Consider the following 71,154-nt stretch of genomic DNA (forward strand, 5'->3'; position numbering starts at 1 on the left):
TCCCAAACTTAGCTCCAACTTTAGAAAACTCAGCAAAAATTCAGTCAATTTAAAATGATGTGTTTGCCTAACTTGTCTCATATGTTCATTCAACTATACATTATTTGTAAATCTTAACTAAAAAAGGCTGTGCAACTGGTTACACACACAGTGGTTTTAACATACATATCTGATGCACGTTGACATACATCATTACATTCTGCATGTTCATTTATACCGTAATTATTATTTAACATGTCCTCACCTGGGATTTGAACTCACAACCTCTTGGTTCATGGCATGCCAATCTTCCTGCTACACCATCATGTCTGTGTCAATTATCAGTTAATCTGACTTTTTTTCTCATCATTGATTTGACTTAGTTATTTCAGCAATTGTATGTTTTTCTGTATAGTTGTCTAATGTTGGTGGGGCATGTTACTCTGTTTTAAAGTTACTCCTTAATCACTATGATAAATAAAATATTTTTTCTAGAGTGTACTTTTAACAGAGCTGATATTTACTTACTGAAGTGCACCAATACAGGTGTAATCAGTCATTGACATGATGGCATAGCAGGAAGATTGGCATGCTGTGAACCAAGAGGTTATGAGTTCAAATCCCGGGTGAGGACATGTTGAATATGATTACTGCATAAATTAACATGCACAATGTAATCATGTGTGTCAGATATCTAAGTTGTTGTAACTAGTTCCACAGCCTTTTTTAGTTAAGATACCCAAATAATAATTTCTAGTTGAATGAACATATGAGACAATTTGAGCAAACACATCATCTTGAATTGATTAATTTTTGGCGACGTTTTCTCAAGTTGGAGCTAAGTTTGGGCCAACTAAACATTTTCAGTTCAGGTAACACTTTGACTAAACAATTTAGTAAACAAAAAAAAGCTGTGAAACCAGTTACTTAATAATAAATAGTTAAAACAACTACATTCTTTTTTACAGTGTGTATGAGTTGAATGTTCCATCGAGACCAATACCAAAATCGTAATTCCAAGGGTCACATTGCCAGCTAAAAGCATCCATATCTGAATGTGTCGATCGGGTATGGACAGATAGTTAAATCCATCGTCATTTTCTTTTTTACAGTTTGGTTTTTGTATCAGACAAACCTATGGTACCATATAATGGACTCTCCTAAGGCAGATACGCCATTGGTTTTGCCTTTTTTGTATGTTTGTTTATCTGTATATGTATGTTTGTATCACCATAAACCATGTATTAAATATACTGTGTTGGGCAAATGCATAAGGTTGTGTCATTCACATAGTAGAGTGGCATATTTAGCTCTACCACTGGTTCATTGGACTGAAAGGTCACAATCATTATATGAATGTCGACATGTGTATGAAATGAATAAAGGTGTGTTCTTAATTCTTCTTAGTGTGTGTGTGTGTTCCTTAATGCCTTGCTTTAGGTTCAAAGCCTGTCTCTCCAAAACAATTTAATAGGTTTTTAAAGAAAATGTTTTCCTTTGTCTTAAATACAACCCTTTTAGAGGTGTAGTGTCTCTTTTTACCCAGTAAGTGACGCTGTTGTATCAACATCTTTAAAATACTATTTTTTTCAATGACTGCCATCAATTCGTTGCTCACTGCACATTTACTAGAACAGTTAATGAGTGCATATACTATAACATTTAGAGAAAGGTCCTGAATGATTTTTACGAGTAATCAAATGTGTAGTTTCAGTCTGCAGGTTCTCACCTGTTTTAAGTGACAATAAGCTAAGTCATTTTTTGTTTTAGGCCTTATTAAGGACAAAAACGGAAGGACAAATGTAAACACAGATACCACCAAATAAACTCTGACAAACTGTGTGTGTGTTTGGTTTTACTATCCTTGTGGGGACCAGAAGTCGGGACATATCGCTTGGCCTCAAGAAAAAGGGCTATTTTCAGTTCAGGGGTTAGGTTTAGGGTTACAATTAGGGTTAGGGTTGCAATTAGAGTCGGGAGTTAGGGATTTGGGGTTAAGGTTATGGTTAGGTTAAGGGTTAGGTTTAGGGAAAATCAGATTTTGAATGGGAATCAATTGTTTGGTCCCCACAAGGATAGTAAAACAAACGTGTGTTTGTGTGTGTGTGTTTAGGCCCATGTTCCATGCCTGTGGCATGAGGGAATAGGGGGTGGTGGGTGTGTCGGTGCTGTATAAATGCCACATGCACGTTCCCCAGGTGTCATAACGGAATTGAACTATTTCCATCTTCCCAAATCCACAGGTGAGCTGACTAAAATAACCACTGTTATGTTGTGTTAAATATTATGTGCCATTATCCTCCATAAATCTTCTCTGCTGCCATGTTGTGACAGACTAAAGTACCAATTATTTGAAATTGGGGGGAATTGTAGGCCTACTGTACTAACATACACATCTATGCCATTTTAACAGATATTTTAGCGGGACATGGCGCTCCTTACCAACTTAGCCGTCTTGCTGGTTATTGCCTGCATATCTCAGCAGTTTATGGTGGCTAAATGTCAAGGATCCAAAAGAAGTGAGATGAAGAAAGAAAAAGAGGGACCAAAGGACAGAGAGCAACCAAAGCCCTCCGTCCCGTCTCCAGAGAAGAAAGACAGCAGACCCAGAGGAAAGGGTGTTTTCAAGGGCAAATTCTCCGCCAAAGACAAGACGCAGTGCACTTGGGTTGCGACAGGTGATGATGCCTTTGTGCTTGGCGTGAACTGCAAAAAAGGGGAAACAAGTTTCGACTGCAAATATGTGGCCAAACCAGCCACTTGCCCTGGGTACGAGTCCGACGCCAAAGCCTACTGGAAACAGATTGCGCGCGCTCTAAAGAAACAGAAGAAATTATGCTTGGACTCCACCGCTTTAATTAAAGCAGGTATGTGCAGAAAAGCTCCCAAGGACGCGCATTTCAAACTTAACAATACACCCAGAGATGTTGTTGTTCCAATGACTACCATTCAGACGCGTTCATCTCCTTCTGCCTCTCCATCGGGTGCCAAATCTTGCAAAATTGATCAGAAGAGACTGGCGGAAGAATATTGCGCGGGTTCGTGGTCGAGTTTGTGTAATTTCCTTTTCTCCATGGTCCAGAATGATGATTGTTGATGTAAAATAAATGAATTTACATGTCCTCACTCCCAATTGGTTGTCATAAACAAATGAATTAACACTTTTTGCTACTTCTCCTCATGAAGATGAATGCATTTTGATGGATTGTGAGGAGAACCTAGTTTAAAGACATATTATTGAGTACATTTACATGCACCCTACTAATTCGATATTTAACTGATTATGTTAGTAGGCATATTATGCAATAGTCACGTAAACCCCTTACTCTGTTTATCTTAGTCACCGTAAGGTCAAAATCTAAGTAAACATACGCCGATTAAAACACCTGGTTTTCTGAGCAATCTTTCGAATTATTAGGACATGTAAACACCTTTACTCGGTGTTCCAGCGGTGTATTTGATATGTGCATGTGCTAGCACCAGCCGAGCGAGCCTCCCTTTTTAACTGCGAGCGGAGTGTGTTTGGAACAACTGAATGTATGCATTTTAGAAGTACTTTTCACATACAAACTTTATACGTCCGAACTCAGAATCAAATATGCTTCCCAAAAATAAAATGTTCGCTGTGCTAGAACGTTTATTTTGATTGGCGATTTTCTGCATTTATCAGTGCCATCAGTTAGCCCTATTTCAGATGTGTCCATGTAAACAGGATTATTAGGGAAATCGTTCTTCTTGCAAAGCATGTATACGGTTTAATCGAACCATTATATTAATCTGACTATCCACAATAATCAGATTATTGTGTGCATGTAATCGCACTCATACCATCCATACCACGTTTCCCTTTGAAATGTTTTTGCCATGTGTTGTATTCATTGTAAAGCTACAGTAGCCTACTTAATAAATATTTTGTATACTATGTACTCAACTCTTCTCTTCATTTTATGTGCACTTGTAGTTGAATTATTTCTGCAGCTCTGTAGCATATTCTTTCTAGGAGGGTGGACAGGAGTTAGGCTATTATTCTTGTCAATGATGTATGTCGTTACTTATTCCTCATTATTTTCTAATGACTAAAGCTTATTATATGATTTACTACTACTTGGCAGACAGAGTGTTATTCCATACCACCCTGCAATGTACTCACTTATGCACGCATGCGCGCACACACACACACCTGCTGTGCATACTCCACTGCATTTGCCAAAAGATAAGTAGTTTGAGCATGTTGGGTAATTACTCTGTAATTATACCAAGTCAGTTAGAGTGTTCCTTTAGAAGATTTATCATGCATTCCTTCACTGACTACTGGATTTTCATTGGCTTTCTCCAAGGTGAAATACAATTCACATGTTCTAAACACTAGTCAATGGCACTTAGCTATGCCTTTCATATACAACACTACAACAATACACAATCATGAGGTCTATGAAATTACATAACTGTGCTTGATAGCTAATGGATCTTTTTGATATAACTATAATGCTATTGCCGTCAGGCAATCAAGGGGAGTTACTTTGAATACATTTTTCTCTCCATTAATTGGATTTCAATCATTCTTTGAACTGAGAGGAATTTGAATGGAATGAACCCCAACCCTCTTCATTGACAATATAATTGACTCTTGAATGGTACTTTAGTCTTGGTCCAATAGCTTTTCATTAATCATAATTCTTGTTATTTTTATTGTCACTATACTACAAGGTTCTCAGATTCTTAGTATTTTCATAACCCATATGCATATAACTTGGGTCCATTAAGTTAATTAGTTAGGTCTAATGACAAAGACAGTTACAAACATGCCACATGTAACATGTAATTTTCCAGTTACTGGGCTTCTTTGACTGGCTTCTTGCTACTGGCCAGCTGTTCTTTTTGACTGATCTATGGATTGGAGGTCAAATGATCACTGCCACGTGAAAAACTGAAGACGAGACATCCCCCACGGTGACCTGAGTTCAAACACTATTTGAAATACTTTAGCTGTGCTCAATTGAGCTTGCCAGTTGCAATGGATTCAATAGAAAAGTCCCAAAAGTTCAACCCCGCCCACTTAGCACTCCAGGCAGACTAAAACAAATGCTCAAAGTATTAACATGATTTCAAATAGTATTTGAAGCAGGGTCTCCACCCACATAGTGACCCAAACAGTAATGGCATTATTACCAATGTTTTGTAATGCAAATGATTTGTGTTTTATGGGGCTAGAAGTAGAGGGCACACCTGTATGTCACCTGTATTATTATGACATTGACAGCCGTCATCATTCTGACCCGGCTTGTCAAAATGGTCACTCAAATATTGAGGTTTCCAAACAAGAAAAGACTTGCTTGACAAAAACACAAAATTATGTGAGCATTTTAAATAAAAGTATGAAAGGTTTTACTGATTAACTGAATTGTTTTGAAATGTTTGTCAAAATTAAAGAAGATATCAGAATTGGAAAAGTCGTTAACGACGTTAGAGCGTTCTCAACAAACACTTTTTTCAGACAAGGTAGTGACTACTGTTTTCAAAGTCAAGACAGAACTTAACCTATTGATAAGACAGAACTTAACCTATTGATAAGACCGACAGCAGAATGTGCCATCCATGGTGTTAGACTCAACCATTACTTCCATGGTAACCAACCCAGTCGTGTACTGGCTAACAAGCTTCGCAGTAATGATCAATTAGCGGATATTGCAACTATTGAATCTGAATCATGTGAATTACTATCAGAACCTAAATTAATTAACCAAAGATTCTCTCGTTTCTATAAAGAATTGTACTCCTCTGATTGTAAATCCACACCAAGCTAGATTGAGTTATTTTAAAAAGATATAAGAACTCCTCTTCTCTCGACTGAGGAAGCCGGCATGCTGGGAGCCCACATCTCTCTCCATGAACTCAAAAGGGCATTGGAGAACACGAATAAAGGCAAATCACCTGGTTGTGACGGTATTCTTCCTGAGGTCTATTTAAAATGTCGGAACCAATTAGTTGCACTGTAAATTGAAATGATTAACACAGCCATTCACAAAGGTTCATTTGGAAGGGATGTAAATACAGTACTAATTTCACTTATTAAAAAAAGGTAAGAATGCCACCCAGTGCTCACACTATTGCCCTCTATCTTTGATAAACGCAGACATTAAACTATTTTCTAATATTCTGTCGTCCCGTCTCAAAACGTACTTACCCAAATTGGTACATCTGGACCAAAGCGGGTTTGTTAAAAAAGTATTATCCTCAGATAACCTCCGTCGACTATTACATATCTTACATGCTTCATCAGAAACCAAAGCTGCTTGGGCAGTTCTATCTCAAGACACAGAAAAAACTTTTGCTAGACTAGAATGCTCATATCTATGGTCGGTTTTGGAACATATGGGACTTGGCTCCAATTTTAGTAATATGATTAAAGTATTATATGCCAATCCTTCTGCCATAGTTTGTTACAGGCTTTGGTTTTTCCATTTATGTTTTGAGGTTGGACTTTAGCACGTAAAGTTCGTTAGCACATAGGGCGCACCGATTGGTGTCACCTAGTTAGTCAGTATGTGTTACACCTGTGCTAGTTGCCATCTTGTTAGTGGGAAGGTGTTTCACCTGTGTTGGCCCAGGTGCTATTTAAGAGTGGCTGGCCCAGTTGTCTTGATAGATGTGGAGGGTCAACAACTTTATTCGGCTCTCCCTTGTTTGATTTCTAGACAAACAATACTTTGTCTGATTTCCTTTTGGTTTGCTTCCTGTCTTTAAGTTGGTGTGGGTTTATCTTTTGTTTGCCTCTTCTTGGGCATATTTAGTGGGCACTCATGGTGGCTGTCTTTTAGGTTCCAGCTGTTGTTGCTAATCAACTTTCAGTGGACACCCCCATGAGTATCTTTCAGAACCCCTCCTAAAACCCCACCTGTTTCGTGTTGGTTGTTGGACAGTGACTCATTGTTAGTTCCCCCTTCGGTTTGAGCGACATTTTTAGTTTTCTTGCTGGGGAACGTAACAAAAATGGGGGCTTGTCTGGGATTTTGTGTCCTGTGAGTATGGTAGTCGCTCTAATCACCTACTCTGAAGCTCTGCTGTGCCCAGATAAGAGTGTTCAAAGGATACTTTTGTGGTAGTTTGTCAATGACATCCACCCTGAGGGGTTATAGGATTGGTGGAGTCATTTTGAAAGTTGCATAAACACAGGCTTATAAAATAAAAACCATTGACCTGAAGTTGGAAGCACTTGTGGAAAACCCTACATGGGAGATGCTAGATCAATGTATGATGGCAAATCTGCTCGTCATTGCAAAGCATTTTGACGTCAAAGTTTCACATGCCGATTCGAAAGCGGTAGTCAGTTAGTCTATACTGCTTTGGTAGAGGAGGAAATCCTTCCAGAGATGGAGGATGATGAAAAGGGTCCTACGGGTGGTAGAGTACACCCCACAGACTTGCAACTGCGAGAGGTAAAACTAAAGGCAAAATGGGAAAAACAGAAATTGGAGCTGGAACACAAGGAAAGAGATCGTGAGATTGTAGCAACAGAAATTAGAGTTTGAGCACAGGGAAAGACAAGATGAGCTTGCAGCCAAACAAGAACGTGAACATGGAACCAGACAACAAGAACAGAAATGTGAGCATGCCATTCGGGTAAGAGATACATGTAGATCTGGAAACACTCTGAATCCAGTCAGGCCCCCCTGCACACTCAACAGAGTTTGATCTTACTCGGAACAGCCGGCTTGTACCACCTTTTAACGAAAAAGAGGTGGATGTACACTACCAGTCAAAAGTTTGGACACACCTACTCATTCAAGGGTTTCTCTTTATTTGTACTATTTTTTACATTGTAGAATAATAGTGATGACATCAAAACTATGAAATAACACATATGGAATCATGTAGTAAACAAAAAAATGCTTTTCCAACAGTCTTGAAGGAGTTTCGACATATGCTGAGCACTTGTTGGCTGCTTTTCCTTCACTCTGCAGTCCGACTCATTCCAAACCATCTCAATTGGGTGGAGGTCGGTGGATTGTGGAGGGAGCACTCATCACTCTCCTTCTTGGTAAAATAGCCCTTACACAGCCTGTAGGTGTGTTGGGTCATTGTCCTGTTGAAAAACAAATGATCGTCCCACTAAGCCCAAACCAGATGGGATGGCGTATCACTGCAGAATGCTGTGGTAGCCATGCTGGTTAAGTGTGCCTTGAATTCCAAATAAATCACAGACAGTGTCACCATAACACCACCTCCTCCATGCTTTACGGTGGGAAATACACATGCAGAGATCATCCGTTCACCCACACCGCATCTCACAAAGACACGGCTGCATTCTCTCAACCAGCTTCATGAGGTAGTCACCTGGAATGCATTTCAATTAACAGGTGTGCCTTCTTAAAAGTTAATATGTGGAATTTATTAAAGCGTTTGAGCCAATCAGTTGTGTTGTGACAAGGTGGGGGGTGGGGGGGGGGGGGGTATACAGAAGATAGCCCTATTTGGTAAAATACCAAGTCCATATTATGGCAAGAACAGCTCAAATAAGCAAAGAGAAATGACAGTCCATCATTACTTTAAGACATGAAGGTCAGTCAATATGGAACATTTCAAGAACTTTTAAAGTTTCTTCAAGTGCAGTCGCAAAAACCATCAAGCGCAATGATGAAAATGGCTCTTATGAGGACCACCACAGGAATGGAAGACCCAGAGTTACCTCTGCTGCAGAGGATAAGTTCATTAGAGTTACCAGAAATTGCAACCCAAATAAATGCTTCACAGAGTTCAAGTCACAGACACATCTCAACATCAACTGCAAAAAAACAACTAAAGGACACCAATAAGAAGAAAAGACCTGCTTGGGCCAAGAAGCACGCGCAATGGACATTAGACCAGTGGAAATGTGTCCTTTGGTCTGGAGTCCAAATTGGAGATTTGTGGTTCCAACCGCCATGTCTTTGGGAGATGCGGTGTGGGCGAACGGATGATCTCCGCATGTGTAGTTCCCACCGTAAAGCATGGAGGAGGTGGTGTTATGGTTTGGGGGTGCTTTGCTGGTGACACTGTCTGTGATTTATTTAGAATTCAAGGCATACTTAACTAGCATGGCTACCACAGCATTCTGCAGCGATATGCCATCCCATCTGGTTTGGGCTTAGTGGGACTATCATTTGTTTTTCAACAGGACAATGACCCAACACACCTCCAGGCTGTGTAAGGGCTATTTTACCAAGAAGGATAGTGATGGAGGGCTGCATCATATGACCTGGCCTCCACAATCCCCCGACCTCAACCCAATTGAGATGGTTTGGGATGAGTCGGATGGCAGAGTGAAGGAAAAGCAGCCAACAAGTGCTAAGCATATGTGGGAACTCCTTCAAGACTGTTGGAAAAGCATTCCAGGTGAAGCTGGTTGAGAGAATGCCAAGAGTGTGCAAAGCTATCATCAAGGCAAAGGGTGGCTATTTGAAGAATCTCAAATATAAAATATATTTTGATTTCTTTAACACTTTTTTGGTTACTACATGATTCCATATGTGTTATTTCATAGTTTTGATGTCTTCGCTATTATTCTACAATGTAGAAAATAGTAAATATAAATAAAAATCCTTGAATAAGTAGTTATGTCAAAACATTTGACTGGTACTGTATATTTTACTCTGTTTGAGCGGATTGCCACATCCCTAAAATGGCCGTGAGATATTTGGTCACTGCTCCTCCAAAGTGATCTTGTGGGAAAAGCTCAGTGTATGCTGCTTTATCTCTTGATCAAAGTTCAGATTATGACACTGTTAAAGCTGCTCTCCTTCATGTTTATGAGTTGGTCCCAGAGGCATACAGACAGAATCACAAAGCCATGTTGAGTTCGCAAGGGAACAAGCATGTCTTTTTGATCATTGGTGTGGTTCTCGAGGTCAAGGACCTTGAGGATTTAAAGATACACATACTTCTCGGGCAGTTCAAGAATTGCCTTAACGAAAGGGTTGCTACCTACATTTATGAGCACAAGGATCTCACTCTTGAGAAAGCTGCAGTTCTTGCAGATGAGTTTGTGTTGACACATACAACTACCTTCACAAACAAAGCACCCAGTAGTTATCCCTACACAAAAAGCAATCCAGAGAAGTCACCGCCTTCTGCAAGGTTTCACTCCATTTCTACTGTGCCCAAAGATAAAGATTGGCAGAAAACTTGTTTTTGGTATCCGCCAGTTTTATTTACTGCCGTGAGAAAGGACACATTGTTTAAGTTGAAACAGAAAAATTAGAGCGAGAAAAATCCGTTTCTTATTGTGGGAGCACTCCAGCTCATCAAGTCTCTGGTTGGGACTGGGGTATCTCCTCAACATGATTATGGATCAGATGTTTATGAACACTTTGTTTAGATGGGTTCGTGTCTCTGCAGAGTGGCGATGCTGTTAAGCAACCGGTCAAGATACTGCAAGACACTGGGGCAGCCCAGTCCTTCATTTTGGAGGGTGTTTTGCCTTTTTCTGACACTTCAGCAACTGTTTACAGTGTATTAGTACAAGGTGTGGCGATGGGTTGCATGGTTCCTTTTTATAATGTGGAACTTGAGTCTGATCTCATTTCTGGTTCCGTTGTAGTTGGAGTGAGGCGTAGCCTACCGGTGAAGGGGGTCTCATTCATTTTGGAAAGGTTGTGCCAAAACCTGTCGTTTGTAAGGAACCCTGAGTAGAGGAACCTGGTGGGTTATCAGAAAAGTACCCTAGAGTGTTCTTAGCATGTGCCATTACACATGCTATGTCTAAGAAAGGAGGATGCCAGCGATCCCACCATGGTTGATCTGTCTGAGACGTTTATGGGTGATCCTGATTTCGGTAAACCTCCTGAGTTGACATCTCGTTTGTAAGACCGCTGAAGGAAGAGAGGGTTCCTACAGTTCACACTTCGATGTCTAGGAAACAGCTGATTACTGATCAGAGTAATGTTTCCCTCTCTCCTCTTTTTGCTGAGATATGTCCAGAGGAGTATTTTGATTAAGTTTGTGTGTGTTACTTTGACAGAGATGGTGTTCTAATGAGGAAATTGAGTTCTCGCGCCACTTCTGGGCAAGACGATTGGCACAGTGTATCTCAAATTGTTGTTCCAGTTACGTTTCAACAAGGGATACTGAGGTTGGCTCACAATGGCAGGCCATCTTGGGGTCAACAAGACATATGACCGTATCTTGCGTAACTTCTTTTGGCCTGGTCTGAAACAGGATGTTGTGGTTTACTGTAAATCCTGTTGCGTTTGCCAGCGGATGAGTAAACCGAACCAAGCTGTGCTGGTTGCCCCTTTTGCAGCCTATTCCTGCTTTTGACAAACCTTACAGCATAGTTCTGGTAGATTGTGTTGGTCCTTTGCCCAAAGCAAAAAGTGGTAATCGGTTTCTTGACCATCATGTGCGCTGCCACATGTTTCCCTGAGGCCAGTCCACTGAGGAAAATCACGAGAGGAAAGCTACTACGGATATGACAGGAGTTTCCCCTTGAAATCAGACATGGCCGTGGTAAGGACAACTTGGTTGCTGATTGTCTCAAGGGTGGGCAGTCAAGTTTTGTGTTTAGCCAGTGTGTAGCCCTGGCTCACAATTTATTTTGGCTGTATGTTTAGCCATTTTGGAAATTCATTTTGTTTTGGTTGGTCTCATTCCAAGGAGACGAGAGTTATAGAAGCGTACATTAGTTTTTAAAAACTTCTAAGATAAAAAAATATATTTTTTATATAAAATATATTTTTTTAAATGGTGTTTTGTCTTATATATAGTTGTCGACGGCTTTGTTATTTTTTCCATTTACATTTTGAGGTTGGACATCAGCACATATAGCTCGTTAGCATGTAGGGTGCACCTTTTGGTGTCACCCCGTTAGTCAGTATGTGTTACACCTGTGCTGGTTGCCATCTTGTTAGTGGGAAGGCGTTTCACATGTGTTGGCCCAGGTGCTATTTAAGAGTGGCTGGCCCAGTGCTCCAGTGGTCTTGATAGATGTGGAGGGATAACACCTTTAGCTGGCGCTCCCTATTTTGATTTCTAGACAAACAATCCTTTATCTTATTTCATTTTGCGCCACCTTTTTGGTTTGCTTCCTGTCTTTAAGTTTGGTGTTTGTTTTTCTTTTGTTTGCCTCTTATTGGGCAGATTTAGTGGGTGCTCATGGTGGCTGTCTTTTAGGTTCCAGTTGTTGTTGTTGCTAGTCAACTTTCAGTGGACACCCCCATGAGTGTCTTTCAGAACCCCTCCTAAAACCCCACCTGTTTCGTTTTGGTTGTTATACGCTGACGATATCTTACTGATGATATCTTACTTTATCTAGACAATGTATCTCAATCCCTCCCAAAAGCTCTGAAGAGGGTAGACAAATTCAGCTTTATCTCATGTTATAAAATAAATCTAACATTCTGCCAAGACCCATATGGAGGACTCCATCTCTACTTATGGAATCCCAATCGTTTCCCATTTTAAATATTTGGGAATAGATATTTCCTTCCTTGGATAAAACCATTGCCAGAAACTTTAACAAAACGCTCAAATCAATCTACGCAGATGGACTAATTACATTTACGTCATTTAGCAGACGCTCTTATCCAGAGTGACTTACAGGAGCAATTAGGGTTAAGTGCCTTGCTCAAGGGCACATCGGCAGATTTTTCACCTAGTCGGCTTGGGGATTAGAACCAGCGCCCTTTCGGTTACTGGCACAATGCTCTTAACCACTAAGCTACCTGCCGCCCATACTAATATCTCAGTTGCTTTAACCGGACGAATATCTATTGTCTTAATGAATATTGCCACGGCTGAATTTCTGTAGTTTAGCTCTTCCCTAGAGGCCTAAGCAATGTTGTTCACTAGTTTACTCCAATTAGGGAAGGGGTTGGAAAGTACTAAAGGGTAATATATTCTTTTTTAAGTTTAGCTCTTCCCTTGTTTACCCCTTCTGGCTGTTGGGATAAAATCCATAGTGCCACTTCAAAATTCAAATGGCCAAACTTTCAAGTAGGGGAAAGACGTAGGAGGACTACCCGTACCAAACTTAAAATTGTATTTCCAGGCACTAGCGTTTCGTCCCATCCTAAATTGGTTTAGACATGATTCTTCTGCCCTCTGGCTGAGTATATAGAGAAACATGGTGTCTCCTATTGCCCTGGAAGAGGTGGTCTTCACTGACATACAGTGTCCCTTAAACAAGGTAAACTACGCTTTGGTCCTATTGCTCACACAATTTGTATTTGGTGGAAAATTGAAAAACGATGTAATTGGGAATCAAAATGGCATGCCCATACAACAATATTTCACAATAATGCCTTGGAATCTGGAGGGTGGCTTTTTACATCCCCCCCACCCCCTGTATATAAAGTTGAAGTCGGAATTTTACATACACTTAGGTTGGAGTCATTAAAACTCGTTTTTCAACCACTCCACAAATGTCTTGTTAACAAACTATAGTTTTGGCAAGTCGGTTAGGACATCTACTTTGTGCATGACACAAGTAATTTTTCCAACAATTGTTTACGGACAGATTATTTCACTTATAATTCACTGTATCACAATTCCAGTGGGTCAGAAGTTTACATACACTAAGTTGACTGTCTTTAATCAGCTTGAACAATTCCAGAAAATGATGTCATGGCTTTAGAAGCTTCTGATAGGCTAATTGGAGGTGTACCTGTGGCTGCATTTCAAGGCCTACCTTCAAACTCAGTGCCTCTTTGCTTGACATCATGGGAAAATCAAAAGAAATCAGCCAAAATTGTAGACCTCCACAAGTCTGGTTCATCCTTGGGAGCAATTTCCAAATGCCTGAAGGTACCACGTTCATCTGTACAAACAATAGTACGCAAATGTAAACACCATGGGACCACGCAGCCGTCATACCGCTCAGGAAGGAGAAGCGTTCTGTCTCCTAGAGATTAACGTACTTTGGTGCAAAAAGTGCAAATCAATCCCAGAACAACAGCAAAGGACCTTGTGAAGATGCTGGAGGAAACAGGTACAAATGTATCTATATCCACAGTAAAATGAGTCCTATATCGACATAACCTGAAAGGCCCCTCAGCAAGGAAGAAGCCACTGCTCCAAAACCGCCATAAAAAAGCCAGACTACGGTTTGCAACTGCACATGGCGACAAAGATCGTACTTTTTGGAGAAATGTCCTCTGGTCTGATGAAACAAAAATAGAACTGTTTGGCCATAATGACCATCGTTATGTTTGGAGGAAAAGGGGGGCAGCTTGAAAGCCGAAGAACACCATCCCAACCGTGAAGCACGGGGGTGGCAGCATCATGCTGTGGGGGTGCTTTGCTGCAGGAGGGACTTGTGCACTTCACAAAATAGATGGCATCATGAGGAAGGAAAATTATGTGGATATATTGAAGCAACATCTCAAGACATCAGTCAGGAAGTTAAAGCTTGGTCGCAAATGGGTCTTCCAAATGGACAATGACCCCAAGCATACTTCCAAAGTTGTGGCAAAATGGCTTAAGGACAACAAAGTCAAGGTATGGGAGTGGCCATCACAAAGCCCTGACCTCAATCCTATAGAAAATGTGTGGGCAGAACTGAAAAAGCGTGTGCGAGCAAGGAGGCCTAGAAACCTGACTCAGTTACACCAGCTCTGTCAGGAGCAATGGGCCAAAATTCAGCCAAGTTAAACAATTTAAAGGCAATGCTACCAAATACTAATTGAGTGTATGTAAACCTCTGACCCACTGGGAATGTGATGAAAGAAATAAAAGCTTAAATAAATAATTCTCTCTACTATTATTCTGACATTTCACATTCTTAAAATAAAGTGGTGATCCTAACAATTTTTATTAGGATTAAATGTCAGGAATTGTGAAAAACTGAGTTTAAATGTATTTGGATAAGGTGTATGTAAACTTCCAACTTCAACTGTATACTACCGTTCAAAAGTTTGGGGTCACTTAGAAATGTCCTTGTCGAAAGAAAAGCAATTTTTTTGTCCATTAAAATATCATCAAATTGATCAGAAATACAGTGTAGACATTGTTAATGTTGCAAATGGCTATTGTAGCTGGAATTGGGTGATTTTTAATGGAATATCTACATAGGCGTAAAGAGGCCCATTATCAGCAACCATCAGTCCTGTGTTTCAATGGCACGTTGTGTTTGCTAATCCAAGTTTTCATTTTAGAAGGCTAATTGATCATTAGAAAACCCTTTTGCAATTATGTTAGCACAGCTGAAAACTGTTGTGCTGATTAAAGAAGCAATAAAACTGGCCTTCTTGAGACTAGTTATGTATCTGGAGCATCGGCAACTGTGGGTTCGATTACAGGCTCACAATGGCCAGAAACAAATAACTTTCTTCTGAAACTCTTCAGTCTATTCTTGTTCTGAGAAATGAAGGGTATTCCATGAGAGAAATTGCCAAGAAACTGAAGATCTCATACAATGCGGTGTACTACACTCACAGAACAGCGCAAACTGGCTCTAACCAGAATAGAAAGAGGAGTGGGAGGCCCCGGTGCACAACTGAACAAGAGGACAAATACGTTGGCGCCTCACAGTTCCTCAACTGGCAGCTTCATTAAACAGTACCCGCAAAACACCAGTCTCAATGTCTACAGTGAAGAGGCGACTCCGGGATGCTGACCTTCTAGGCAGAGTTGCAAAGAAAAAGCCATACCTCAGACTGGCCAATAAAAAGAAAAGATTAAGATGGGCAAAAGAACACAGACACTGGACAGAGGAAGATTGGAAAAAAGTGTTATGGACAGACAAATCAAAGTTTGAGGTGTTCGGATCACAAAGAAGAACATTTGTGAGACGCAGACCAAATGAAAAGATGCTGGAGGAGTGCTTGATGCCATCTTTCAAGCATGGTGGAAGCAATGTGATGGTCTGGGGGTGCTTTGGTGTTGGTAAATTGGGAGATTTGTACAAGGTCAAATGGATCTTGAAGAAGGAAGACTATCACTCCATTTTGCAACGCCTTGTCACACCCTGTGGACGGCGCTTGATTGGAGCCAATTTCCTCCTACAACAGGACAATGATAGCTCCAAACTATGCAATAACTATTTAGGGAAGAAGCAGTCAGCTGGTATTCTGTCTATAATGGAGTGGCCAGCACTTTGAGCTGTTGTGGGAGCAGCTTGACCGTATGGTACGTAAGAAATGCCCATCAAGCCAATTCAACTTGTGGGAGGTGCTTCAGGAACCATGTGGTGAAATCTCTTCAGAATACCTCAACAAATGGACAAGTAGAATGCCAAATGTCTGCAAGGCTGTAATTGCTGCAAATTGAGGATTCTTTGACGAAAGCAAAGTTTGAAGGACACAATTATTATTTCAATTAAAAATCATTATTTCGAACCTTGTCAATGACTACATTTCCTATTCATTTTGCTAAATTTCCTATTCAAACTCATTTCATGTATGTTTTTATGGAACACAAAGACATTTCTAATTGACCCCAAACTTTTGAACGGTTGCGTGTGTGTGTGTGTGTGTGTGTGTGTGTGTGTGTGTGTGTGTGTGTGCTATATACAGTGGGGAGAACAAGTATTTGATACACTGCCGATTTTGCAGGTTTTCCTACTTACAAAGCATGTAGAGGTCTGTAATTTTTATCATAGGTACACTTCAACTGTGAGAGATGGAATCTAAAACAAAAATCCAGAAAATCACATTGAGTAACTGTAGCATCATGATCCAACGTGCCAAATGAACTATCAAAACTGAATGTTTAATTCTGTCACTGGGAAAACATGTTCTGTTGAGAGGAAATCGGTCACACTTTTTTATAACAAGTCTACACAGTAAAAACAGAAGTGTTAATTTAACTCCTATCGAGTTGAATTTAACTCTGTTTCAGATAACATTTGGTCCCACTCAAAATCAGTGTAAAATGTACTCTTTGGTCAGTGTAAAACTTTTAGAGTTAATTCTACTCCATATTGTGTAAAAAATAACAATGAAATGTGTCAAAATATTTAACACTGTAGTTTAATCACACTGTTGAGAGTAATATGATTACACTGTATAGAGTTAAGTCAACTACAATTTTACTTTAAAAAATGACACTTTAAAGTGTAATGATATTTACTTTTCATTTCTCTACAGTGTTTTTTTTTTTTAAATTTAAATCATATGATGTAGTGTTACTGAATTATAGAAATATCAATACTATCAAATAAAACAAAGCACAATAATACAAGATGAGAGCACCCACATTTATTGAAAAAAAAAAGTATAATTTCAATGTCCGTGAATTTACATTGTACACCCATTGCCTTGTCTATGACAGAAGTATAACATCATAAAAATGTTCACCAGAGAAAGCAATATGGCACAACAAGGAGAGCTGTGTCATTTCCTCCATATGACCTTTGTATGTCAAAAGGTCTAGGGTAGTGCAGGTTGTCGACATGAAAAAAAACTAAATCATGCTTTGATCTGATCACCTCATATGCATGGAAATGTTCTTGAAAAGTTACTGTAACTAAAGGCACTGTGAGTAGTAACAGTTTTTCACACATTATCAGAACTGACTCAATCTGATAAAACAAGGGCACTTCAGAGTCAACTTCGCCACAGATAACCAAGTGTGGGCGATAAACATACCCATTATGTTTAGCCCAATTAACCTTCATAACCTGAATGCTACTGGGCACTTGCATTGCCAAAGCAATTTCAGAACCTCCTTTTACCATATTTAAAGCCACCATTTTTCCTGGACCAATATCTAACCGACTAAAAGTTGTTGATCTTCGCCAACTATATGCCATATGATTCTGATGCTTTTTTGCCAGCGTTTTGGTAATATTTTTAAACGATTTAAGCTGTTTTTTGAAAAAATTATGTTTGCCTTCATACCTCATACACCAACTATGAAGTACAGGCCCTATTTTCTGGATGCAGCGGGGATAGTGGATAAGAAAATGGTGCTTTGGTCAAAGTTTTTTCTGAGGATACAACTTCTTAAACAGTGTATGGTGATCAACAATCAAATGTTTTAAATATACACATAGACCTTGAGATAACATGGGCGAGAATATAATGTTAATTATTTGCAATAATAAAAGAAGCAGGCCCCAGTGTTGGTCAGTAGAAGTTACCAAATCTCCAAAGATAAGAGGAACATTCCTAAGTAAGCACCAGGACTGAATTGCATTCAGTCCCAGATCATTAGATCCTTCACTTAAATTAACAGTCACAGGCCTGTTATTTCTCTCTGTGAAACCATAATCAAAACTTTGTATTCTTGAATGTATTTCTCCTGATGTAACATGTTTTTCATTCAAATACAGAAATAATAACTTCAATTCGTACTGGCCAACCCCTTCTAACACATCATGCATCACATCAACTGAGAAGTTCTCAGTTGTGTGAAAATACCTCAATGAATTTAATATGCATGACCTTTTCACACCAAAAACATACGGAAGGGATGGATTACAAGCCATTTCTTGACAGTGAGCAGTATGCATATCTTTGGTGCGTAAAACTATTTTGGAAGAATCTTCAGAGAATTCTGTTTGAAAGTCCTCCTTTTCTGCTAAACAGAACCTGCAACAGTACCTTGCACTGAAAGACTCCACCAGACCAAACAAACTATGCAAACCCAAATTATCACCTGTTACCTGTACTACAGTGCCACGTACATAACCACTGTATAATGGAATCTCAATACCATCGCTCTCTAACACTTTAATGTCTCGAACAATGGGAGCAAAAATTTCACTAAAACCATATCGTTTAACATCTTGAGTATGAAATAAGGCGCACAGGTGTATGTTAGCCAAAAAAGAATTCCATTTTGGAGAGAAGTTTCTTAAAGTAAAATATACTCCACCCAATTTATGAATACCTCGCTTGGAACCCAATGGGTTGGCGACCTCAAAATCATCATAGAACATCTGGACCTGTATTGTCTGCTTCTCAGTTGAGAACAGGGGGTGACTTTTAAAAAAAGATCCATCACAAATATCTCTCAGTCTAGAGTTGCTGGTAGCTGAGCTTTGCAACATTTCTGCAAAATACTGACTTTTAAATATTGACTGCAGTGTAGATAAAATTGGAATATACATGAATTTATCTTGAACTACTACCTGATCATATGTTCCAGTCTTTTTATTTCGTCTTGTGTCAAATCTTGAACCAATCACACATTCAACTGGTTCTACTATTTCCCACTTGGCAGTCATAAATTTTGATCGCTTGTATTCCGAATTTAGAACTGTGAAAGGATTCTCTAACCCCTCAAAACAAGCCTCAACTTTCTTGCACATTTCTGTTTCTCTTTCATTACTAAATACATGCTTTATCACTGTTTCTTTAGCATGCTGATGAATATCTTGAACAATCTCTTCCATGGAAATCACTACAGTATTTACTGTACTTTGACCAACACCTGCTGCCTTTAGATCAGAAATAACAGCTGCACAACTATTTACAATGTATGGCGAAGATAACTCTGACTCAGCCTCTAAACATTCAGTCGACACTTCAACATGAGAAATATTACTGGTGTTGACGGTACTTTGAGGGTCTGAAAGATCATCTTCTATAGAATCTACTAAACTTTCTCCGTGGCACTTGTTAAGATGTTTTCTAAAACCAGAAAAGCTACCAAAAGAACGTGAGCATCCTTCTTGACCACATTTCAGAAAAAGAGTCCTGCCTGTACATAGCCCATGAATTATCTTAAGGTGCTTAACAAGGTTGTTTGGACTTCCATGGTCACTTTTGCAAAGAAAACACTTCATAGTTTTATCTCAACTAACGCACCATTCTTGCTCGCAACTCAGCAACTCTAGGAGTCTCCTTTGTTTCCCCCATGTCGATGTTATAGATGGTTGTTTGCACAAAAGTGAAAAAGCTGCTCAAGGAAGAACTGTATGACGTACCAAATACGTAATGGGCTTTAAAGACTTCGTCAAAAGCTCCTACTGAACCTGTTGCCTTGCATGGAAGAGCATGCTTGTCAACCACAATGAAGTAGGAGTGAATGCTGCTCTGTGTGGATCCCTGGGCGAGAAGGTAGGGCTGACTGCTTTGGGTGATGTTGTCAAGATGCTGCTGCACACTGGTTCCAACCTACAAAAAAAACACATTCAACAGAATTGTTTTGGTGACTAACCTCTGACAATAGATAAGATCACCTCAAACTGTGCACAAGATTGAGATGATGGAATATATATTTTAAACAACTGTTAAGCATACCTTTTGAAATCTGATGAGCTGATCTACAGCTTGATATGCAGACATCTTTCCCGGCCTCTTTCTACCTTGTGCAGATGGTGGTAGCAAATGTAGCAGCAGCAAGATGGCAGACATGTCACTGTCCCAGCCTACAAATAAGTAAATAAAAACCTGGTTAACATTGTGCCGTAGCATAACATTCTTATTCACAACTTGCACCATTATGGACATATAATGCACACCTACATTATCCACATAAAAAGTAAAACAGTTCATTCATACCATTCTCAACTTCAGCAGCTGACTCAGCATTGCGCATCAAATCCAAGAGTTCTGTGGTGGATACAAGTCCATGGCTTTCCTTTATTACTTTTGCTTTGAAAGTGGTTGGCCACTTCTCCAAGAATTTGTTGGCTGTGGCCTCACCAAACAGAAGTCTGAAATCTTGTTCTATCTGCAATGTAACACACAAAGACAGAAATAATGAGTGTTACCTTATTCTTCATTGGATATTTTTGGTGATGCAGTGAATTAAGTTGTCATACCAGTCCTGGTGTGTCCAGAAATCTTGGGAAGACCGAGAAGACATCTGATGATTTGGCTTCATCGTTGACCATTGCTTGCCGATATATGAAGGTCATTTTCATCTTCTCACGGACAGTGTTTTCATCAGCAGAGTGTCTCAAAACAGCAATAGCTGCTTCCACATCCTCATCAGATGGCTCTCTGTCATAGGTGAAGGGCTGACGATCACGGCCTGGCCCACCAACTTAAGACAAAATACAGTGTTAAGAAATCCTTTCTGTACAATTCACAGGTCACCATTATAATTACATGTCACTGATCAGAAAACATACCTTTAGGAGATTTGCTGACTGAGGCACCTCTTTCCTCTGCTGTTTTTCTTTGTATGGTCTTCAATCGCCATGCAAGGTATCCGGAACCACTCTCCGGATCGTAGTAATGATCCTATATTATTATAAATAAATTATAAAGGAGTACTATTCCCATTTCATAGAGTGAATATGTGCATAATGTTGCAATAACCCATTTACTTACATATCCATGTTGTGAGTATGGGTCTTCTAGATAGGGAAACAAAGCTACTATCCCCTGTGCATACATCACTCTGACACTTTTGGGGGGGGATGTCCTAGCATATGAATTCAAAGTTAACATCACACTGAATTGATATTGCACAACACATTTTACATAATTAATAACCGGAAAATAATAACAATGTTTCTTTACAGCCCATCTATATGCTTAATGCTTACCCATGTGTTTCTGTCATCTCAGCAGCAAGTATGTTGATCATCTGTCTTCTGGTGGCATCTGTCAGAGATTTGGTTTTTCCATACTCTTGCATAATGCGTTCACCACCAGGCTTTGATGTTAGGATTTTTTCAATCAGCTATAGGTGGAAAGAAATGTGCTTTCCGTAATTGTAAAACAATATGTAATGCTGTCACATGATGAAACAACATTCAGATTGGACTTAACAGCAATGTTCACCACTTACTGCTTTTGCCTCATAGTTTATGTGGCATGGCCTTTTAGGCTGGCTTCCTTCGCCAGCCGCTACTTCTTCAACATCGTCACACACAGTGAAATTCAGAATGATGGTGTCATCAGATGTACCCGAGCATGATGATGAATGAGAGGTATCTGTTCATTATGAAATTTGTGCAAAACATAGAAACATATTACAATAAACTGTTATTTTTAAGACAATAAAGGTTCTCATTCTGGCCTTTAAACTAAAAAACTAATTGAATGAATGAATACCAAGTCCATTGCCCAGCATGATTCTGAAAGTTCCAGGTGACTCCTTTACTAATTCTTCAAAAACATCTGAGTCAACTTCTGTGTCAGACTGGTCATACACCTTAATGTCTGGCTTTCTGCTTTCTGGTATGTTGAATTTTAGACACACTGTTAAAAAAAGAAGAAAAAAAAGAAAAACATGCATTCCCTTGTCACAAGAATCCAAGTTCATACTTAAGGTTGCCTCATGTGTTCACAAAATGATGAAAGACAAGGATCTGCACCTGATTTTATGTTACTGAAAATATAAAGCACAGCAGAAATGACTATAGACCTAAATAGATATCATAAGATAATAGCTTAATGCTGTATTATTTTGTCATTAGGGTGATATGTATTGCTTTAACCTATTATACCTACCTTCTTTCAAGAAAGCATTGAATGTCAGCTCAGACAGCTTGACGTATTTCTGCTCTTCCCCGAGCTGAACACGCAACAGCATTTTGCCTCTGTTAACAAAGAAAATATATATTCAAAATCATCATTTAGTGCTGGTTCAACTAAGCGTTAGCTAACTATCCATTTATCTCAGTAGTACTAGCTACGCAATGCACTATGCATTACTTAGACGTTACACTGCAATTACAAAGGCTGAAGTAGACAAAGTTGTGCTGGTTGAATATAACGTTAAGCTGCCATTTTCTGCAGCAAATGGGTGTAGGCTAGTTCAAGTTTAGAGGCACATTGTCCCATTAGCTACCAAATAACTAGCTATGTGTCAAAGTTAGCTAGCTCATTAGCCATTTTAGTTCGAACAGTAGCTAACCATTAAAATGGTTAAGCAATGTTAAACAAACCCGTCATGCAAATCAGTGATCTAAGTTATCGTTTTATAACACCAACATTAGCTGGCTAACTATCAGAAGCATGCTAACATTACCGTTATATATAGCTTTATAAAAAACAGTTAACGTTAGTGTAAGGAAGCCTGGGAAGCTATACAATAACGTTAGCTAACAATACTATCTGTATAAATGTTTTGTTGTTAGCGAACGTTATTTTACGTATTTACCATTCTGACAAACTTCATTCGTGAAAATATTGCAACACAAAGAAAGACAGTTACCGATACTGATTGCAAGCTAGCTAACCGCATGACAAGCACAATCTGCGCTCATGCCAAACGGTGGTGTCCTTCAAACGAACTGATTAGCTAAGTTAACGTTACCTATTTTTAGCCATATGAAACAGCAAGCCATTCACAAAAATATCAAACATATTCCATGGGTATATCATATAACAGTTATTACTGTCAACCATCTGAACTTACAAGCTAATTTAGCTGGCTGATGACGAGCTCACTGCAAGGGGGACCGCCGCATGGAACTCGTAACTTAAAATATGACCTTGACATCAGCACAACTCTAAAATTATGTAAAGTTAAAAAATACCGGTTTGGTGTTGAAAAAACGGGGATGTAACTTACCTAGCAATATCTGTGGCCTAGCTACTCCTTCGCAATCTTCCTCCACCAACGTACGTGCCAAACTTCAGCAAAGCAGAGTGGCGGGTATTCATCACTGCTGTAGAGTTGAAATTGTCACTGCGTATCTGCAGATTTTTACACTCACTTTTAACTCCACTGATAGAGCAACTTTACTCTCAAAAATGTTGAAAATACTCTATCTGGGTTAAAATAACTTTACTCTGAAATATTAACACCCCATTTTTTACTGTGTAGATTTGGTTCAAATGGGTTTCTTGGAGTAAAGTTCTAGCATGGGATCATATGACAACGTGACATGTCAAATATGGAATAAGTTGGGGGCATTTGTTTTTGTGATTATGCCTAAAATGTATTGCAATACAATCTGAAGAGGATTTCATGTTAGCATACTAGGAGTAAAACTTTGTTCATTCTGCAGTCAAATCAGTTTTGTTTTTCAAATCCGTTTTGGAATACTGACTGTCCAAATAGCAAGTTACAAGTGAACAAATCAGATTTGTGTGTGTTCAGACAGCAGTCATTTGCTGACATGGCTAAGCTAGTTGTCATAGTAACGACAGGTGTGTGCACAGTGGTGTACTGTAGTATGATTGGTGGTGCTTGTGCTTCCTTTCACTCAGAAGTTGTTGTGTAGCAAGCTAAGGCGACAACAATGCCTGCCATGGAAGTTTCCCAGTTGCTTTGAATGTTCAAAATCATAGTGCACTTTTAAAGCCTCAAAGGATAAGATGATCTGACTTTCAAAACAAGTCCTTTTTGGCTAGTCTCAACAGTCAACAAGCTAGCTAGCTGTTTAGCTTGCTAGCACGAGACACTCACTACTTTTTTGTAAACAAGCTAGTTAGCTACCACATTTTCTTGTCACACTGTCAACAGAGTAGCTAGCAAGCAACAATATATGCCAAATAGCAGTCTACAAAACACTTGAGTGCAAATAAATCAGATTTGTCCATTCAGACACAACTCGCATGGCCAGGAATCAGATTTGTATCTGATTTCAAACCACCTATGAATGTGGCTTGAATCTGATTGTAAATATCCGATTCCTGTGCTTTTTGGCTGTTCAGACTGCAGGAAAAAGATTTGATTGGAATCGGGTATGCAAAAAAGAAGGGTAGGGTAAGGTGAATCATACAGGCTAGTCTAGGACACACCTGTTATTTGTTGTTTTACTTATAATCTGATATTTATCTAGAAATCAAATTGTAAAAGGGCATTTACGTCATAATTACTCTATTTATTAATGATTAATTAAAATAAACACAATTACGTGCCATCTGTCACCAGATAGATACCAATTTTGATGAAAAGCAGAAGTTTGGTGCCACATGATTTCAAACAGCAGGCAAATAGCTGCTGAGAGGAATGGAAAAATGAAAGACACCCAAGTGTATATATCACTTAAAGATGCGTTAAAGGTTTTGGATCATTTCAGCCAGTAGTTTTGAAATTATGAGCCAAAACAAGTCCCCGAAAATGTTGCACAATTGTGTACAACGTCATCCATTTCACATATGTTACGTCCTGCCCAAAAATGATTTTTTCTTGCAATTCGGATGATATGTTACGAATTTGTAAGTGCTTAAGAGCCCATTCAATCTCTTTAAAGGAGATTCCTCAAGTGTCATTTCTTTATCATCGTCCTATTTGCAATATGATTAATCCATCTTGATAGTCAATTAAATAAATGTTAGTCTTTGCTTTGAAACCACCTGTAGGTTAGTGATTAACCAAAACAAATAGTTGTTTTACGATGAGACAGTTTCCTTTTCAGGATTGCAGAAAACATTTTATAGTGACTTGGCGGAAATCAGATTAAAAATAAATAAATGTATGCCACAGCAATGTGGTAGAATATCACCAATGCACCCAAGTGCCTTTGAACGTCGTCTGGTCTTGTATAGTTTGTTTGACCTGTCAATGCCTTATAGAAAGAAAGACTGAGGAGGATGTTCCAGTGAATTTGATTTGATACGCACGATTGCATTGTGCTGTGATGCTTTCACATACAAGAAGTGAGTAGGAGGCATAACACAACACAGGAAGCACATTCCCTCAGTAGTTGAACCACAGCTGGCACACCCAATTGTAAGGCAGATCCGTGAGGATACACCCTCACTATGGATACAGATAGAATTGAATAGATCTTTATTCATTTGACATTTGGACAGAAATCCTTCCCTCTGATCTCTCAGTACCCAACCCAACCCCCCCCTCCCCCCCCCCCCACACACCCACACACACACACACCTGATATGGCTGGGAGCAGCACAGGGTCGGCAGCAGAGCAGTGCCCCTGGAGCAGTTTGGGGGTTAAGTGCCTTGCTTAAGGGCACAACGGTAGTAGGTAGCACCTAGGCGTTATACCAACAACCCTCTCGATAGGTAAAGAGGTTATAAACACCATCACGAATCCATAATTTATCAATTAATCAAAACAGTCGACTCCATTAGTACAGTTCCCCAGTCCCAATAAAACAAACTAATTTTTTGGCTCCGGTTTTGTGCTCACCTTTACTTGACTTTACAACCTCTTTTACAATAACGACCTGGCAATCAACAGTCCCAAGACGTTACATCAACATTAACTTTTTGTCATTGTTTTACGCCTCACACAGCACCATAACGCATCTAGAAACTCAATAGCAGCCATTGAACAATGTTATTCTTCTGATGAACAGAACGTCGTGAGACTTGGTGGGACCGCAATGTCATGCCTCCCATACAGTGTCCATATCCCACCTGTTTCACAGTATATATTTACTTCATCCATGGCTTAACCAAACATTAACATCCCTTTCTCCTCTCCTCAGATCTATAGAGCTATACATGAATCCTTCCTCATGCCTTTGATCTACAGTAAGAACCTCCCATGCCTGCTCTAACCACCAGAGCCATAGGCTATATAAATATATATGGCTGTGGTACTACGGCTGCCCCACCCAACTCTTTTATCTTGGCACAGCTGTTTATTTACAGTGTCTGTTGCCTCAGTTGTGCAGTGCTTTGATTCTGTACATTGTACATATAGATGGATTAGAGATTCATGCATAGAGAGAAATCTCTACAGGTGGGTTCACGTTCCTGGCTGTATGTTATATCACAGTGCATTCTGTTCGGAGTAATTGCCAATGCTTGCTACTGTATTCACAGGAAGATACCAAAGTTCCTCACATAACTCATAACTGAAAACATGAAAAGGTGACATTATTTGCTGTCGATGTATGCTGCCATTGCTCAACAAATAATTTCACAGCCACTTCATTCAACAAGTGTTTGTGCAGGACTACTCGTTCTCTTTAAGATGAAGGAGATTAGTCCTATACCCCAACAGCATCTGGAACATACATTCATATAATTATATATTTCTATATTGTTTATTTCATACAGAACTACCATGGAAATATTAAACCACTTCCACATAATACAATTTACCAGAATGAGATAAAGAAACACTTTCCTTCCCTCCCTTTCCGGGTCGGTCCCACATCTTGAAATTTGAGAACACTACCCACCGCCTGCCAAATCTCACGTGCTGCCCACCAGCCCAGGACATGTCCACTTCCTGCTGTGCTTGTTGGTGGGTGGAGCCTGTTATATTGTTCCTATGTGGGTTTATATGCATAAATGGTGTGGACCGAGGTGGCCTGATTCCCCCTTTGCCCTTGATTGGCTGAAATATGAGGCCTTGATCAACCCCAAACATAAAGAACACACCCTAAGCAGGAGATTTGGAGCATGGTGTGTGTGTGTGTGTGTCTGTGTGTGTGTGTGTTTGCCAGCCAGGGGGTTGGTTGGTTAATAAATAGGTTTAGGGCTGGGGCCGCTGTACCCATGACTACCAGGAAGTTTTTACAGCCTACAAACAATTCATTGTTGGTGTGTGAGGTGAAGTGATAGTACAATACAATGTGTTTATACCAGGGTAGGGTAATACAATGTGGATTAGAGAGGGTATCTGTTGAAGGGCATTGGGCATGTGGTGACGTCTTGAATGTTTGAATCAGTTGAACAAGTAAACAAATAATGAAACGTAAACTAATTAACGCAAACCTAAATTGATCATTTCAATAATGGCCATAGGCCTATCAAATGTTCATAATACAATTCAAATGGCAACTCTACAAAATGCTAGCTCGGGTGGTCTAAATGGAATACTTATTTTTCTAATCCTATGTATTAGTGCAGGGCTGGAGCAAAAGCATGCACACAAGGCGGCCCTACAGGACTAGGATTGACCACCCCTGTGCTAAACCTATTAATTCCTCAGTGGTCATAATCCAGACAGTAGACTTCTCAAAGTCAGGCCAACCTTTCTCCAGTTGGACTCCTGACCCGTCATCCAAGTCCCCTTCACCAAGCCACTGCTAGGACCACTGACCCTAATCTCTCCTCCTACGTAATAACGGTGTCAGAAAAGGGAACAACTTTCACACGATCTCAAGTAGCATTTGGTACATGGTTATAAATAGTGCTAATTGGTTTACAGAGCCGTATTCGTACATACAGAGCCATATATAATACTGCAGGTGCTGCTGGCCTCCCTCTCCCACTTGCTCAACCAAGGATAAGAAACGACTGTATCAGACCTATTTTGTTAAAACTACCCCAAATAAATGCATGTATCAAAACTAAAACAAATCTGTGAAGGCTAACTTCGATACCACAACAAATGGACAAACACTACTTCAACACAGGACTATTGTATAATTATTTCAGAATAGCATGTATCAGAATGAGGGGTGAAAGAATGTTACCAGTCAGTTGCAGAAGCATCAAATCAAATTTTATTTGTCACGTTCCGAATAGACCTTACAGTGAAATGCTTACTTACAAGCCCTCAACCAACAATGCAGTTTTAAGAAAAATAAGTGTTAAGTAAGGCGGGGGGACAATGCAAATAGTCCGGGTAGCCATTTGATTAGCTGTTCAGGAGTCTTACGGCTTGGGGGTAGAAGCTGTTAAGAAGCCTTTTGGACCTAGACTTGGCGCTCCGGTACCGCTTGCCGTGAGGTAGCAGAGAGAACAGTCTATGACTACGGTAGCTGGAGTCTTTAACCATTTTTAGGGCCTTCCTCTGACACCGCCTGGTATAGAGGTCCTGGATGGCAGGAAGCTTGGCCCCAGTGATGTACTGGGCCGTACGCACTACCCTCTGTAGTGCCTTGCGGTCGGAGGCTGAGCAGTTGCCATACCAGGCAGTGATGCAACCAGTCAGGATGCTCTCGATGGTGCAGCTGTAGAACCTTTTGAGGATCTGAGGACCCATGCCAAATCTTTTCAGTCTCCTGAGGGGGAATAGGCTTTGTTGTGCCCTCTTCACGACTGTCTTGGTGTGTTTGGACCATGATAGTTTGTTGGTGATGTGGACACAAAGAAACTTGAAGCTCTCAACCTGCTGACTACTGCCCTGTCGATGAGAATGGGGGCGTGCTCGGTCCTCCTTTTCCTGTAGTCCACAATCATCTCCTTTGTCTTGATCACGTTCGTTGAGGGAGAGGATGTTATCCTGGCACCATACAGCCAGGTCTCTGACCTCCTCCCCATAGGCTGTCTCATCGTTGTCGGTGATCAGACCTACCACTGTTGTGTCGTCTGCAAACTTAATGATGGTGTTTGGAGTCGTGCCTGGCCATGCAGTCATGGGTGAACAGGGAGTAAGGGACTGAGCACGCACCCCTGAGGGGCCCCCGTGTTGAGGATCAGCACGGGGGCCCCTCACCTAGGGGCGGCCCGTCAGGAAGTCCAGGATCCAGAGGGAGGTGTTTAGTCCCAGCTTAGTGATGAGCTTTGAGGGCACTATGGTGTTGAACGCTGAGCTGTAGTCAATGAATAGCATTCTCACGTAGGTGTTCCTTTTGTCCGGGTGGGAAAGGGCAGTGTGGAGTGCAAAAGAGATTGCATCATCTGTGGATCTGTTGGGGCGGTATGCAAATTGGAGTGGGTCTAGGATTTCTGAGATAATGGTGTTGGTGTGAGCCATGACCAGCCTTTCAAAGCACTTCATGGCTACAGATGTGAGTGCTACGGGTCTGTAGTAATTTAGGCAGGTTACTACAGACCCGTAGCATGGGCTCAGGGACTATGGTGGTCTGCTTGAATGTGAGTGCTACGGGTCTGTAGTAATTTAGGCAGGTTCTTGGGCACAGGGACTATGGTGGTCTGCTTGAAACATGTTGGTATTACAGACTCAGTCAGGAACAGGTTGAAAATGTCAGTGAAGAACCTTGCAAGTTGATCAGCGCATGCTCGGAGTACACGCCCTGGTAATCTGTCTGGCCCTGCGGCCTTGTGAATGTTGACCTGTTTAAAGGTCTTACTCACATCGGCTATGGAGAGTGTGATCACACAGTCGTCCGGAACAGCTGATGCTCTCATGCATGTTTCAGTGTTGCTTGCCTCGAAGCGAGCATATAAGTAATTTAGCTCGTCTGGTAGGCTTGTGTCACTGGGCAGCTCGTGGCTGTGCTTCCCTTTGTAGTCTGTAATAGTTTGCAAGCCCTGACACATCCGACGTGCGTTGGAGCCAGTGTAGTACGATTCAATCTTAGTCCTGTATTGATGCTTTCCCTGGTTGTTGGTTCATCGGAGGGCATAGCAGGATTTCTTATAAGTGTCCAGGTTAGAGTCCCGCTCCTTGAAAGCGGCAGCTCTACCCTTTAGCTCAGCGCTGATGTTGCCTGTAATCCATGGCTTCCGGTTGGGGTATGTACGTACGGTCACTGTGGGGACGACGTCATCGATGCACTTATTGATGAAGCCAGTGACTGATGTGGTGTACTCCTCAATGCCATCAGAAGAATCCCGGAACATATTCCAGTCTGTGCTAGTAAAAGAGTCCTGTAGCTTAGCATCTGCGTCATCTGACCACTTCTTTATTGACCGAGTCACTGGTGCGTCCTGCTTTAGTTTTTGCTTGTAAGCAGGAATCAGGAGGATAGAATTATGGTCAGATTTGCCAAATGGAGGGCGAGGGAGAGCTTTGTACACGTCTCTGTGTGTGGAGCAAAGTCGTCTTGTGTTTTTTTCCCCTCTGGTTGCACATTTAACATGCTGGTAGAAATTAGGTAAAACTGATGTCAGTTTCCCTGCATTAAAGTCCCCGGCCACTAGGAGCGCAAGCAAAACCTAGCTGTGTGTTGCAATCTAACTGCGTGTTGCAACCTAACTACAGTACATGTTACAATGTAACTACATGTTACAAGCTCACTACATGTTGCAACCTATCTACAGTGGGGTTTGTATCAATTGATTTACACAACATGCCTACCACTTTGAAGATGCAAAATATTTTTTGTGTGTGACACAAACAAGAAATAAGACAAAAAAACATAACTTGAATGTGCATAACTATTCACCCCCACAAAGTCAATACTTTGTAGAGCCACCTTTTGCAGCCATTACAGCTGCAAGTCTCTTGGGGTATGTCTCTGTAAACTTGGCACGTCTAGCCACTGGGATTCTTGCCCATTCTTCATGGCAAAACTGCTCCAGCTCCTTCACGTTGGATGGGTTCCGCTGGTGTACAGCAGTCTTTAAGTCATACCACAGATTCTCAATTGGATTGAGGTCTGGGCTTTGACTAGTCCATTCCATGACATTTACAGTGGGGAAAAAAAGTATTTAGTCAGCCACCAATTGTGCAAGTTCTCCCACTTAAAAAGATGAGAGAGGCCTGTAATTTTCATCATAGGTACACGTCAACTATGACAGACAAATTGAGATTTTTTTTCTCCAGAAAATCACATTGTAGGATTTTTTATGAATTTATTTGCAAATTATGGTGGAAAATAAGTATTTGGTCACCTACAAACAAGCAAGATTTCTGGCTCTCACATACCTGTAACTTCTTCTTTAAGAGGCTCCTCTGTCCTCCACTCGTTACCTATATTAATGGCACCTGTTTGAACTTGTTATCAGTATAAAAGACACCTGTCCACAACCTCAAACAGTCACACTCCAAACTCCACTATGGCCAAGACCAAAGAGCTGTCAAAGGACACCAGAAACAAAATTGTAGACCTGCAGCAGGCTGGGAAGACTGAATCTGCAATAGGTAAGCAGCTTGGTTTGAAGAAATCAACTGTGGGAGCAATTATTAGGAAATGGAAGACATACAAGACCACTGATAATCTCCCTCGATCTGGGGCTCCACACAATATCTCACCCCGTGGGGTCAAAATGATCACAAGAACGGTGAGCAAAAATCCCAGAACCACACAGGGGGACCTAGTGAATGACCTGCAGAGAGCTGGGACCAAAGTAACAAAGCCTACCATCAGTAACACACTACGCCGCCAGGGACTCAAATCCTGCAGTGCCAGACGTGTCCCCCTGCTTAAGCCAGTACATGTCCAGGCCCGTCTGAAGTTTGCTAGAGTGCATTTGGATGATCCAGAAGAGGATTGGGAGAATGTCATATGGTCAGATGAAACCAAAATAGAACTTTTTGGTAAAAACTCAACTCGTCGTGTTTGGAGGACAAAGAATGCTGAGTTGCATCCAAAGAACACCATACCTACTGTGAAGCATGGGGGTGGAAACATCATGTTTTGGGGCTGTTTTTCTGCAAAGGGACCAGGACGACTGATCCGTGTAAAGGAAAGAATGAATGGGGCCATGTATCGTGAGATTTTGAGTGAAAACCTCCTTCCATCAGCAAGGGCATTGAAGATGAAACGTGGCTGGGTCTTTCAGCATGACAATGATCCCAAACACACCGCCCGGGCAATGAAGGAGTGGCTTCGTAAGAATCATTTCAAGGTCCTGGAGTGGCCTAGCCAGTCTCCAGATCTCAACCCCATAGAAAATCTTTGGAGGGAGTTGAAAGTCCGTGCTGCCCAGCGACAGCCCCAAAACATCACTGCTCTAGAGGAGATCTGCATGGAGGAATGGGCCAAAATACCAGCAACAGTGTGTGAAAACCTTGTGAAGACTTACAGAAAACGTTTGACCTGTGTCATTGCCAACAAAGGGTATATAACAAAGTATTGAGAAACTTTTGTTATTGACCAAATACTTATTTTCCACCATAATTTGCAAATAAATTCATAACAAATCCTACAATGTGATTTTCTGGATTTTTTTTCCTCATTTTGTCTGTCATAGTTGACGTGTACCTATGATGAAAATTACAGGCCTCTTTCATCTTTTTAAGTGGGAGAACTTGCACAATTGGTGGCTGACTAAATACTTTTTTTCCCCACTGTAAATGTTTCCCCTTAAACCACTCGAGTGTTGCTTTAGCAGTATGTTTAGGGTCATTGTCATGCTGGAAGGTGCACCTCCGTCCCAGTCTCAAATCTCTGGAAGACTGAAACAGGTTTCCCTCAAGGATTTCCCTGTATTTAGTGCCATCATTCCTTCAATTCTGACCAGTTTCCCAGTCCCTGCCCATGAAAAACATCCCCACAGCATGATGCTGCCACCACCATGCTTCACTGTGGGGATGGTGTTATCGGGGTGATGAGAGTTGTTGGGTTTGCGCCAGACATAGCGTTTTCCTTGATGGCCAAAAAGCTAAATTTTAGTCTCATCTGACCAGAGTACCTTCTTCCATATGTTTGGGGAGTCTCCCACATGCCTTTTGGTGAACACCAAATGTGTTTGCTTATTTTTTTCTTTAAGCAATGGCTTTTTTCTGGCCACTCTTCCGTAAAGCCCAGCTCTGTGGAGTGTACGGCTTAAAGTGGTCCTATGAACAGATACTCCAATCTCCCCTGTGGAGCTTTGCAGCTCCTTCAGGGTTATCTTTGGTCTCTTTGTTGCCTCTCTGGTTAATGCCCTCATTGCCTGGTCCGTGGGTTTTGGTGGGCGGCACTCTCTTGGCAGGTTTGTTGTGGTGCCATATTCTTTCCTTTTTTTAATAATGGATTTAATGACGCTCCGTGGGATGTTCAATGTTTCGGATATTTTTTTATAACCCAACCCCAACAACTTTATCCCTGACCTGTTTGGAGAGCTCCTTGGTCTTCATGGTGCCGCTTGCTTGGTGGTGCCCCTTGCTTAGTGGTGTTGCAGACTCTGGGGCCTTTCAGAACAGGTGTGTATATATACTGAGATCATGTGACACTTAGATTTTGAAACAAGTTATTTTTTTCATTTCATTTCACCAATTTTGACAATTTTGTGTATGTCCATTACATGAAATCCAAATAAAAATCAATTTAAATTATTGGTTATATTGCAACAAAATACGAAAAATGAGGAATACTTTTGCAAGGCACTGTACATGTTGAAACCTAACTACGTGTTGCAACCTAACTACGCTACATATTGCAACCTAACTACATGTTTTAACCTAACTACAGTATATGTTACAATGTAACTACATGTTGCAACCTAAGTACATGTTGCAACATAACTATGCTACATTTTGCAACATAACTATGCTACATGTTGCAACATAACTATGCTACATGTTGCAACATAACTATGCTACATGTTGCAACATATAACTATGCTACATGTTGCAACATAACTATGCTACATGTTGCAACATAACTACGCTACATGTTGCAACATAACTACGCTACATGTTGCAACATAACTACGCTACATGTTGCAACATAACTACGCTACATGTTGCAACATAACTACGCTACATGTTGCAACATAACTACGCTACATATTGCAACATAACTACGCTACATATTGCAACCTAACTACATGTTGCAACCTAATTACATGTTGCAACCTAACTACATGTTGCAACCTAACTACATATTGCAACCTAATTACATGTTGCAACCTAACTACATGTTGCAACCTAACTACATGTTGCAACCTAATTACATGTTGCAACCTAACTACATGTTGCAACCTAACTACATATTGCAACCTAAATACATGTTGCAACCTAACTACAGTACATGTTACAATGTAACTACAGCACATGTTACAATGTAACTACAGCACATGTTACAATGTAACTACATATTACAATGTAACTACAATAACTATTACAAACTAACTACATGTTACAAACTAACTACATGTTGCACCCTAACTACAGTACATGTTACAATGTAACTACAGTACATGTTGCAACGTAACTTCATGTTACAAGCTCACTACATGTTACAACCTAACTACATGTTGCAACCTAACTACATGTTGCAACCTAACTCCAGTACATGTTGCAACAAACTACGCTACATGTTACAACCTAACTACATGTTGCAACCTAACTACAGTACATGTTACAATGTAACTACAGTACATGTTACAATGTAACTACATATTACAACCTAACTACAGTAACTATTACAAACAAACTACATGTTGCAACCTAACTATTCTACATGTTGCAACCTAACTATGCTACATGTTGCAATGTAACTACAGTACATGTTACAATGTAACTACAGTACATGTTACAATGTAACTACAGTACATGTTACAATGTAACTACAGTACATGTTACAATGTAACTACATGTTGCAAGCTAACTACATGTTGCAACCCAACTACATGTTGCAACCTAACTACAGAACATGTTACAACCTAACTACATGTTGCAACCTAACTACATGTTGCAACCTAACTACAGTACATGTTACAATGTAACTACAGTACATGTTACAACCTAACTACAGTAACTATTACAAACTAACTACATGTTGCAACCTAACTACATGTTGCAACCTAACTACATGTTGCAACGTGTTGCAACCTAACTACATGTTGCAACCTAACTACAGTACATGTTACAATGTAATTACATATTACAACCTAACTACAGTAACTATTACAAACTAACCATGTGTTACAAACTAACTACATGTTGCAACCTAAATACATGTTGCAAACTAAATACATGTTGCAACCTAACTACATGTTGAAACCTAACTAAGCTACATGTTGCAACCTAACTAGGCTACACTTTGCAACCTAACTAGGCTACATGTTGCAACCTAACTAGGCTACATGTTGCAACCTAACTATATATTACAACCTAACTACAGTACGTGTTACAATGTAACCCAACTGGTATCAATAGGGAGACTTCTGTGGTATCAATAGGGAGTCTTCTGTGGTATCAATAGGGAGATGTCTGTGGTATCAATATGGAGTCTTCTGTGGTATCAATAGGGAGACTTCTGTGGTATCAATAGGGAGACTTCTGTGGTATCAATAGGGAGACTTCTGTGGTATCAATAGGGAGACTTCTGTGGTATCAATAGGGAGACTTCTGTGGTATCAATAGGGAGTCTTCTGTGGTATCAATATGGAGTCTTCTGTGGTATCAATAGGGAGACTTCTGTGGTATCAATAGGGAGACTTCTGTGGTATCAATAGGGAGACTTCTGTGGTATCAATAGGGAGACTTCTGTGGTATCAATAGGGAGACTTCTGTGGTATCAATAGGGAGTCTTCTGTGGTATCAATAGGGAGTCTTCTGTGGTATCAATAGGGAGGTCCACTAGGTATGAACTCCCTGCTCATTTTGGCTGTTTCTCCCATCTAGTGGTAGAATATCAATATCACTAAAGACTCCACAGCCATTCGATTTGACGACCTGTAAACTATTGACTAAACTCGGCCAATTAGATATGACATGAGTTACTATGTCATGGAGATATACTCATCTTAGAGGTGACTGATACCTTTAATATCTGCCCACTCCTGTTGCACATCACAACTTGATGTTATTAATGGGTGAAACATAATAGTAGACATGAACCTTTTAATAATTGAACAGCAACTTTGTAATTCGAACTCAGACACAAAGGCATTAATCAAGATAGAGTAAGATAGCATGTTGATTTAGGTAACAATAAAGAAAATAACCTAATATAGAGCAATAGTACTCCCATTATTTCTTGAAATTGGACATCTTTAGCAAAACAAAGCATAGTTTGGTTCACATGACCATAACAGTCAAATAAAGGACAGAGTATTTGAACAATATAAGAAAAAAGAGGGCACACAGTGTTGAGTTCATTATGTGTTGAATGTGGGCAATCAAGATACATAGCCAATACAATGAAGTGGTAACTTAAGCCAATCGTCGAACAGAAGCCAATAAAATCAAGTGTTAATTAATGATAATTGACCGACAGAGTATCAGGTGTAGCTCATTGCAGCGCTATCACGCATCATCATACAGTGCCACATCATCAAAAAGTCCTCAGTCATTTCCTCCACAAAGGCTGCAACCTAACTCCAGTACATGTTGCAACAAACTACACTACATGTTACAATGTAACTACAGTACATGTTACAATGTAACTACAGTACATGTTACAATTTAACTACAGTACATGTTACAATGTAACTACATGTTGCAAGCTAACTACATGTTGCAACCCAACTACATGTTGCAACCTAACTACAGAACATGTTACAACCTAACTACATGTTACAACCTAACTACATGTTGCAACCTAACTACAGTACATGTTACAATGTAACTACAGTACATGTTACAACCTAACTACAGTAACTATTACAAACTAACTACATGTTGCAACCTAACTACATGTTGCAACCTAACTACATGTTGCAACGTGTTGCAACCTAACTACATGTTGCAACCTAACTACAGTACATGTTACAATGTAATTACATATTACAACCTAACTACAGTAACTATTACAAACTAACCATGTGTTACAAACTAACTACATGTTGCAACCTAAATACGTGTTGCAACCTAACTACATGTTGCAACCTAACTACATGTTGCAACCTAACTACAGTACATGTTACAATGTAATTACATATTACAACCTAACTACAGTAACTATTACAAACTAACCATGTGTTACAAACTAACTACATGTTGCAACCTAAATACATGTTGCAAACTAAATACATGTTGCAACCTAACTAAGCTACATGTTGCAACCTAACTAAGCTACACTTTGCAACCTAACTAGGCTACATGTTGCAACCTAACTAGGCTACATGTTGCAACCTAACTATATATTACAACCTAACTACAGTACGTGTTACAATGTAACCCAACTGGTATCAATAGGGAGACTTCTGTGGTATCAATAGGGAGTCTTCTGTGGTATCAATAGGGAGACTTCTGTGGTATCAATATGGAGTCTTCTGTGGTATCAATAGGGAGACTTCTGTGGTATCAATAGGGAGACTTCTGTGGTATCAATAGGGAGACTTCTGTGGTATCAATAGGGAGACTTCTGTGGTATCAATAGGGAGTCTTCTGTGGTATCAATAGGGAGTCTTCTGTGGTATCAATAGGGAGGTCCACTAGGTATGAACTCCCTGCTCGTTTTGGCTGTTTCTCCCATCTAGTGGTAGAATATCAATATCACTAAAGACTCCACAGCCATTCGATTTGACGACTTGTAAACTAAAGACTAAACTCGGCCAATTAGATATGACATGAGTTACTATGTCATGGAGATATACTCATCTTAGAGGTGACTGATACCTTTAATATCTGCCCACTCCTGTTGCACATCACAACTTGATGTTATTAATGAGTGTAACATAATAGTAGACATGAACCTTTTAATAATTGAACAGCAACTTTGTAATTCGAACTCAGACACAAAGGCATTAATCAAGATAGAGTAAGATAGCATGTTGATTTAGGTAACAATAAAGAAAATAACCTAATATAGAGCAATAGTACTCCCATTATTTCTTGAAATTGGACATCTTTAGCAAAACAAAGCATAGTTTGGTTCACATGACCATAACAGTCAAATAAAGGACAGAGTATTTGAACAATATAAGAAAAAAGAGGGCACACAGTGTTGAGTTCATTATGTGTTGAATGTGGGCAATCAAGATACATAGCCAATACAATGAAGTGGTAACTTAAGCCAATCGTCGAACAGAAGCCAATAAAATCAAGTGTTAATTAATGATAATTGACTGACAGAGTATCAGGTGTAGCTCATTGCAGCGCTATCACGCATCATCATACAGTGCCACATCATCAAAAAGTCCTCAGTCATTTCCTCCACAAAGGTAGAGCAGGGCCTTTCCGTAGTCCCCAGTGGTGTCCTCCTGGGAATGAGTAAACAAATAAACACAGACTGGCATGAAAGGTGTTGTCAGCACTACCAAACAGACAATCAGCCTATGGATTACATAGGTCCTGTATACTCAGGTTGTACAGCTGATGTACAACACATTTGATAGATATTTTTCTGATACAACAGAGAGTTATTCTGCAAAAAAAGGTTTACAAAACCATTGTGCAGTGTCTTCACAATGGTTGTGTAAACAAATGTCTGTCATACTGCACATTGTCAACCTGACGCAAGTGATTATTACCAAGTCAGAGAGGAAGGCTGCTCATTATTACAAGTCAGAGAGGAAGGCTGCTCATTATTACCAAGTCAGAGAGGAAGGCTGCTCATTATTACCAAGTCAGAGAGGAAGGCTGCTCATTATTACCAAGTCAGAGAGGAAGGCTGCTCATTATTACCAAGTCAGAGAGGAAGGCTACTCATTATTACCAAGTTAGAGAGGAAGGCTGCTCATTATTACCAAGTCAGAGAGGAAGGCTACTCATTATTACCAAGTCAGAGAGGAAGGCTACTCATTATTACCAAGTCAGAGAGGAAGACTGCTCATTATTACCAAGACAGAGAGGAAGGCTGCTCATTATTACCAAGTCAGAGAGGAAGGCTGCTCATTAATACCAAGTCAGAGAGGAAGGCTCCTCATTATTTCCAAGTCAGAGAGGAAGGCTACTCATTTTTACCAAGTCAGAGAGGAAGACTGCTCATTATTACCAAGTCAGAGAGGAAGGCTGCTCATTATTACCAAGTCAGAGAGGAAGGCTACTCATTATTACCAAGTCAGAGAGGAAGACTGCTCATTATTACCAAGTCAGAGAGGAAGGCTGCTCATTATTACCAAGTCAGAGAGGAAGACTACTCATTATTACCAAGTCAGACAGCATGTTATGCTGAGTCATGAATAATAGTGTCATGAATGGATGATGTAGGCTGTAGATGGCGGGGTTGGAAATAAGGACGCATGACAGGAGGTTGCATGTATGTACTGGTCCTATCCATTTGGCATTACACCAGTCTCTAGTACGCCCTCATCATTCTGCCTCCAGTGTGGTATCAACATCTCCCATGAAACCACCTATTTTATTCTTCCTATCCAGATACTGATGAGCTAAAAACCTAGGAGGAGACTCAGGAGAGTAAAAGCTTGTCACAGTGGCTCACTCGCTACAATATTTAGGGAGCTTGTGGCTGAGGCAGCTGGAATAATGGACCTGTCACTCAGGTGATTTCCCAGTGTATTGGCTGTGACACTAATCTATCTAATGACTCTATCAGTGGAGGCTGCTGAGGAAAGGACGGCTCACATGGACACCACATCTTTGATGTGGTTGATCCCACTCCATTGACTCCATTCCAGCCATTATTATGAGCCGTCCTCCCCTCAGCAGCCTCCACTGCTCTCTAGTGTCACTTGTTAGGTGGAAGCTGAGTATAGAAGTGGATTATTATGGTTAGTCGTTTGGGGTAAAGGTGAGACTATTGAATTGTACCTGGTTAGAGGAGAGACTAGTCCACTGTACCTAAAAATGAACCTATATGCAAACAGTTAGGGGAGAGACTAGACCATTGTGCCAGAATCGTTAAAAAGGAGACTAGCTTATTGTACCAGAATGGATAGAGGTGAGACTAGCCCACTGTATACCTGAATGGTGGTGTAGAGAGAGGCCCCATACATCTTCTTAAACCAGGCTCTGATGTCCAGCATGTCTGTCTCAGCCCTGGACACCATGATTCTCATCAGAGTCTGGTCATCAGTGCCAGCACGCTAACAAAAAAACAATAGACATCACAATTACAAATGCCTAAACCTAACTTCCTGAATCCTTTTTGGAGATATGCGGTGGTAATTGAAACTTTCTGGTAAATCCTCCATGGGATGATAGATGACAACACAAAGACCATACCCTCATAGACCTGTAGAGGGACTCTGCAAAGTAGGCTGGGACACTCTTAATACACTTCACTATGGAAAGGAAAGATGACATTCCCAAATAATTAGTTCATTTTTCAATATAAAGCATGTATGTACAAGATGTATTGACTGATAGGTGGTTTAGGTTTGATTTATCAAAATGCAATACAGAAATCTCATTCTTTAATTGTGTTAGATTTTAGTTTTGTATATTTTTTTCAAATATTTTTTAAACTTTACTGTGGCTGCTTGTCATCATTGTAGAGTCTTACCAACTGCCAGCATTAAGTTCTCCAGGTTTCCAGTAGTCTCGCCCTCAATGCTGTCCTCAATATCATTGCCAGACAGCTTCTTGTAGGCGTCAAACACTTGCAATGAAAAACAAAATACATATGAGAATTTGATGTTATTTGATGTTATAATAAAAGTGCAGAATGCAATTCTGTTTTAATGATTGAACGAAATGGCACACACACACCTAGTCGAAGGTGTTCATGGCTCCTATTGCCCAGGATGTTGATGAATTTCTCTTCGCTTGTGCCAACTTTCCCCTCGCCAGCAGCAATCAGTTCCTGAAGCGCACACACACACACACACACACACACACACACACACACACACACACACACACACACACACACACACACACACACACACACACACACACACACACACACAACACACAAATATAAGTACCCCACTGATAACATTGCTCAGTGCGCTTTAATAAACTGTTATTACAAGTGTGGTATGCAAGTGTTTGCCTCAAATCCTGTCATTGGTGTTCAGAATGTCTGTTTAATACAACCTTTATTAGTTGCAGTAGAAAGTAGTAACCCGGAGTTACAATGTTTGATCAATGATCTATGAAGAAATGTAAATGTTTTGGAGCCAGTCACTGAATATAATAAGGCCATGATCAATGAAGCAGCTGACAAAGGCAGGGGACCTGTATTATACATGTATGTGTAATCATTAAATGTCGTGTAGCCTACAACGTTGATCCAAGTATGAAAACAAAATACCTACAAATGAATGTTAGTTTTTAAGTCCATGGGATTTTCCGTTCCAGGAAGCAGATGTACTAAATCCATTTTTCATATCGATCATTTATCAGTGATCACTATGATACACTTGAAGCTTGCTTTGTCCTTTAGGCCTACTGTATGTTAATGGTTTGGCGCCATATCGTGAGCATGCTAATATTTGAGCGCTTGAAGACAAAATGTAATTATGTCTTGCCATATAGCGCAGCACTTAGCGATCATCCACCCGCTAATTGGATTCTGTTACCTTTGCGTCTTTCTCAATCCTGTCTTCATCCACCCCTTCGTCCCTGCTCCCCTACACAAGAGAACAGAGGAGCAAAGGGGCAGAAAAAAGAACAGAGGGAAAAAGGTCAGTGCATCATGGGAGAAGAGTGATGTCTACCCTTCATGACCTCATCTTTGCTGATTGCCTCCCAACCTGGCAACCTGGTGGGTTAGGTTACCAAGACCCAGAGGACCATGATATACCTACCGTACGTACCCTTCCCTCCTCATTCCTCCTCATTCCATCCTCACCTTTCGTGAACCACTCATGACTTTATAATGACATCACCAAAGCACTCCCATTATCAGAAAGGAAATACTTTATCTCCCTCATCCCTCTCTCTCCTCATCCCTCTCTCTCCTCATGCCTCTCTCTCCTCATCCCTCTCTCTCTCTCTCATCCATCTCTCTAATATCCCTCTCTCTTATCCCTCTCTCCTCATCTCTCTCATCCCTCTCTCTTCATCTCTCTCTCATCCCTCTCTCTCATCCCTCTCTCCTCATCCCTCTCTCTAATCTCTCTCTCATCCCACTCTCCTCATCCCTCTCTCCTCATCCCTCTCTCTCATCCCTCTCTCCTCATCCCTCTCTCTAATCTCTCTCTCATCCCTCTCTCCTTATCCCTCTCTCCTCATCCCTCTCTCCTCATCTCTCTCATCTCTCTCATCTCATCCCGCTCTCCTCATCCCCCTCTCTCATCCCTCTCTCCTCATCCCTCTCTCCTCATCTCTCTCTCATCCCTCTCTCCTCATCTCTCTCTCATCCCTCTCTCCTCATCTCTCTCCTCATCCCTCTCTCATCCCTCATCCCTCTCTCCTCATCCCTCTCTCCTCATCGCTCTCTCAACCCGCTGTACTCATCTCTCTCTCATCCCTCTCACCTCATCTCTCTCTCCTCATCCCTCTCTCCTCATCCCTCTCTAAGCCCTCTCTCCTCATCCCTCTCTCATCCCTCATCCCTCTCTTCTCATCACTCTCTCTCATCTCTCTCATCCCGCTCTGCTCATCCCTCATCCCTCACTCCTCATCCCTCTCTCATCCCTCTTCTCTCATCACTCTCTCCTCATTCCTCTCTCCTCATCCCTCACTCATCCCTCTCTCCTCATTCCTCTCTCCTTATCTCTCTCCTCATCTCGCTCTCATCCCTCTCTCCGCATCTCTCTCCTCATCACTCTCTCCTCATCTCTCTCTCATCCCTCTCTCCTCATTCCCCTCTACTCATCTCTCTCTCATCCCTCTCTCCTCATCCCTCTCTCAACCCACTGTCCTCATCCCCCCTCTCATCCCTCTCTCTAATCCCTCTCTCTTCATCTCTCTCTCATCCCTCTCTCTCATCCCTCTCTCCTCATCCCTCTCTCTAATCTCTCTCTCATCCCACTCTCCTCATCCCTCTCTCCTCATCCCTCTCTCTCATCCCTCTCTCCTCATCCCTCTCTCTAATCTCTCTCTCATCCCTCTCTCCTCATCCCTCTCTCCTCATCCCTCTCTCCTCATCTCTCTCATCTCTCTCATCTCATCCCGCTCTCCTCATCCCCCTCTCTCATCCCTCTCTCCTCATCCCTCTCTCCTCATCTCTCTCTCATCCCTCTCTCCTCATCTCTCTCTCATCCCTCTCTCCTCATCTCTCTCCTCATCCCTCTCTCATCCCTCATCCCTCTCTCCTCATCCCTCTCTCCTCATCGCTCTCTCAACCCGCTGTCCTCATCTCTCTCTCATCCCTCTCACCTCATCTCTCTCTCCTCATCCCTCTCTCCTCATCCCTCTCTAAGCCCTCTCTCCTCATCCCTCTCTCATCCCTCATCCCTCTCTTCTCATCACTCTCTCTCATCTCTCTCATCCCTCTCTGCTCATCCCTCATCCCTCACTCCTCATCCCTCTCTCATCCCTCTTCTCTCATCACTCTCTCCTCATTCCTCTCTCCTCATCCCTCACTCATCCCTCTCTCCTCATTCCTCTCTCCTTATCTCTCTCCTCATCTCGCTCTCATCCCTCTCTCCGCATCTCTCTCCTCATCACTCTCTCCTCATCTCTCTCTCATCCCTCTCTCCTCATTCCCCTCTACTCATCTCTCTCTCATCCCTCTCTCCTCATCCCTCTCTCAACCCACTGTCCTCATCCCCCCTCTCATCCCTCTCTCTAATCCCTCTCTCCTCATCTCTTTCTCTCATCCCTCTCTCCACATCTCTCTCTCACCCCTCTCTCCTCATCTCTCTCCTCATCCCTCTATCATCCCTCTCTCCTCATCCCTCTCTTCTCATCTCTCTCATCCCTCTGTCCTCATCTCTCTCTCATCCCTCTCTCCTTATCCCTCTCTCATCCCTCTCTCCTCATCCCTCTCTCCTCATCTCTCTCATCCCTCTCTCTCATCTCTCTCCTCATCCCGCTCTCCTCATCCCTCTATCCTCATCTCTCTCTCCTCATCTCTCTCTCATCCCTCTCTCCTCATCCCACTCTCCTCATCCCTCTCTCCTCATCTCTCTCTCTCATCCCTCTCTCCTCATCCCTCTCTCCTCATCTCGCTCTCATCCCTCTCGTACCTCTCTCCTCATCCCTCTCTCTCTCTCATCCCTCTCTCATCCCTCTCTCCTCATCCCTCTCTCCTCATCTCTCTCTCACCCCTCTCTCCTCATCTCTCTCTCTCATCCCTCTCTCCTCCTACCTCTCACCTCATCTCTCTCCTCAACCCTCTCTCATCATCGCTCTCTCCTCCCTCTATCCTCATCCCTCTCTCCTCATCCCTCTCATCTCTCCCTCCTTATCTTTCTCATCCCTCTCTCCTAATCTCTCTCATCCCTCTCTCCTAATCTCTCTCATCCCTCTCTCCTCATCTCTCTCTCATCCCTCTCTCCTCATTCTTCTCTCCTCATCTCTCTCCTCAACCCTCTCTCCTCATCTCTCTCTCCTCATCCCTCTCTCTCTCATCCCTCTCTCCTCATCATCTCTCTCTCATCCCTCTCTCCTCCTCTCTCATCCCTCTCTCCTCATCTCTCTCCTCATCTCTCTCTCATCCCTCACTCCTCATCCCTCACTCCTCATCCCTCTCTCATCTCTCTCCTCAACCCTCTCTCCTCATTCCTCTCTCTCCTCATCTCTCCCATCCCTCTCTCTCATCCCTCTCTCTCTCATCCCGCTCTCCTCATCCCCCTCTCTCATCCCTCTCTCCTCAACTCTCTCTCCTCATCTCTTTCTCTCAACCCTCTCTCCTCATCCCTCTCTCATCCCTCGCTCCTCATCCGTCTCTCATCTCTCTCCTCATCCCTCTCTCTCTCATCCCTCTCCCTTATCCAGCTCTCCTCATCCATCTCTCATCCCTCTCTCCTCATCTCACTCTCTCAACCCTCTCTTCATCTCTCTCATCTCCCTCATCCCTCTGTCCTCATCTCTCTCCTAATCCCTCTCTCTCATCCCTCTCTCCTCATCTCTCTCCTCATCCCTCTCTCCTCATAACTCTCCTCATCCCGCTCTCTCCTCATCTCTCTCTCATCCCTCTCTCCTCATCCCTCTCTCTCCTCATCCCTTTATCCTCATCTCTATCTCATTCCTCTCTCCCATCCCTCTCTCCTCATCCCTCTCTCATCCCGCTCTCCTCATCCCCATCTCTCATCCCTCTCTCCTCATCCCTTTCTCTCATCCCTCTCTCCTCATCCCGCTCTCATCTCTTTCGTCCCTCTCTCCTCATCCCTCTATCCTCATCTCTCTCTCTCATCCCTCTCTCCCATCCCTGTCTCTTCTCCCATCCCTCTCTCATCTTGCTCTCCTCATCCCCCTCTCTCATCCCTCTCTCCTCATCCCTTTCTCTCATCCCTCTCTCTCATCCATCTCCCTCATCCCTCTCTCCTCATCCCTCTCTCCTCATATCTCTCTCTCATCCCACTCTCATCCCTCTCTCCTCATCTCTCCCTCATCCCTCTCTCCTCATCCCTCTCTCTTATCCCTCTCTCTCATCATCACTCTCTTTCTCTCCTCATCCCTCTCTCATCTCTCTCCTCATCCCTCTCTCATCTCTCTCCTCATACCTCTCTCCTTATCCCTCTCTCCTTATCTCTCTCTCATCCCTCTCTCTCATCCCTCTCTCATCCTCCCCTCATCCCGCTCTCCTCATCCCTCTCTCTCTCATCCCTCTCATCTCTCCCTCATCCCTCTCTCATCTCTCCCTCATCTCTCTCTCATCCTTCTCTCCTCATCTCTCTCTCTCCTCATCCCTCTCTCCTCATACCCCTCTCCTCATCCCTCTCTCTCATCTCTCTCTCTCCTCATCTCTCTCATCCCTTTCTCCTAATCTCTCTCATCCCTCTCTCCTAATCTCTCTCATCCCTCTCTCCTCATTCCTCTCTCCTCATCTCTCTCCTCAACCCTCTCTCTCTCATCCCTCTCTCCTCATCTCTCTCTCATCCCTCTCTCCTCATCCCTCTCTCTCCTCATCTCTCCCATCCCTCTCTCTCATCCCCCTCTCTCTCATCCCGCTCTCCTCATCTCCCTCTCTCATCCCTCTCTCCTCATCCCTCTCCCTTATCCATCTCTCCTCATCCCTCTCTCATCCCTCTCTCCTCATCTCACTCTCTCAACCCTCTCTTCATCTCCCTCATCCCTCTGTCCTCATCTCTCTCCTCATCCCTCTCTCTCATCCCTCTCTCCTCATCTCTCTCCTCATCCCTCTCTCCTCATAACTCTCCTCATCCCTCTCTCTGCTCATCTCTCTCTCATCCCTCTCTCCTCATCCCTCTCTCTCCTCATCCCTTTATCCTCATCTCTCTCATCCCTCTCTCCCATCCCTCTCTCCTCATCCCTCTCTCATCCCGCTCTCCTCATCCCCCTCTTTCATCCCTCTCTCCTCATCCCTCTCTCATCTCTCTCATCCCTCTCTCCTCATCCCTCTCTCTCATCCCTCTCTCCTTATCCCTCTCTCTCCTCATCCCTCTATCCTCATCTCTCTCTCATCCCTCTCTCCCATCCCTCTCTCTTCTCCCATTCCTCTCTCATCTTGCTCTCCTCATCCCCCTCTCTCATCCCGCTCTCCTCATCCCTTTCTCTCATCCCTCTCTCTCATCCATCTCCCTCATCCATCTCTCCTCATCTCTCTCAACCCTCTCTCCTCATCTCTCTCATCTCTCTCATCCCTCTCTCCTCATCCCTCTCTCCTCATATCTCTCTCTCATCCCTCTCTCATCCCTCTCTCCTCATCTCTCCCTCATCCCTCTCTCATCATCCCTCTCTCTCATCCCCCTCTCTCCTCATCACTCTCTTTCTCTCCTCATCCCTCTCTCATCTCTCTCCTCATCCCTCTCTCATCTCTCTCCTCATCCCTCTCTCCTCATCCCTCTCTCCTCATCCCTCTCTCCGCATCCCTCTCTCCTCATCTCTTTCTCTCAACCCTCTCTCCTCATCCCTCTCTCATCATCTCACTCTCTCAACCCTCTCTTCATCTCTCTCATGTCCCTCATCCCTCTGTCCTCATCTATTTCCTCATCCCTCTCTCTCATCCCTCTCTCCTCATCTCTCTCCTCATCCCTCTCTCCTCATTACTCTCCTCATCCCTTTATCCTCATCTCTCTCTCATCCCTCTCTCCCATCCCTCTCTCCTCATCCCTCTCTCACCCCGCTCTCCTCATCCCCCTCTCTCATCCCTCTCTCCTCATCCCTTTCTCTCATCCCTCTCTCCTCATCCCTCTCTCATCTCTCTCATCCCTCTCTCCTCATCCCTCTCTCTCCTCATCCCTCTATCCTCATCTCTCTCTCTCATCCCTCTCTCTTCTCCCATCCCTCTCTCATCTTGATCTCCTCATCCCCCTCTCTCATCCCTCTCTCCTCATCCCTTTCTCTCATCCCTCTCTCTCATCCCTCTCTCTCATCCATCTCTCCTCATCTCTCTCTCTCAACCCTCTCTCCTCATATCTCTCATATCTCTCATCCCTCTCTCCTCATCTCTCCCTCATCCCTCTCTCCTCATCCCTCTCTCTCATCCCTCTCTCTCCTCATCCCTCTCTCATCTCTCTCCTCATCCCTCTCTCATCTCTCTCCTCATCCCTCTCTCCTCATCCCTCTCTCCGCATCCCTCTCTCCTTATCCCTCTCTCCTTATCCCTTAATCCTTATCTCTCTCTCATCCCTCTCTCTCCTCATCCCTCTCTCTCATCCCTCTCTCATCCCCCCCTCATCCCTCTCTCCTCATCCCTCTCTCTCTCATCCCTCTCATCTCATCCATCTCTCTCATCTCTCCCTCAGTTCTCTCTCATCCTTCTCTCCTCATCCCTCTCTCTCCTCATCCCTCTCTCCTCATCCCTCTCTCTCATCCCTCTCTCCTCATCCCTTTCCTCATCCCTCTCTCCTTATCTCTCTCTCTCCTGATCTCTCATCCTTCTCTCTACTCATCCCCCTCTCTCCTCATCCCTCTCCTCATCCCCCTCTCCTCATCCCTCTCTCTCTCATCCCTCTCATCTCTCCCTTATCCATCTCTCATCTCTCCCTCATCTCTCTCTCCTCATCCCTCTCTCCTCATCTCGCTCTTCTCACCTCTCTCTCCTCATTCCTCTTTCTCATCCCGGTCTCTGATTCTGCTCTCCTCATCCCTCTCTCCTCATCCCTCTCCTCATCCCTCTCTCCTCATCACTCTCCTCATCCCTCTCTCTCCTCATCCCTCTCTCATTCTTCCTTCTCTCTTCGATTACCTGCAGAAGCGTTATTAGAAGCTTTTGGAAGTGGCCCGAGGTGTCACCGGTGATATCTTTCTCCAGCTTGCCGCCGCACTCTGAGAAAGATGAGAAGAGGAGGAAGGGCAGAAGATTGTTTACACTTATATCTGACAATGGTTGCTAATGGCAGCAATCGACCCAGACTGGACGTGTTCTGTTTAGCCAAAGGTCTCCGCCAGGGGAATTTGATTAGCAGGGTAACAGATGGATCAGGCTTCTCCAGTGTCCATCTCAGATGGCCAGGGTGGCTCTTATCCTTGGCCTATTGTGCCAGTAGCCTGGTTCAGATCTGTTTGTGCTCTGTGACAATGGCATGACAATGACCATTGGAGTTGACAAGGCAGCACAAACAGATCTGGGACCAGGCTGTTGTGCTAGACCCTCGCTGTGTCTATTGGCTGAAGATGCAGGACTAGGAACGTACTCTTGAAAATAGACTGGGTACTTGATGCGGTTGATATAGTGTTTATTTTAAGTTCTAGGGGTTGATCTGCACTGAGGTGAACACATTCTGATGGGCTGCCCTGAGGGTAGAAAGTTTGATTGGACAGCTCTATATTAAGAAGCATAGTGAACAAATGTATGAACCTAGTCAGGGGTGAGCACAGAACTACCATTAGGTTACATTGGTGGTCAACAATGCATGGTAATCCTGTCTATCCTACACCAAGTCCATATAACTTTCCTTCATCCTTCGTTTGAAGCAAGGTATCAGACCGCTCTCATAGCCCAGCGACAGAAACATCTAGAATAAGAATGAGTGGAACAAACAGACATTCAGATTCAAAGCAAGGTTCCACAATATGTGGACGACCGGTGGTCATATTGTATTCTGGGAGCCAATTTGTCACCGCTTTAGCTTTAGGCAAGGCACCGATCCAGCATTTGAAAGTAGAAGCAGTACGGTATCCAGGTTATGCAGATTGGATGCAACACGTGGAATGTGTCATTTTATTTGATGGACTGTGACAAATCATGTGGATTGTGTTCAGCTTAACTTCTCTCTACTGTTGAATAAACATGTTATGGATGTTTTTATGAATGATACTGCAACACTCATTAAGGTGTTACCTGTTTTCCTTGGGGAACCTAACCTCTCACCTTTCTTGTAGATGTTGAATGAATCCCACTGGGCACAGACCTCAGTTCAACGTCTAGTTTTGATTTACATTTGGTTGAGTTGCCAACTAATGTGAATTCAACGTGAAATCAACAAAAAATGTCACCCATGACATTGGATTTAGGTTAAAAAGACTAAATTCCCTTATGCCGATGACTTTTTTGAAATCCAATCAGTTTTCCACGTAGATTTTTCTGTTGAAATTACATGGAAACAACGTTGATTCAGCCAGTTTTTGACCAGTGGGATATGTTATGAATGTGTCATGACACATTTAACCTCTCACCTTTCTTGTAGACTTTGACGATGTCTTTAATCTGGGCGCAGGTCCTAGATGCTAGGATCTCAATCAGCACGTCGTCATCAGTCCCCACCCCCTGGGGAACAACAGTCAGAGACCCTCAGACAAGCCCACTCAATACCTGGCTGGCCATTCTTAGTGTTTTGTTGATATAGTCCCAAAATGTTTTACATGTCAGCAATCAAGTTTTCAAGATATACAGGTATAACTTTTTTATGTAAAATGCATCATACCAGCTTTATCTTTGTATTTTGAAAGTTATATATCTTGAAAACTTGATTGCTGATATGCAAAACATTTTGGGGCTATATCAACAATGGACTAATGAAAGAAATACCAAAATATTGTTTTTGGGTGGAGTTTTCCTTTAACTCTGACCCTGCCAAAGCATAGCAGTACTATAGTATTCAATCATAACAAGCTGCTAAGTCTTGGACAAACCTAACAAGGCTACATGGAAGATGAAAAACATGGCCACACATATTGTGCGACACCTTCATTAGTGTAGCCTATAATGGACTGGCTTTCTGCAGGGAAAGAAGAAAATACTTCAGGAGAGCTAGAAGATTTAAGACCATTAACCAATGGAGCATGTTAACATTCACCTGAAATAATCTAGACACATGACCAATATCCTGCACATACTGTACCTGATGGTAAAAATACCATACAATTCGTAATTCTACATAGAGAGAAATATGTCTGTTCTACACAATATACTGTTGTACTTTACCTTAAACTGTACTTTACCTTCATTCTATGTAGACTCGCATGTCTGACTGCACAATACATTACTTATTCTTGGAGCCATAACCAACATAGACTATACATTGCTGTACTTTACCTTGAGTGCTTTATGGAGTTGAGAGGCGTCATAGGAAATGGGAGGAGTTATCAACGCCACAACGAGCATCTCGAACAAACCTCCCAGCTCCGACTTTAAAGCACTCACAAGATCCTGTGGAAAAATAAAGTCAATATTAAGAGAACTTAGACAATGGAAGAAGTGTTTGCTTTAGACTTTTCTTTTTAATAAGAAATATCTAAACAAATAGAGCCGAAATCTCTTACTCAATTGATACATTTGAATTATTCACAAGATCCTGAGGATAAAATAAAGTCCATAATTCTCATAACTTTGAACAATGGAAAAAGTGTTTGCTTTGGACCTTTAAAAAACAAAAACAAAAATATTTAGAATAACAGAGCCGAATTCCTTACCTCGATCAATTAATTTAAATTATTTAAATATTGTATGATTAATATTCTGATAACTTTGACAATGGAAGAAGTGTTTGGTTAAAGTAATATGAAAACACCAAGAATAGCAGAGCAGAAATCCTTACTTCAATCAATACATTTGATTGGTTAACAGGTGTTTTGATAACATGTACATAGAAGTGTAAACCAACACTTGGTTTATGAGCGAGAGTTCAATTTATTAGTATTGACTCTAAAAAACATCAGTTGAGTCACTCCTAATACATATACTGGATTGAGAGGGTTATCAGACACCATTGTGACTACATTTATTGTTGGCTTTCTTGTTATGATAAGCCACCAGACATTTCAACACAGTACTAACAGAAGTGTACATCGGAATAGATTTTTATTAGCCATTTATCATAGATTTGGGTATTTTTGAAGTGCCGATTTGAACGAGAGAGAGAGTCTGACTGCATAATATTTCAGAACTCTCACGAGGGCCTATACTGTAGCTGTTGGACAGATGCTATTCATCACGGATAAGTCCCAAACCTCTCCCAGCCCCAGTGCTGCTAGCTACGTGACATCTGCGCAATGGCAATACTGTCATGCCAATCTGCCCCTACTAATAAACCCCATATTTGAGAGTAACAGTAAAGCATTTTGGCAGTATTGAAATTCATACTTGGATGTCCAGCACCTGCACAAAGCCATTGGGTGTGCATATGCTCTACTCTTTTTCAGTAACAGTAGAACATTTTTATAATGTTTTCCCTTAGGTAACCTTCAGGTAGACCCACTTGTTTTGGCTGATGCGTGATGAGGTTGGTGACATGACCTGTAGGCTTCAATCAGACCTGTAAGCTTCCTGTCTCACCTTTCCGTGGGCCTTCTTGTACGCCGCCTTAATTTCCTGCCGTTGATTGTTGCTGCGCGATGTCAGGAGCATGAGAATGGTGTCCTCATAAGTGCCTGACAAACGTACAGTAATTCATCTTAAATCAGTAACATGAGAACATGTCTTGATCATTAATTGCAGAACTCATTAAAACAAGGCCACCCCTACCAGTTTGAAATAACTCTAGTTAGTTACCACAGTAAAGACATTAAGTTTGTGTTTACAACGATAAAGGGATGATTCACCCCAAAATCTAAGTTTATCAGTGATTTCCATGCCCTATGTTGAGGTGAGTCCATATTCCATAAAGAGAGTGGTCATTGTGGTTTGAAAGGCAACAACAAACTATGTGGGCCTACAGACCTCAATTAGATTGGCACCATGTTATCTCAACTGGAGGATGAACTGTCCATTTAATAAGCACTAGATCAATTCTCACCAGGGAAATGACAAGACAAATGGACCAACGCAAAAACAATCAATACCAATAACTTTTAAAAGGCATCAATACCTTTGGGGTACAGCAAATTAATATCAGGGCTGAGACAAGTCACTGCATTTCCTGGGTAACGTTGAAATAGATTTGTTATCCAGACTTAATTATGCCATAAAGCAGGTCACCGCTTATAATGTGATCTGGTTCAAAGATCAGAGGTCAGATTGATTATGAGCTCCAATGACAAGTCAAGCTATAATTCAGAGATATGCCTCCATTTTACGATCGTCTTGCCCTTTACTTCCTCTGTACAACGCTGTATCTTTTGGCCTCAAGGCCATCAAATGCATCACAACACTGGGACAATTGGTTTAAACCAATGACATATAGAGGAAGTTGTCATTATGGTGGTCATTACAGATGTAGGATCTTAATTTGATTACTTTTTTGTTGCTGAGAATTTTCCTGCGAGGCAGGAAATTTCAAACTTGTAGAGTATTACAATTTTTAAAAGGCTTCTAAGGTTTGTAATTTCCAGATTTGATTTACCCTAACGAAAAATATATCAACCCCTACAAAAATGTCATTAATTATAATCCACATAATAATTCACATTTCCTGTTGCTGCAGGATTATTTTCCTGCTGTACCAAACTGGCTCAAATTAAGATCCTACAATACATCTGTATGTACTGCTGTGATGAATTCCAGGTCATTTGAGAGGGAAACGAAGTTCAAAGGTCAAATAGGCAAAGCAAATTCAAATAAAAATCTCATTAGCCTTTTTTCTCCGTATCATGATGGAGCTGAACACATGCCTTTCAAGCTCTATAATCTAAATTAGTAACCTTAGTTCCATTACAGTGGCATTATGCCGGGGAATTGTAGGGGAATAAAGTCTTGTACAAGATATTTAAGTAGTTATAATACTAGCTGGACACTTAACACAGCTAATGCAGTTTTTCTAAGCAAAAAAATAGTAGTTACGGAATAAATACAGCTTGTTACAAAAAAACGTACAGTGTAAATACATATTCCACTGCAGTTTCTCTGGTAGAGTTTATACAGTGCCTTGCAAAATGGATTTTTATTTGGATTTCATGTAATGGACATTGGTGAAGTGAAATGAAAAAAATAACTTGTTTCAAAGAATTCTAAAAAATTAATAACGGAAAAGAGGTGCGTGCATATGTATTCACCCCCTTTGCTATGAAGCCCCTAAATAAGATCTGGTGCAACCAATTACCTTCAGAAGTCACATAATTAGTTAAATAAATGTAACCTGTGTGCAATCTAAGTGTCACATGATCTGTCACATGATCTCAGTATATATACAGTGGGGAAAAAAAGTATTTAGTCAGCCACCAATTGTGCAAGTTCTCCCACTTAAAAAGATGAGAGAGGCCTGTAATTTTCATCATAGGTACACGTCAACTATGACAGACAAAATGAGAATTTTTTTCTCCAGAAAATGACATTGTAGGATTTTTAATGAATTTATTTGCAAATTATGGTGGAAAATAAGTATTTGGTCAATAACAAAAGTTTCTCAATACTTAGTTATATACCCTTTGTTGGCAATGACACAGGTCAAACGTTTTCTGTAAGTCTTCACAAGGTTTTCACACACTGTTGCTGGTATTTTGGCCCATTCCTCCATGCAGATCTCCTCTAGAGCAGTGATGTTTTGGGGCTGTCGCTGGGCAACACGGACTTTCAACTCCCTCCAAAGATTTTCTATGGGGTTGAGATCTGGAGACTGGCTAGGCCCCTCCAGGACCTTGAAATGCTTCTTACGAAGCCACTCCTTCGCTGCCCGGGCGGTGTGTTTGGGATCATTGTCATGCTGAAATACCCAGCCACATTTCATCTTCAATGCCCTTGCTGATGGAAGGAGGTTTTCACTCAAAATCTCACGATACATGGCCCCATTCATTCTTTCCTTTACACGGATCAGTCGTCCTGGTCCCTTTGCAGAAAAACAGCCCCAAATGTTTCCACCCCCATGCTTCACAGTAGGTATGGTGTTCTTTGGATGCAACTCAGCATTCTTTGTCCTCCAAACACGACAAGTTTCGTTTTTACCAAAAAGTTATATTTTGGTTTCATCTGACCATATGACATTCTCCCAATCCTCTTCTGGATCATCCAAATGCACTCTAGCAATCTTCAGACGGGCCTGGACATGTACTGGCTTAAGCAGGGGGACACGTCTGGCACTGCAGGATTTGAGTCCCTGGCGGCTTAGTGTGTTACTGATGGTAGGCTTTGTTACTTTGGTCCCAGCTCTCTGCAGGTCATTCACTAGGTCCCCCCGTGTGGTTCTGGGATTTTTGCTCACCGTTCTTGTGATCATTTTGACCCCACGGGGTGAGATCTTGCGTGGAGCCCCAGATCGAGGGAGATTATCAGTGGTCTTGTATGCCTTCCATTTCCTAATAATTGCTCCCACAGTTGATTTCTTCAAACCAAGCTGCTTACCTATTGCAGATTCAGTCTTCCCAGCCTGGTGCAGGTCTACAATTTTGTTTCTGGTGTCCTTTGACAGCTCTTTGGTCTTGGCCATAGTGGAGTTTGGAGTGTGACTGTTTGAGGTTGTGGACAGGTGTCTTTTATACTGAAAACAAGTTCAAACAGGTGCCATTAATACAGGTAACGAGTGGAGGACAGAGGAGCCTCTTAAAGAAGAAGTTACAGGTCTGTGAGAGCCAGAAATCTTGCTTGTTTGTAGGTGACCAAATACTTATTTTCCACCATAATTTGCAAATAAATTCGTTAAAAATCCTACAATGTGATTTTCTGGATTTTTTTTCCTCAATTTGTCTGTGATAGTTGACGTGTACATATGATGAAAATTACAGGCCTCTCTCATCTTTTTAAGTGGGAGAACTTGCACAATTGGTGGCTGACTAAATACTTTTTTCCCCCACTGTATACACCTGTTCTGAAAGGCCCCAGAGTCTGCAACACCACTAAGCAAGGGGCACCACCAGCAAGCGGCACCATGAAGACCAAGGAGCTCTCCAAACAGGTCAGGGACAAAGTTGTGTAGAAGTACAGATCAGGGTTGGGTTAAAAAAATGTATCAGAAGCTTTGAACATCCCACAGAGCACAATTAAATACATTATTAAAAAATGGAAAGAATATGGCACCACAACAAACCTGCCAAGAGAGGGCCGCCCACCAAAACTCACGGACCAGGCAAGGAGGGCATTAATCAGAGAGGCAACAAAGAGACCAAAGATAACCCTGAAGGAGCTGCAAAGCAGCGGATATTGGAGTATCTGTCCATAGGACCACTTTAACCCATACACTCCACAGAGCTGGGCTTTACGGAAGAGTTGCCAGAAAAAAGCCATTGCTTAAAGAAAAAAATAAGCAAACACATTTGGTGTTTGCCAAAAGGCATGTGGGAGACTCCCCAAATATATGGAATATGAGCTACACAGGACTACATATGAAAGAAGGTAGTCTGGTCAGATGAGACTAAAATTGAGCTTTTTGGCCATCAAGGAAAACGCTATGTCTGGCGCAAGCCCAACACCTCTCATCACCCCAAGAACACCATCCCCACAGTGAAGCAAAAGGTGGCTCTACAAAGTATTGAATAGTTATGCACGCTCAAGTTTTTTGTTTTTTTGTCTTATTTCTTGTTTGTTTCACAAGAAAAAATATTTTGCATCTTCATAGTGGTAGGCATGTTGTGTAAATCAAATGATACAAACCCCCCCAAAATCCATTTTAATTCCAGGTTGTAAGGCAACAAAATAGGAAAATTGCCAAGGGGAGTGAATACTTTTGCAAGCCACTGTATCTGTGACTCAGTTGGAAAGAGCGTGGAGCTAGAAACACCAGGTTTAAGAGTTCAATTCCCGCCGGGGCCACATACTAAAATGTTTACCCTCACTTTATAAAGTGTCTGCTAAATGGCATATACTGTATAACTTTACGTGCATCTAAAGTGCCTTGCAAAAGTATTCATCCCCATTGGCGTTTTTCCTATTTTGTTGCATTACAACCTGTAATTTAAATTGATTTTTATATGGATTTCATGTAATGGACATGCACACAATAGTCCAAATTGGTGAAGTGAAATGAAAAAAACTTGTTTCAAAACATTCAAAAAAATAAATAACGGAAAAGTGGTGCCTACATATGTATTCACTCGCTTTGCTCTGAAGCCCCTAAATAAGATCTGGTGCAACCAATTACCTTCAGAAGTCACATAATTAGTTAGATTGCACACAGGTGGACTTTATTTAAATGTTACATGATCTGTCACATGATCTCAGTATATATACACTACCGTTCAAAAGTATGGGATCACTTAGAAATGTCCTTGTTTTGTAAGTCGCTCTGGATAAGAGCGTCTGCTAAATGACTAAAATGTAAATGTTAGAAATAATTATTTTTAATATAAATAATAATTGTGTCCTTCAAACTTTGCTTTCGTCAAATAATCCTCCATTTGCAGCAAGTACAGCCTTGCAGACCTTTGGCATTCTAGTTGACAATTTGTTGAGGTAATCTGAAGAGATTTCACCCCATGCTTCCTGAAGCACCTCCTACAAGTTGGATTGGCTTGATGGGCACTTCTTACGTACCATACGGTCAAGCTTCTCCCACAACAGCTCAATAGGGTTGAGATCCGGTGACTGTGCTGGCCACTCCATTATAGACAGAATACCAGCTGACTGCTTCTTCCCTAAATAGTTATTGCATAGTTTGGAGCTGTGCTTTGGGTCATTGTCCTGTTGTAGGAGGAAATTGGCTCCAATCAAGCACCGTCCACAGGGTATGGCATGGCGTTGCAAAATGGAGTGATAGCCTTCCTTCTTCAAGATCCCTTTTACCCTGTACAAATATCCCACTTTACCACCACCAAAGCACCCCCAGACCATCACATTGCCTCCACTATGCTTGACAGATGGCATCAAGCACTCCTCCAGCATCTTTTCATTTGGTCTGCATCTCACAAATGTTCTTCTTTGTGATCCGAACACCTCAAACTTCGATTCGTCTGTCCATAACACTTTTTTCCAATCTTCCTCTGTCCAGTGTCTGTGTTCTTTTGCCATTCTTAATCTTTTATTTTTATTGGCCAGTGTGAGATATGGCTTTTTCTTTGCAACTCTGCCTAGAAGGTCAGCATCCCGGAGTCGCCTCTTCACTGTTGACGTTGAGACTGGTGTTTTGCGGGTACTATTTAATGATGCTGCCAGTTGAGGACCTGTGAGGTGTCTGTTTCTCAAACTAGACACTCTAATGTATTTTTGCTCTTGCTCAGTTGTGCACCGGGGCCTCCCACTCCTCTTTCTATTCTGGTTAGAGCCAGTTTGCGCTGTTCTGTGAAGTGAGTAGTACACAGCTTTGTACGAGATCTTCAGTTTCTTGGCATGGAATAGCCTTAATTTCTCAGAACAAGAATAGACTGACGAGTTTCAGAAGAAAGTTATTTGTTTCTGGTCATTTTGATTCTGTAATCGAGTCCCCTGTAGCTCAGTTGGTAGAGCATGGCGCTTGCAACGCCAGGGTTGTGGGTTCATTTCCCACAGGGGGCCAGTATGAAAAATGTATGCACTCACTAACTGCAAGTCGCTCTGGATAAGAGCGTCTGCTAAATGACGTAAATGTAATGATGCTCCAGATTCTCAAGAAGGCCAGTTTTATAGCTTCTTTAATCAGCACAACAATTTTCAGCTGTGCTAACATAATTGCAAAAGGGTTTTCTAATGATCAATTAGCCTTTTAAAATGATAAACTTGGATTAGCAAACACAACGTGCCATTGGAACACAGGACTGATGGTTGCTGATAATGGGCCTATGTAGATATTCCATAAAAAATCAGCCGTTTCCAGCTACAATACCATTTACAACATTAAAATTTTCTTTCGAAAACAAGGACATTTCTAAGTGACCCCATACTTTTGAACAGTAGTGTACACCTTTTCTGAACGGCCCCAGAGTCTGCAACACCACTAAGCAAGGGGCACCACCAAGCAAGCGGCACCATGAAGACCAAGGAGCTCTCCAAACAGGTCAGGGACAAAGTTGTGGAGAAGTACAGACCAGGGTTGGGTTATAAAAAAATATCAGAAACTTTGAACATCCCACGGAGCACAATTAAATCCATTATCAAAAAATTGAAAGAATATGGCACCACAACAAACCTGCCAAGAGAGGGCCGCCCACCAAAACTCACGGACCAGGCAAGGAGGGCATTAATCAGAGAGGCAACAAAGTTACCAAAGATAACCCTGAAGGAGCTGCAAAGCTCCACAGCGGAGATTGGAGTATCTGTCCATAGGACCACTTTAAGCCGTACACTCCACAGAGTGGCCAGAGTGCCAGAAAAGCCATTGCTTAAAGAAAGCAATAAGCAAACATGTTTGGTGTTCGCCAAAAGCCATGTGGGAGACTCCCCAAACATTTTAGTCATTTTCCAGAGCAATTTACAGTTAGTGAGTGCATACATTTTCATACTGGTCCCCCGTGGGAATCGAACCCACAACCCTGGCGTTGCAAGCGCCATGCGCTACCAACTGAGCTACACAGGACTACATATGAAAGACGGTACTCTGGTCAGATGAGACTAAAATTGTGCTTTTTGGTCATCAAGGAAAACGCTATGTCTGGCGCAAACCCAACACCTTTCATCACCCCGAGAACACCATCCCCACAGTGAAGCATGGTGGTGACAGCATCATGCTGTGGGGATGTTTTTCATCGGCAGGGATTGGGAAACTGGTCATAATTGAAGGAGTGATGGATGGTGCTAAATACAGGGAAATTATTGAGGGAAACCTGTTTCAGTCTTCCAGAGATTTGAGACTGGGATGGAGGTTCACCTTCCAGCAGGACAATGACCCTAAGCATACTGCTAAAGCAACACTCGAGTAGTTTAAGAGGAAACATTTACATGTCTTGGAATGGCCTAGTCAAAGCCCAGACCTCCATCCAATTGAGAATCTGGGGTATGACTTAAACATGTACACCAGCGGAACCCATCCAACTTGAAAGGGTTGGAGTAGTTTTGCCTTGAAGAATGGGCAAAAATCCCAGTTGCTAGATGTACCAAGCTTATAGACACATACCCCAATAGACTTGCAGCTGTAAATGCTGCAAAAGGTGGCTCTACAAAGGATTTACTTTTGGGGGGCGGGGGGGGGGGGATAGCTATGCACCCTCGGTCACAACTTCCACCGAGGCTGTCACCGGCTTACTGGCCACTGCCGCTCCATTATTCATCATTCCATTTGTCTTGTCTTGTCAATCACACATACCTGGTTTTTATCCCCTCATTAGTCCGTGTATAAGTGTTCCCTCTGCCCCCCTTGTCCTTGTGGGTGATTGTTTATTTGTTTATTCAGTGGAGCTACTCGTACCTTGTTATTGCCGGGATAGTATTTCCCCTGTGCCAGTTTTTGTTGGAGCTACCGTTACCTTGTATTGCCAGGGTAGATTTTCCCCTCTGCCTGTTTCGTTTGTCGCTATCCAGCGCTATTTTGTGTACGACGGAATAAACTCTGCATTCGGTGATCACCCTCCTGCGCCTGACTCCTTCTATCACACTCATCACACGCTCAAGTTTTTGTTTCACAATAAAAAAGACTTTGCAATATTTTGCATCTTCATAGTGGTAGGCATGTTGTGTAAATCAAATGATACAAACCCCCCAAAAATCAATTTTAATTCCAGGTTGTAAGGCAACAAAATAGGAAAAATGCCAACGGGGGGTGAATATTTTCGCAAGCCACTGTAACTCACCTATGCCTTTCATGGCCTTGTGTAGGAGCTCAGCATCCTGCTTGGCATTAAAGTTGACAAAGTCTTTCACACTGCCTCTGTAGGAAGCCTGTGGGAAAGAAATAACAACTGATGGACAGAGGGAACAGAATACATTAATTGCCTGCATTTCCTGAAAATGTGTCGTTGTGGGACCGAAATGAGAGAAAATGTTTTGCACAATCAAACAATAATCTAGTTAGCAAGTTTGTTTGCAGAGGGGGAATCTTGGCATCAGAAGGGGGATTCTGGTCTGATGAAACCAAGATTGAACTTTGGCCTGAATGCCATACATCACATCTGGAGGAAACCAGGTACTGCTCATCACCTGGCCAATACCATCCCTACGGTGAAGCATGGTGGTGGCAGCATCTTGCTGTGGGGATGTTTTTTAGTGGCAGGGTCTGGGAGACTAGTCAGGATCGAGGGAAAGACAAACGGAGCAAAGTACAGAGAGATCCTTGATGAAAACCTGCTCCAGAGCGCTCAGGACCTCAGACTGGGGCAACGGTTCACCTTCCAACAGGACAACGACCCTAAGCACACAGCCAAGACAACGCAGGAGTGGCTTCGGGACAAGTTTCTGAATGTCCTTGAGTAGCCCAGCCAGAGCCCGGACTTGAACCCGATCTAACATCTCTGGAGAGACCTGAAAATAGCTGTGCAGCGACGCTCCCCATCCAACTTGACAGAGCTTGAAAGGATCTGCATTGAAGATGTGCCAAGCTTGTAGCGTCATACCCAAGAAGACTGTAATCGCTGCCAAAGGTGGTTCAACAAAGTACTGAGTAAATGGTCTGAATACTTTTTATTTTAGTCTTTTATATATTTTATTATTTTAGTTTATTTATTTTACCCCTTTTTTCTCCCCGGAAGCCAGCCGCACCAAGGTGTCGGAGGAAACACCGTACACCTGGCGACCGTGTCAGCGTGCATTGCGCCTGCCACAGGAGTCGCTAGTGCAATGGGACAAGAACATCCCTGCCGGCTAAACCCTCACCTAACCTGGATAATGCTGGGCCAATTGTGCAACACCCCATGGGTCTCCCGGTCGCGGCCAGCTGCGACAGATCCTGGACTCGAACCAGGATCTCTAGTGGCACAGCTAGCACTGCGATGCAGTGCCTTAGACCACTGTGCCACTCGGGAGGCCCAGGTCTGAATACTTACATAAATGTGAGGTTTCATTTTTGTGCAAACATTTTTAAAAAACGTTTTGCTTTGTCATTATGGGATATTGTGTGTAGATTGATGAGGAAAAAATAAATAAATAAATAAGGCTGTAACGTAACAAAAATGTGGAAAAAGTGAAGGGGTCTGAATACTTTCCGAATGCACTGTATGTACTGATTGGAAAAACACACAATTTGAATCGACTGAACGTCTAATTCTGCTACATATTGAGAATGCTGCTGGTTAGCTATGTTTAGCTAATGTTAGCTATTGTCCTTTGCTGTAGAATTACAAGTCAAATTAAAGGCTATCAGCCCAAGGTGTTCAATTATTCTACTATGTTTAATCATTAAAGATATTGACATTAGGGAGCGACTGGAATTACAAGTCCAGGGGTGAATAGATGGAGGGGGTGAGCGGTGAAGACTACTTCAGTGGCAGTTGGTGACTTCAAATTTGAGGAGGATGATGAATTCACATTATTTTGAAGAAATTAAAGCTAATGGGATGACAATCTTGATCTGATTATGATCTGAGCCACTCTCCCATAGATAAGATACAGAGGTCAATGGACCTCATCCAAAACAATGGAAATGCCATGGAAACACATGGGGGAAAGATCCCGAATCTCCTCATTACCCCTCCAACAACATTAACCTAGATTTAGGCTATTGTTTATATGTGTATTTCACACTATGTTGAGGTAAAAATTTGAGTATAATGCTTGTATGGATGTCAACCAATACATGTTCATTTCATTGTCACCAATCAACTGCATTACAGTTAAAAACAACTTTGACTACCACCACCGATTTCTCTATGCTAGCCATGCTACCATCTTATACAAATGGGAGTTAGCATTTAGCAGTCACTTCTTCTAAACCTGAAAGGGGACTACTTCTAAATGTTATGCAGCGAAAACATCCAAATATTTCCAAATCGGACTTTAGTAACCACACTGTGGGCCTGTTACAATATTTAAATCATGACGGATTTGACAAATATCCACTTTGTTAGATCAGATTTGTTGAATGTGCGCCAAACCGGCATCCTTCTTCTATCCCCCACAGTCTGTATTCTAATGACCTCAAAGGTTTGAGAAAGAATGAATTAAATTAAATTAAATTAGTAGAATTGCCAGAAGAAGAGGCAGGTTGACTGACTACCGGCCTAAGTTAAAAAAGATATCCCTTAATGCTGAGTGAATTAACATTTAAGGTTCATGTTTTAGCTTTTTCATTAACTTCAATCAATTAAAGATGTCCTCTCTGTTTTCCTTCTGGTCCTGCAGGCAATGAGGTAATATTACAAAGAATCAGTGTTTCATGTGTAACACAATGCATCTGCTATTTGTATTTACAGCTGTCCCCTCCTGTTCCCTGATTAAGAGGTGATGACCACTCCACTCCACTACCGGTGTCAACTCTCTCCTGACTTGATAGGCAATCTGCACAAACATTAATCAACCAATGCAAATAGGCCTATGGGACAATCCACTGCTAGATTGATGGCATTTGGCTTTATTTACTCAATGGTTGAAACCCATCGCGAGTCACACCAACCAGAAGAGACAATGCATGCCTGTCTGTCTGATTATTTCAAGTTTCCGACGCAGAGTGATTGGAGTCCTCTTACATTTATGTGTAGGGATTGGACTGAGGATGGACATTGCTACTCTGAGCTAGAGCCCCATCAGTAAACATAGTCTACCTGACTACCTAGGGGTTTTCAAGTCAGGACTCCCCCGATGAAACTCTGTCCTGGGTGGGTGGGCTTAGACCCACGCTATCCATGTTACCATGCTTACGGTATTACAACACTATGCAAATTAACCACCATTATTTGGAAGTGGACCTCTGACTGTCTTTTTAATCATCTAATCAAATAGTTAGAAATATTCATAACGAGCTGAAGAAGCCATCTAAAATCAAATTAAAGAAGTGAACTGGATGAACAAGTTAGTGCTTGATGCCACGGCAGGGGAGCTGTTTGCTGTCATATTGCACATTTAATCAGTCCATCTCCACAGAGAGTGAACAACTTGAAGTTTCAAATGAAATGAGATGTTCTTAATTGGAAATAATACACTTGTTAGGTTTATTAGCTTTTTCTTCAGTACATTATGTAGTTACTGAAGAACCCTGGCCAGTACATTATGTAGCTACTGAAGAACCCTGGCCAGTACATTATGTAGCTACTGAAGAACCCTGGCCAGTACATTATGTAGCTACTGAAGAACCCTGGCCAGTACATTATGTAGCTAGCTACTGAAGACCCCTGGCCAGTACATTATGTAGCTACTGAAGAACCCTGGCCAGTACATTATGTAGCTAGCCACTGAAGAACCCTGGCCAGTACATTATGTAGCTCGCCACTGAAGAACCCTGGCCAGTACATTATGTAGCTAGCCACTGAAGAACTCTGGCCAAAAGTGGCCATCGGTACATTATTACAGTGGCTTGCGAAAGTATTCACCCCCTTGGCATTTTTCCTATTTTGCTGCCTTACAACCTGGAATTAAAATGGATTTCTTGGGGGGTTTGTATCACTTGATTTACACAACATGCCTATCACTTTGAAGATGCAAAATATTTTTTGGGGTGAAACAAACAACAAATAAGACTAAAAAACATACAACTTGAACGTGCATAACTATTCACCCCCACAAAGTCAAAACTTTGTAGAGCCACCTTTTGCAGCAATTACAGCTGCAAGTCTCTTGGGGTATGTCTCTGTAAACTTGGCACGTCTAGCCACTGGGATACTTGCCCATTCTTCAAGGCAAAACTGCTCCAGCTCCTTCACGTTGGATGGGTTTCGCTGGTGTACAGCAGTCTTTAAGTCATACCACAGATTCTCAATTGGATTGAGGTCTGGGCTTTGACTAGTCCATTCCATGACATTTAAATGTTTCCCCTTAAACCACTCAAGTGTTGCTTTAGCAGTATGCTTAGGGTCATTGTCCTTATGGAAGATGAACCTCTGTCCCAGTCTCAAATCTATGGAAGACTGAAACAGGTTTCCCTCAAGAATTTCCCTGTATTTAGTGCCATCCATCATTCCTTCAATTCTGACCAGTTTCCCAGTCCCTGCCAATGAAAAACATCCCCAAAGCATGATGCTGCCACCACCATCCTTTACTGTGGGGATGGTGTTCTCGGGGTGATGAAAGGTGTTGGGTTTGCGCCAGACATAGCATTTTCCATAATGGCCAAAAAGCTGAATTTTAGTCTCATCTGACCAGAGTACCTTCTTCCATATGTTTGGGGAGTCTCCCACATGCATTTTGGCGAACACCAAACGTGTTTGCTTATTTTTTTCTTTAAGCAATGGCTTTTTTCTGGCCACTCTTCCGTAAAGCCCAGCTCTGTGGAGTGTACGGCTTAAAGTGGTCCTATGGACAGATACTCCAATCGCCGCTGTGGAGCTTTGCAGCTCCTTCAGGGTTATCTTTGGTCTCTTTGTTGCCTCTCTGATTAATGCCCTCCTTGCCTGGTCCGTGAGTTTTGGTGGGCGGCCCTCTCTTGGCAGGTTTGTTTTGGTGCCATATTCTTTCCATTTTTTAATAATGGATTGAATGGTGCTCCATGGGATGTTCAAAGTTTCTGATATTTTTTTATAACCCAACCCTGATCTGTACTTATCCACAACTTTGTCCCTGACCTGTTTGGAGAGCTCCTTGGTCTTCATGGTGCCGCTTGCTTGGTGGTGCCCCTTGCTTAGTGGTGTTGCAGACTCTGGGGCCTTTCAGAACAGGTGTAGATATACTGAGATCATATGACACTTAGATTGCACACAGGTGAAATTTATTTAACTAATTATGTGACTTCTGAAGGTAATTGGTTGCACCAGATCTTATTTAGGGGCTTCATAGCAAAGGGGGTGAATACATATGCACGCACCACTTTTCCGTAATTAATTTTTTTGAATTATTTTAAACAAGTTCTTTTTTTCATTTCACTTCACCAATTTGGACTATTTTTGTATGTCCATTACAAAATCCATTTAAATTACAGGTTGTAATGCAACAAAATAGGAAAAACGCCAAGGGGGATGAATACTTTTGCAAGGCACTGTATAGCCACTGGAAAACCCTGGTCAAAAGTGGCTATCGGTACATTATGTAGCTAGCTACTGAAGAACCCTGGCCAAAAGTGGCCATCATTGGATAACGATCCCAAGTCAACCTGAACTTGTGCGGCCCATTTCACTGCTGTATTTGCAATACTTTGAACTAACACACCAGTAAACAAAAAAAAAACACTTACCATGAGATATAACTTGTTGATGAGACTAAGTAGAATTGGTCAAATCTGAAAAAGCAATTGTGTAAGCATAACATAGGTTGGTATATCATAATTTACAATGTCATGAGTCACTCTTCTAAGAACATACATTTCCACCAACAGATGCTCTTCGAGTTTTATAGAAAAACATGGAAATTCATAAGTAAATACACTCATATATGTTTTTATATGAAATATACCCATGATTTTTTTGTCTTGTCTTATATGTCACAAAAACATTGCAGAATGAATATTAACAAAAACGAAAAAGTATCTTACCAAAGGTGTCTTGTTTTCTGACCTCTAAGAATGGATAGTGCTGTAAAGCGACAGTGGGCTATGAAAATGTTATGGGTATTGACACTCCTCTACTCCACCCCTCAACAACAGCAGTGTAGTGTGTGGGGATGGCCTAACTGTACTACTCGGCTGTCCAAATAAAGTGTCCTATTTCAGCAGCTGTCAATCAAATGGGGGATCATGACCTAATGCATTCTGGTGTTTTTACAACGTAGTATACGGATGATACATTACAGCACTAACATATGGACAAGATGGCACAAAATAATAAAAGGTCTGCTTGTGAAAAATGGTTACAACGAGGGACCAGAGTGTTTGTGTCTCAGGTGAAGAGGGTGGATCTGATCTCCATTACCTAGGACTTGACATAGATTAAATAGATTAATCAAATCTCACATTGTTGTCAATTTTTGCTGAATCTTGCATGCTTTCTCAAACAGCTGTAACTGTATATGCATTCGTATATGCATTCGTAAATCAGGTCCTTTCTTGTGTTGGGCTCTGGGATGTAACAACCGTTGAGCATCTGATTTTATGGTTGATTGTGGAGGAAAGGGGTTGAGTGTGTTAGAGTATTTGCGTGTGTGTTTATCCCACATCTGTTGCAAGGGGGTACGGATGTTAGCGAGAATATAGGATGAACCACAATATAATTGTTTGCTAAAATAATAATTGCTTGTCAAAAATGCAATGTAATACAATGGCAATCTGGGTTATAGGTTAAAATCCTACGCATGAATGGCCGACATTATTACACATATTAATTGATAATGATGGAAAATAAGATATATATATATGTTGAGGTGAGAGCATTGGAAATTCTTTTGGCAGTTGACCTGCTTCTGGATGGGTCCTGGCCTCTCTGGGCCCTAGGGACTCGGAGGGACGGGGGTGGTATGCCGATCACTGGGATGACGGCCCAACTTGGGACGGGGAGGGGCTTTAGCGGGGGAATTAGTGGAGAACAATTGGAGGGTTACTTAGTAGCAATGCAAATATCATGGTACAGCTATATGGAGACTCAATCACTATGGTATTTTTTATTGGTAAATTTACAAACATATATAATGATAAATAGATTTGAAACTTGTATTTCATTACGGTATATGGTGAAATAGGTATAGCCAGTTATAATTGTAATGGCTTAGCAAATAATAACAAAAGAAGAACTATATTTACATGGCTCAAAGAGAAGGAATATAATATCTATTGTTTACAGGAAACTCATTCAACAATTCTAGATGAAGTTGTGTGGAAAAAGGAATGGGGGGGTGAAATATACTTCTCCCATGGGCAAAGAAACTCAAAAGGGGTGATGATATTAATTAACAGTAATTTCGATCCGAATGTGCAAATTGTCCAAACAGATACGCAAGGTAGATGGATTATTGTTATTGGACCATAAACAGATATGGCTCATTAACCTTTACGGACCAAATAATGATGATCCACACTTCTTTGACAATATACAGTGAGGGAAAAAAGTATTTGATCCCCTGCTGATTTTGTACGTTTGCCCACTGACAAAGACATGATCAGTCTATAATTTGAATGGTAGGTTTATTTGAACAGTGAGAGACAGAATAACAACAACAAAATCCAGAAAAACGCATGTCAAAAATGTTATAAATTGATTTGCATTTTAATGAGAGAAATAAGTATTTGACCCCTCTGCAAAACATGACTTAGTACTTGGTGGCAAAACCCTTGTTGGCAATCACAGAGGTCAGACGTTTCTTGTAGTTGGCCACCAGGTTTGCACACATCTCAGGAGGGATTTTGTTCCACTCCTCTTTGCAGATCTTCTCCAAGTCATTAAGGTTTTGAGGCTGACGTTTGGCAACTCGAACCTTCAGCTCCCTCCACAGATTTTCTATGGGATTAAGGTCTGGAGACTGGCTAGGCCACTCCAGGACCTTAATGTGCTTCTTCTTGAGCCACTCCTTTGTTGCCTTGGCCGTGTGTTTTGGGTCATTGTCATGCTGGAATACCCATCCACGACCCATTTTCAATGCCCTGGCTGAGGGAAGGAGGTTCTCACCCAAGATTTGATGGTACATGGCCCCGTCCATCGTCCCTTTGATGCGGTGAAGTTGTCCTGTCCCCTTAGCAGAAAAACCCCCCCAAAGCATAATGTTTCCACCTCCATGTTTGACGGTGAGGATGGTGTTCTTGGGGTCATAGGCAGCATTCCTCCTCCTCCAAACACGGCGAGTTGAGTTGATGCCAAAGAGCTCCATTTTGGTCTCATCTGACCACAACACTTTCACCCAGTTCTCCTCTGAATCATTCAGATGTTCATTGGCAAACTTCAGACAGGCCTGTATATGTGGTTTCTTGAGCAGGGGGACCTTGCGGGCGCTGTAGGATTTCAGTCCTTCACGGCGTAGTGTGTTACCAATTGTTTTCTTGGTGACTATGGTCCCAGCTGCCTTGAGATCATTGACAAGATCCTCCCATGTAGTTCTGGGCTGATTCCTCACCGTTCTCATGATCATTGCAACTCCACGAGGTGAGATCTTGCATGGAGCCCCAGGCCGAGGGAGATTGACAGTTCTTTTGTGTTTCTTCCATTTGTGAATACTCGCACCAACTGTTCTCACCTTCTCACCAAGCTGCTTGGCGATGGTCTTGTAGCCCATTCCAACTTTGTGTAGATCTACAATCTTGTCCCTGACATCCTTGGAGAGCTCTTTGGTCTTGGCCATGGTGGAGAGTTTGGAATCTGATTGATTGATTGCTTCTGTGGACAGGTGACTTTTATACAGGTAACAAGCTGAGATTAGGAGCACTCCCTTTAAGAGTGTGCTCATAATCTCAGCTCGTTACCTGTATAAAAGACACCTGGGAGACAGAAATCTTTCTGAATGAGAGGGGGTCAAATACTTATTTCCCTCATTAAAATGCATATCATTTTATAACATTTTTGACATGCGTTTTTCTGGATTTTTTTGTTGTTATTCTGTCTCTCACTGATAATTTCTTTGTCAGTGGGCAAACGTACAAAATCAGCAGGGGATCAAATACTTTTTTCCCTCATTGTATATAATAAATTATCAACCCTGCAAGCAATTCAAGACTCTATTATTATGGTGGGAGATTATAATACTGTTTTAAATAGCTCAATGGACCGTAAAGGAAATCACACTTATTTCTGACATCAGACACTTTATTTCACCCACATCCCAACTATCCCATTCCAGCCTTATGTTTCATTTCCTGGAAGCACTTGTGGATTGAGGCTGCATTTACAGTGCCACACAAGGACCAAACCACTTTTCAACCACCTCACCAGACCTGGGTCAGATACACATGTCAAATACTTTGTAATACTTGAGATGCACTTCATTTAGTTTGCCCGGGACTGTGATGAGGTGGTGTTGAAGAAGTCAGGCGCAGGAGGGTAAATCACAGAATAACAGGCTTTAATCCGCAAAATACAGGTTTATGCAGAAATGCGTCAAACACACTCCATGGCACAAAACAGCTGCACTGGAAAATACAAGGCACACAGGAAAATACTCCCGTCGATACACAATACACGAGCTCCACCGAGCTTCACAAACCTCCACAATAAACAATCACCCACACAGACAAGGAAACAGAAGGAACACTTATACCATGACTAATGAGGGAATAAGGACCAGGTGTGTGTGATTGAAGACAAGACAAATGGAGTGATGATAAATGGAAAAAAAAGTAGCTAGTAAGCCGGTGACACCGAACACCGAAACCTGCCCGAACAAGGAGGGGAGGCAGCCTTGGAGAAAGTCGTGACAGGTACATAGAGTAGCAATGTCCAGCAAGCGCCAGGACCGTCTCCTAAAGTTTGCTGTATAAAAGACACCTGTCCACAGAAGCAATCGATCAATCAGATTCCAAACTCTCCACCATGGCCAAGACCAAAGAGCTCTCCAAGGATGTGAGACTGAAAATCCAACACTAGGTAACACTGGGCAATTTGCTGTATAAGATCATATATTCTGACATTTTTACCAAAACTATTTGAGTCACATACAGTAAATGAATAGCTGTTGTTTGGGAATGGTTTTATCTAAGTACTTACAGTGCTGTCTTAGAGGCTTTGACCACTGGAAGCAGCTTCAGTAGACCCTTCTCTGATCTGAAGTATTTCCTCAGGTCAAACACATCATACTCCTCTTCTGAAGTCAGCAACACAAAGACCAGAGCAGACCACTGTTTCAATGAGAGCCTGGTTTCTGAGAGACTTCCTGATCCAGGTAGCGTTGGATCTCCTCTACTGGAGAATGGTCATTCAGCTCATTCAGACGGAACAGATTACCGGTGCAGAGTCAATGTGCGGGGGCACCGGCTAGTTGAGGTAGTTGAGGTAATATGTACATGTGGGTAGAGTTAAAGTGAGTAACATGAGTAACATTCTTTACCAAAGTCATTACACTGTCCTCAAGCAACTGAGTAATTCAGAAGCAAATAAGAGAAAACAAATATCAGTGCATCACAATATATTACATTACAGCCTTATTCTAAAATGGATTCAATTGTTGCTTTTTTCTCATCAATCTACACACAATATCCCATAATGACAAAGCAAAACTGTTTTTTCAAAATGTTTGCTAATTTATATTTAAAAAATACTGAAATATCACATTTACGTAAGTATTCAGACCCTTTACTCAGTAATTTGTTGAAGCACCTTTGGCAGTGATTACAGCCTCAAGTCTTTTTGGGTAAGACGCTACAAGCTTGGCACATCTGTATTTGGAGAGTTTCTACCATTCTTCTCTGCAGATCCTCTCAAGCTCTGTCAGGTTGGATGGGGAGCGTCGCTGCACAGCTATTTTCAGGTCTCTCCAGAGATGTTCGATCGGGTTCAATTCTGGGCTCTGGCTGGGCCACTCAAGGACATTCAGAGACTTGTCCCGAAGCCAATGCTGCGTTGTCTTGGCTGTGTGCTTAGGGTCGTTGTCCTGTTGGAAGGTGAACCTTCGCCACAGTCTAAGGTCCTGAGCGCTCTGGAGCAGGTTTTCATCAAGGATCTCTCTGTACTTTGCTCCGTTCATCTTTCCCTCGATCCTGACTAGTCTCCTAGTCCCTGCCACTGACAAACATCCCCACAGCATGATACTGCCATCACCATGCTTCACCGTAAGGATGGTGCCAGGTTTCCTCCATACGTAATGCTTGGCAATCAGGCCAAAGAGTTCAATCTTGGTTTCATCAGACCAGCAAATCTTGTTTCTCATGGTCTGAGAGTCCTTTAGGTGCCTTTTGGCAAATTCCAAGCGGGCTGTCATGTGCCTTTTACTGAGGAGTGGCTTCCGTCTGGCCACTCTACCATAAAGGCCTGAT

General features: G+C 41.9%; 2 protein-coding genes and 1 long non-coding RNA gene across 3 annotated transcripts; 1 reads left to right on the top strand and 2 right to left on the bottom strand.

The window, feature by feature from the left end:
• Window positions 1-2,407: 2,407 nt before the first annotated feature.
• LOC311107317 (fibroblast growth factor-binding protein 1-like) lies at window positions 2,408-3,076 on the top strand (the record flags this gene model as incomplete). Its single annotated transcript, XM_084149802.1, has 1 exon — window positions 2,408-3,076. The coding sequence occupies one exon, from the start codon at window positions 2,408-2,410 to the stop codon at window positions 3,074-3,076; it is 669 nt and encodes a 222-aa protein (XP_084005928.1).
• A 16,117-nt stretch (window positions 3,077-19,193) lies between these two features.
• LOC311107913 lies at window positions 19,194-20,714 on the bottom strand. Its single transcript, XR_014610456.1, has 4 exons — window positions 20,666-20,714; window positions 20,403-20,574; window positions 20,142-20,269; window positions 19,194-20,015 (listed from the first exon to the last, which is right to left on the bottom strand). It is a non-coding gene; the product is annotated as an uncharacterized lncRNA (long non-coding RNA).
• Window positions 20,715-38,325: 17,611 nt separating this feature from the next.
• Window positions 38,326-60,128, bottom strand: LOC311107987 (annexin A5-like; the record flags this gene model as incomplete). Its single annotated transcript, XM_084150620.1, has 11 exons — window positions 60,047-60,128; window positions 51,822-51,916; window positions 50,583-50,696; window positions 49,724-49,814; window positions 48,294-48,373; window positions 41,611-41,661; window positions 40,796-40,889; window positions 40,590-40,685; window positions 40,310-40,368; window positions 40,048-40,170; window positions 38,326-38,385 (listed from the first exon to the last, which is right to left on the bottom strand). The coding sequence occupies exons 1-11, from the start codon at window positions 60,057-60,059 to the stop codon at window positions 38,326-38,328; spliced, it is 876 nt and encodes a 291-aa protein (XP_084006746.1). The 5' UTR covers window positions 60,060-60,128.
• Between the last annotated feature and the right edge of the window lie 11,026 nt (window positions 60,129-71,154).

This window comes from Coregonus lavaretus (assembly GCF_964263955.1).
Source record: "Coregonus lavaretus genome assembly, chromosome: 32".
In the NCBI taxonomy this organism is placed as follows: Eukaryota; Metazoa; Chordata; class Actinopteri; order Salmoniformes; family Salmonidae; genus Coregonus; species Coregonus lavaretus.